The 72089-nt window shown below is 38.7% G+C and overlaps 2 protein-coding genes across 2 annotated transcripts; both read right to left on the reverse strand.

The window, feature by feature from the left end:
* Window positions 1-11422: 11422 nt before the first annotated feature.
* ankk1 (ankyrin repeat and kinase domain containing 1) lies at window positions 11423-21666 on the reverse strand. Its single transcript, XM_042486806.1, has 9 exons — window positions 21399-21666; window positions 20308-20590; window positions 20027-20178; window positions 19643-19692; window positions 17776-17931; window positions 16735-16859; window positions 15099-15132; window positions 14417-14657; window positions 11423-14062 (listed from the first exon to the last, which is right to left on the reverse strand). The coding sequence occupies exons 1-9, from the start codon at window positions 21581-21583 to the stop codon at window positions 13030-13032; spliced, it is 2259 nt and encodes a 752-aa protein (XP_042342740.1). The 5' UTR covers window positions 21584-21666; the 3' UTR covers window positions 11423-13029.
* Window positions 21667-44434: 22768 nt separating this feature from the next.
* ttc12 (tetratricopeptide repeat domain 12) lies at window positions 44435-65236 on the reverse strand. The gene is made up of 21 exons (XM_042487439.1): window positions 65191-65236; window positions 64049-64203; window positions 63735-63756; window positions 61750-61827; window positions 61516-61637; window positions 60550-60609; window positions 60027-60098; window positions 59581-59641; window positions 57827-58015; window positions 54670-54739; window positions 52471-52550; window positions 51891-52059; window positions 51309-51404; window positions 50068-50131; window positions 49842-49976; window positions 49226-49318; window positions 48791-48859; window positions 46473-46574; window positions 45970-46069; window positions 45501-45729; window positions 44435-44504 (listed from the first exon to the last, which is right to left on the reverse strand). The coding sequence occupies exons 1-21, from the start codon at window positions 65234-65236 to the stop codon at window positions 44435-44437; spliced, it is 2082 nt and encodes a 693-aa protein (XP_042343373.1).
* Between the last annotated feature and the right edge of the window lie 6853 nt (window positions 65237-72089).

The raw sequence follows: 72089 nt of genomic DNA on the forward strand, positions 1-72089 counted from the left end.
GCACATGCACTGACAAAGCTGCAACATGTTATTAGTTGGGATGAGAACATGCTTGCAATGACAAATATATTACGGAATATTGGCTCAAATGGTTAGTTGGGAGGCGGGCCTCTGAAGTATTTCCAACTCAGACTTTTGCTGAGAAATTATTTTAGGCCACAGTTAATTACACAATGCAGAATTGTCCAATACTGTTTGTAAACATGCCTGCCAGTGAAAGTAAGTACCCAACCCAAAATTCTTTCTCCTTTGGTGTCTTTTGCCTTGTCGTATTGGCTTTTTTATACTACCTCACACTTCTAGTGGGGTCAGAAGTGATGATTAAGATGGATTACTTCTTTGTGAGTCTAGAGCCCACATTGTTTTTTAGAAAAATCAGGTCATCAGTTAATTTAATTTTTTGATTCAATTTGAAAGATGGAAAATTCAAGAAATCAAGAATTTTTTTTTTTTTTTTAATTTATTTATTCATGATTTATTTCATTTTAATTATTTTGTTGTGGATATTAAAAAAATATACCAAATAAGAAATACAGAATCAAGTTTTATATGGTATCTTTGTTGTGTGGATTTTTGTTACTTAACAGTACATGTGTGCAGTAAGTCATGAAAACTGCAAAGGCATGCCCCTTGCCAAAGCAAACGGAGCAAAAAGGAAATCTGTCAGATTTGAATGATTTCTGAGGGGATTTACTGCTGATGACATATACTGACCTTCACTTTTGGGTTCACCTGTGATGGTAGACAGCCTGCAGCCTGTGCAAGAAGCATATTATGCATTAGAAGACTCAAGAGAAGCAGGCTCTGACAGGCAAAGCATTGTAATATTTTTTTTTCTTTGTTTTAATATGTGTAACAGAGCTATTGAAACTGCACCCTTTATTACCATGACCGTTACATCTATGAGCAGCACTACAAGAGGTCAGAAGTGGTCATTAGTGTCAGTGGGAGAACTTAAGCTGCTGGAGGTGTTGTGTGCTGTGTGATAATTGGGTAACATTATATTTGAAACATCTATTATATTCATTACTACTAATTAGCTCACTATTACCATTGTTATAATGTGATTTTTTAAAATTGTGTTGCTATTAGTTAGACACTTTGGTCTGCCTACACTAATTATGAAGGAGTTGATATGGCATTTGAAGAAGGCCCCTTTGAAGCACAGCAGCCCCTGCACTCTTATCATCATTCATGCTCCAATGAGATGCTTGCACCACTTTGAACTGCTCTTACTGTGACCTTTTTGAAAAATGTGTTTGTTGCAGCAGCTATCCAACAGCTTGAGCACCCCTCTAACTAAACTAAGGCAATTATTTTTTCGAACCTCATGATTCTCACACACATTAATCTTTTTTTAATCTCTCCACTAAAGCAATGATGGCTGTAACAGAACTTGAAAGAGATGAAAAAATGAAGCAACTCACAGGGAGAGGGGGCTTGGGACATCCACTGGTTACAGTTTTCTTAAAGTTTTTAAATGTTTGTCAATCATATGTGATAACCTTTATGTCTTTCAGTGAATGTTGCTCTTTAGCAATAATGGCTGGGATTAGATATGAATAAACATGAGAGAAACTGGAAATGAACGTGCATAATTGAATCTGAATTCTAATCTAAATTCATAAAAAAGTTTAAATACTTACCACCTTAATTAAAAATAATTTCTTGATGGATTCATGTTTGCATTGAACATTTCCTGCTTGATCTAATAATATCGTGAGGTGTTTGTCAAGATGAATGGTAATTGTGCTATTCACACTGATGAAAAATAGACAAAAGGATCGAACCTGCAGATATAAGATGAAAAGAAACTGTAATTCTTCGAACATCTGCAAAGGATAAGATGCACCCTAACTGTACTGCCATGCAAATAGCATCTCTGTGCTCCTTATACTATTTGCACATATTTAAATGAGGTAATCTGCATACGTTTGGCACAAATTGGCCCCATTCTAAGTCAATGAGCCTCACAGCAAAATCATTCCAGCTCACAGATATCAGCGCTAATAGTCACACACACTAAAAGTGAAATTATAAGTGTCTTCTGAGAGTTGGTGGTAACTGCATTTATAAGGGTTGTCAGGCCCAGACTTTCCACTGATCATGGCAGCAGTGATTGTAGCTAGGCAAAGATATCATCAGGCCAAGTATGCAACTCATCAGTCAGGACCTGCAGCTCGCGGCCTGAAATTGTTAGTTTTCCTCAACAAATTGCACCTAAAAGCAAACTGCACACAGCTGCAAAATTTCATGGACTCGTTGGTGCTTTGACATCATTAGAGCTATATTTTGTCAGATGGACCTTGAGACGGGTGATAGCGGTTGCAATTCATGGTGCTATCAGCAGCTGCAATCCATTCTTTGTGAAATTTGCTCCTGAGACTTACGCATTTTTAGAAGAAGATAAGCAGTGGCAATCATGATGCTATTAGGCAGGAAGCAGTCCCTTTTCCACAGTGGCAGCAGCAAATCAATTGGTGAAAGCAAGGTAAAAGTAGTAAAAGTGTCAAACAAGAACACAGTGAAGCTTCAAAATGTGGATGTTGTTCAATCTCAAACTGTGCCTGAGGGGGAGAAATTATAAGACAAGGAAAATATTGCATTGGATATGATTGGGCTAATATGCTTCATGTCTTGTTTCTTCTCTGATTGTGCAGCTTGGCTTGATATGCATGGCAGTATGATGTTGAAAGCACATGACTGAAGTGAAGTTTAGTTGAGTTTTGTTAACTCACCCCTCTTCACTTCCATCCTCTTTCTAACCAATTGATTCGACCTTGCTCTTGTTTGATGTGGTGAAGGTCTGTGAAGTCACTTATTATCATTAATCCCCCTAGGTAGAGTATCAATCAAATGTTAACACAATATATCAAATCAAAGGCCTGAGATTGCTATAGGAGCAGAGGGACATGCTGTTAATTGTGATCTGGGTGAAGGTGTGAGATTGGAGAGCTCCCTTGGTGCAGATACTCATAATCACATCCTTGGTGAGATGAGTCCTCTGTCTCCACTTTAGCTCTGTTTAATGTGTTCCACTTTCTGCTTTTGCACAACACTCCCCACTGTCTTTCTCTCTCTTCACTTCTCTTTGCAATCACAGGCAGGGGAAGCAATTTGAGTGCACCTGCCGTACGCAAATAGAAAATAATCAAAACTTATTTGTATGTGTTAGTTGTATTCTTTTAGTTAGTCAATTAGTTAGTTTATGAGATGACAATACTTCACCCAAAACTAAAAATGGCCTGTGTTGGAATGTCCTGTCTTTTTTACCCATCCTCTTATCCAACCTGCCTCCTCACATGGACTTTTACTCATTATACTACTTCCTTATTTGCTCCCATCAGCTCATTAGTCACATGATCACAACCTTCCCAAATATGTGGGTTATATAATTGAGACATAATATATAATGCTGAGTTCACACTGGATGAACTCGATTTTTTACGCATCTTGCTTTTGGCACCTGTGTTGAGCAGTCAGACCATTTATACCAGATGCAGCTCACGATCTGCAGCAATAGTTTCAGTGTCTGGTCTTTTTTCTGCAAGCTGTGAGCGAATCTGAAATGAAAACACACTAAATACTCTATTATTAACGATATAAATGCTATGTTGGAGATGACATGGAATATTTGATCATGAAAAATGATAAAATATATGCAATATATATATGCATATATATTCAAAAGCTTCCATAATGCCTGTGAGTTTTGTCTGCAGAGAGGGAGAGAGACACACACAGCGATGGACACACACAAACTCACTGATACATACATATAGCCGGAGACACACAAGCAGGGACAGAGTGACGAGGACAGAGCGCTCCTTGTAATTAGAAAGGAGCAGAGAAGGAGAAATCGCTGCTGACCGGTGTGGAGAAATGCGCTCCTAGTGTGAACAGCCAAGCGACTGCTGATGGACAGCAGCGTGCCAATTAACTCATCAGGGTGCTTCTGCGTCCAGTGTAAACCCAGTGCAAGAATTACAGTGGATTACTTTTTGTAGGTATATGTACACACAGTGGAGTGTTTAGTGAAAATATAGTATTTTTAACTACTTTGACAACTTTTCTCTCTACTCCCCTGAGTGCTGAAGACTTTTGTGCGTTGGAAAATCACAAATAGAGAAAATCTGGTCAAACTTTTTTTCTGATGGGGAGTTGGTGTTGTCATGGCCTCAGTTTATCTAAAATCCTGCCTATGGCCCTGGCTCCCAGCTCATCTATCCAGTAATCAGCATTGACAGTTACCCTTTCCACTTGAGTGTGAATCAAGGAGGAGTTAACTGACCCTCCTTATCTCACCAAATATAAACTGAGATCATTATTTCTCATTGAGTAATTGATCACAGACATGTAAAATAAAAGCAGAGAGAGTTTAAAAGAGTTCATTAATATCCATTGGACGACGACTGGTCCTCATGCCATGCACACTTTGGGTCTTTTAAAGGTCCTAAGCATGAGGTTTGAGAGCCTTTGCCAGCTTTGTCAGTTATCGACCCAAAAGACCACATCAGCATACTTTTGGCTGAGGCATCACAGATACAGCCCGGCTGTCATTAAGAATGAGTGATTTACCACAACATAACTGGTACCTAGTTATGTATGCATGTGACAACCTGAAACAGAAAAAAAGAGATTAACATCTACACTGTGTCTAATTAAAGGGTTTAGGGTCTTTCCAATAGTTTAACACACCAGTCTCACCTTAATTTACGCTTGTATTGAATATATTGATTTATTTTTTTCTTCTAGATCCCAGCTTTACAACTGGTGTGAAGAGGTCTGAAAGGGTTATAGCAGATAAGCTATTCTCAATTTATATTTCTTCTTGCAAATAATGTCAGAGGGGCTTTTAGTGGTACTTTTGAAGGCAATTTGGCCCAATTTTAAAGGAATTTTCTAAAGTATAAGATATGACCTTTTTTGTGACTATAGAGTAAAGTAAAATAAGGGGGCTACGGGGTTATCAGCACAGCTAAAATAAGCCATCATGTGCGATTACAGGACTACTTTTATAAGTGTGAAGCTTTCTGTGGATTTTTGCAGGACATAAAATGTATGCCACCTGCAAACAACCAAAACACTGAAGACATGGTGCAATAGGGCTGCTAGCATGCTGTCTTCACTTACTGCCATGGGGGAGGGCGGCTTTTCACAACACAAACTGATGCACTACGTCACACTCTCAGGTTACTCACAAGGCCACAACCCTTAAAGGGGAGGGTGAGCCGATACCAACAGTCTATGATGTAACTTTAGAGCCTGTAGAAAAAAAAATATTATTAACAGGCCGTACAGGACAAACTGAATCTTGCAGGTTTATATTTTATGAAAGCAACCTGGAGAATTACCCTCACTGCCTGTTGTTATAGTATACAGTAACTGTATAGTCATTGGCTATATGATACTGGAAAGTTAAGGGATGATGGGTAAAACCTATACGAGTGCCTTCTCAGGTGGGATACTTAAGATTTGTAGCATAGTTGTGTGTATTTAGGGCTCGAATACAGCTCAGCTCAGCCTGTGACTCTAGAACATTTCTTATCAAAATCTTAGCTGAATCATGCTGTGTCATCATGTATCTTTGAAATGCTGTCCTATCTCGTGCAGTGCAGTAAATATCTGCCCAGGCCTACGTGCATGCTGTTTGACATGCCTGCATGCCATTCCTTGCTCAATAATGCATACAGTGAGTGACTGAGGAGCCTGTTAAGAGTGACAGGAAGTGAGCAGCGGCAGCATCAACTGATGCTTCAAGGCGTGTTGTTTTAAGGGCAGGAGAGGCTTGTGCTGAAAACGATTCTTGTTAATCTACAAAGGTTGAATGTAATCTTTACTGAAGCCTGAAGGACAAGAGGTGGAGGAAGGAGGAAATGAAAACAGATACACATCAGAGTGATGTTTAATTCACTGTTGGTTCAGTCCTCCTGGCAGCTTGTCCAAGGAGAGAATTGTTTGGACGTTATAATATTGCAATCTCCAACACACTCGCTCTACAGCAGCAATATATCTTTTTGTCATTAATTTCTAGCATTATACTTTACAAGTGCCCTGCCTTACATTTCTCTTTCTTTTTGTTTATTTATGGTTAAGTTTGTGTACAAATAAATACATATAGAAACAGTAAAAACACCTATTAAACATGATGCCCAAGTTCAGCCCCACAACGGTTCTCACTTACACCCTTGAAGGGCTGATTGATGTAATGTGAGACCCCAGTGGTCAGATGCTAGAGACATTGGGCACATTCCTTAGGTTCATTTCAGTTATTATGTAAAGCAGAGTTCTTATTTATTTATAATTGGACATTAACTTCAGAATATTTCACCTACAGTATGTATTTATTTATTTATTTATTTATTTATTTAGGGCAGAAAATCCATTCCCTTAATTGGTCAGAGTAAAAATTAAGTAATCTAAACATGCTACTCTTGAGTCAAAAGCTCCATAATTGCCTTTCTCATTACTCTATTACAGTCTTGGGGAAGAAAAGCTGTGAACTATTGTCAAATGATATGAAAGTGCTGACGACATACATATTCTGTGTTTATGTCTGTGTAGAAGCTGTTTATTTAGATATCTCACTGTTATGATAATTAACTATCATTTTGCAGTCACTGAGCCTGAGACTAAATGGGCTGTGGTGTTTAATTGCCCCTTAAAAAAACTACGCAACAATAAAAAATTAAAATAAATCTTTATGGTTGTACAGTAGAGCTAATTTTCTTTGCAGTAATGTCTTGGAAATATCCAGATCTACAGCCCACAAGCCAAACATTTGCAAGTGCATCATGTCGTAGACGCTGTTATTTCAGTTGCAAAGCCCAGAGCCTTAAGACCAACTAACAAACAAATGAGCCACAGAGAGAATACATGTTTTATGGTAAACAGTGCTCTTTTTCCCTCTTTGTAACCTATTTTTATAACCTATTCATTAAATCTTGTTAGAGCCTTGAAAAAGAACACAAACAAGTGTTATTTGAAAATGCACAGGGGAGGTGAAGCACTAAAAGCAGCCATCAAATCTTTTGCTTTGTCTGACAAGTATAAAAAAAAAAAGCACAGTTAAATACAAAACATCCCAGCAATTGCTACTTTTTCAACATTTTATTTTATTTTATTTTTAAATGGTACTTTTGTAAACACTCAAGAGCAGGAATTGCTGCCAATGGTGTGATAGCCCAAGATCTAAAGATAGGAGATTGAAATTGCTTTTTCACTTTAATTAATCCAGGGGATTTAACATTCTGTGAACCACACATTATTTTGAGGAAGAAAAAAGAAAAGACAAATCCATGTCTTTGTATCTTTTATGGATCACTTATTAAAAAAGACCTAAATGAGGAGGCATGATGTATGAAATTAACACATACAGGCCTTATTAGCTGAGATGGGGCATAAAAGGATCTTAAGTATGAGAAACTATGCAAAGTGCACTGTATATGGTACTCAAATAGTGGGGGGTGCCTGCTCTGCACCAGGGAGATAGGAGTGAGATCCCCCATTAATCATTTTATAGGACCATGACAACATTGAGGAGCTGAGGAGATAATAGGAATACACTGGAGAAAACAAGCCCATTCTGCTGAAACAGTTCAATAGCTTTGACAGTACATTCTCCAGTATAGAAAAAGATTATGTTTTTAAAATCATCAAGGCAATAATTATGAATAATCTTTCCAAAGCCACAGTGTGCTATTTCTTTACTTATTCAAAAGGTTTATGTGATAAGGAAATAATTTACAGGGCTAGGCAAAACACTTCCACTCAGTAACCTGAATGAAGGTTCAATGAGGTAAAAAAGAGAACTTGTCACTTGTAGCTAGCAACAACCTTGGAGATTTAGAGGGATCGACCTGGGGCTGTTTTCCCACTGTCATATTGCAGAGTGAGAGGTCACATAAGAGATGACAGGGGCAAAAAATGTTTTCCATATCATCACTCTGGGAAAAAAATCACCCCTCTGGAGAGATGGTAGATCACTCAATCAATTACCGTGGCATGGACCAGAGATACCTGCCTCGATGCCACACCTGGATCAAAAGACACAGCTGCATCAGTGCTGATTGCAGCTGCTTAACACCACAGGGCGCAGCTCAATGGTGAGTTTAACCCTGCCAGTTAAGTGGTGCTCTGCAGAAAGTGTATAATGGCTCACCCTCTAAGAAGCTAAATATACCGATAAGTAGCTAGATTATGTCCTGTCATGAAGGTGAGAGCTCTGAGTGTCAGACAGACTGCTTTAGCAGAGTCCCAGGGGCCATGGTGCAACAAAATGACATTTTAAAATCTTACTGCAAACCATGAACTGAATAAAAAATGGACCTAGCTACTGTGCCATCACCCATTGGTTTGTAGACTGCCGTTTTGGAGCCTCAAGTTCTGCATTTCAGCCATTAATACCTTCGTTTTTTTTGGAACATGAAGTGACCCTATTTAAATGACGGGGGAGCTGTGGAGGAGCGAGTGGTGGATTTGACTCTTTAGCCCCTATTACACAGGTGAAAAGAGGAATGAATTCTGTCGCACCATTTTGCCACCTTGCCATTCTGTATAAAAGGTACAATTGCACAATGGGAGGGCAGAATTCATTTCATTTTTAAGCTGCCATGGGAGGTAGTAGCATCACTGAAAGGGTGTCTGTATGAAAAGGATAGGGGCCATGGGCAGGAGGGGTGTGACATTTTGACAGCATGTTATACATGTGACCCACCATGGAAGATTTAAAAAGCAGCTGGCAGGAGTTAGCGGTTAACTCAAACAAGAGGTGTGACCCATATGTTACACTCTAGAGGCTGACGCTGTTGTGTTAAACCTCATACTAATCATGCCTCCTTTGGTTCCACAACGCCAGCATGCTATCTAGAATCACACACTTGTGTATCATGATGCCAATATTGTTTGGTTCCTTTGTAAAACTGCGAAGAAAGCTGTAGAATGTAGCAACACCTCAACAAAAGCCCATCACTCAACCTTCCTTTCCCTTAAAAATAGGAAACTTTGGGCCTTAAATGTAAACAGGTGAGTTATTAAAAAAGAATTCAGTCCCTGTACAGTTGTCATAAATGTTGAAATTAATTATAAAGAAGAGCTTTTTTGTACCAGGCTGTAAACATGCTAATTTCTGCTTTAAAGTTGGGTATTTTAACACGGGGGCCTATGGGGATTGTCTGGCTTCTGGAGCCAGCCTGAAGTGGGCATTTGAAGAACTGCAGTTTTTGGTACTTTCTGACTTCATTTTTCAGCTTTCAAAATAGGCCGCAGAGTGTATAGGAGTTTTGGTTACTCCAGACAAAAAATAAAATAGCTCATCCATAGTAGGCCTAGATCTAATTGTGTAAGTTGCTGAAAATGCTATTATATATGTAAATTGCTCAAAGTAGGTTTCACACTGAAGCCTTTGAATGCAGCAACATGTCTTTAGTTTGCATAGGTGGAAATACGTCATGGTGAGCTATATCCTGTAGTCATTTTGTAACTGTTAAGGCAAAGCAATTAGAGAGATAAATTTCGGTTTAATTTAAAACAATTCTACAGGTTGATACACAGGGTGGACAAACATCATTAACGTGTTTTATTAAGCTATTGTTTCATATGAATGGTATAATATGTGTGTTATATTTTACATAAGCAGTTATTATAAAAGTTATTAAAGAAAAAAACAAAACGTAGCCCTCTTCTTTATTCCCTTAGCTCTTGGTGTTTGTTGTAACGACTTGCATGGCATTATCTTCTTCCTGCTTGTCTCCCTATTAGAAAATAAAATTAGTTTAGGTACCTGCAAACCTTATTACTGGCTGATAGAAGGTATCCGATGTGTCACTCTGTGTGTAAAAAGGTTGGGGCAGCACCATTGATTTAGGTAGGGCCTGATTAGATGTTGTTGGGAAAGTGAGTTTAATTTTTCAGGATGTGTCGCTCGAAACAATGGTGGAGTCAAACACACAAAGGCTTGTTTCATTTCAAAGGTAGAAGGACAAAAACACTGTTAGACAGGTTAGACAATGACACAGCTCTGTGGATTCCACAGATTTGTGTCATTCCCGTCTGTTAAACTGTCTCCAGCCGGTTTACTGTAGATAACAATCACACAAATGCGGTTTGCTTCATACATTTCAAATGGGAGTAACTGCAGTAAAAAAGTCCACATTTAACTATAAATCGCCCAACCCAATCTGAAATACACAGCCCTCTCTAGAGAGACTCTTTTCATAATATGATTGCTGCTTTTCAAACCGACTGGATAAATTACACTGAGAGCAGGGTCAGCACATACTTTACTTTGTCAGATTCCTGATATGAGCCATGTGACTTTATAAATCAGGATTTCTTCTTATCTAAATCTGCAGTCCAAGTGTGTGCAGCCTCCTGATAGCTGTCTAAGAATGATTCAAAAATAAATTTAACACAAGTATTACTGGGAAGGAGTGCAGCTGAAAAAGAAGCTAAAAGGAATAACCAATGCTATCATGTTGAACATGCATAGACTGTATATTAGAGATGAACAACATGATAAGTCCCCAAACCTAAGGCCAAACATCTCACCCCCACAGTCTAGGCTATAAACCCGCCCCCTCCATGTAAGTAGGTGGGACATAGGCCCAACTAAAACTCAAAGTGCATATAAATTTTTTTTTTTTTTTTTTTTTTTTTATCCAAAGATGGTTTTGTCATTTAAGGTGTTTCCCCCCCTTGTTATGTTCAATTTTCATTAGTTATTTGATGCTAAAGAAAAGCAGACTTGACATCATCAATGACGGCTATGTGAGCCAGACGGTCCTCTGCAATGGCGCTGCTTGTGATTGGTCGGACAGGTCGGCATGGTGGAAAACTTGACACCACGGAGATCACTACAGTGCAGACTATGGCTCCAGATGACGTCACTCGCACAAAATGGTAGCAGCCATATTCGGGCTATTTTGGCATCATTTTTGTACAGTGGGGGCAGGTGGAGAGAGCGTTGTCCATCTTTATATACTGTCTATGTGGTAAAGTAAATAAACACGTCCTGTAACTACTTTTTAAAGTAAGATCTCTTTATTGTGTGGATTTTATTGTGAAGTAGCCACACCCAATTTAGCCCAGATCTTGGTTCAGGTCAGAAGTCTGTATTTGTATACTTTTTTTGTCAGTTGGTTAGTTTTACACAGTGCACTGGGGAGCTCAACAGCCACAGGGAAGTGTAATTGTGAAGATTCAACCTGTCACACGCAGTATGCCTTTTTCAATTTATCTTATCCCTTCTGGGATTAGAAAAGGACGGATGGATGATTTTGTCATACAAACATTCAAAAATGGCTAACAGTGAGAGACACCTTCAGAAATAATTCTGAGGGTCAGTTATCACGTAGAAAAATAAAAGACCACATAGCAGACACTTGTTTAGCAATCCAAAAATAAAAAAGAAAGATCGACCATCAGTCCAACTTTACTCTGCTCTGTTCATTTCCAGTCATTTTATTTTACTCATCTCCAACCCCTCCATCACAGTCGGTCTCTTGTGGTTTCAGTGAAAACCCTGTGAAAGTGCAGGTCAATACAGCTCCTGAGTCCATGCATTTCATTTCAGTTTAATAAGGTGTCACAGTGTTAAATGAGTGTGGCATAAGCTCGGCAGTGCTTCACTCAGCCTGCAGGGAATGGCTGATAATCAGTGTTACCTTGCCTTGTCATAAAGCATTCATGTATTATACAGTATTTTCACAATGTAATGCTCTTGCAACTATAAATAAATTATGTCTTTATAGACTGAGAAATTTAATAGACGCATCCAAGTGATTCCAGTAACAGTGATCCACTCATTCCCCTCTCATTATGAGACACCCCCTCATAAAGTCTGACAAGTTAAATCAAGTGAATGACTCTATAGGTCATTATAACAACACCTCTTGTATATGTTCATTTTCATCCATATGTGACAGCATTACAGGGTCCTGATATGTACCTGGTACCTGTTGGCTCCCTCCTATATATATATATATATAAAACCAATGGATTTTCAAAACTTTTTCATAACTTTTCCAAAATATTTCACCCCATTTTCATCACTTTATTTGAGTAGTTTAGCAAGACAGCCACACATTATTAAGCATGCACTTGCAAAAACAGCTAAAGCTTAATAACTTTACTACTCATTAGACATTCAAGCTACCAGCTAGCAATAGAGCAGACCGGTACTTACAAAACATCAGCAGCACCCCTTTTTGAATGATAGAAAACCAATGATCCTATAGCTAAATGTCAATTTGCCATGTTTGGATCATAATTTTAAGTCCTCATGTTTTTTTTGTTGTTTTTTTTTTGTTGAAGAAACTTTTTTTTTTCTGTAGACATGACTAATTATTTTTTTGCCACCTTGCCTAAACTTCCCTTCAGGCTTCACCCATCCAGTGACTAAACACAGTGGCCACATCATAATACCTGGCAATTTAATCAAATATGTATATTTCTTCCTATGTGACAGGGTTTTTCTTTACTCTGAACATGGCCTTAGCAATAATGTGATGCTGGTCATTTTGCTGGACATTTCAACTGTCATGCAGCATAACACTAGATTAAAATTAGTGGCACAGTTAACCTATTTTGCATATATGAGATATGTTTTAGACAATAGCCAAAACAATATATATCCATCATTTCCATGCCTGAAAAGTTTCTCAAACTTGATAACCTTTTAATGAATTTCATAACACAGATATATACCTGATGTGGCATCAGATAATGGCAAAATTTTACGTTTATTTTCTGTCGGAACAGTAGATTCATTTTTTTCTAAATTTGAATCATTATTGTTATTATTAAATACTTTGAGAGAATTGTAAGGGGTGAAAACAACATGAAACATTTGGCAAAATAAAAGTTTTTGTAATTATTTTTCAGAGATACATCAAGAGGTAGTCATTGTGCATTTTACTCATAATTTTGTCTATAATTTAAAACTGAAATATCTTAACAGAAGGATAATGTCTCAATTGTGTCACTGATGTTTTCAGTGTAATCCATCCATTCATACTGCTTTCACCTAAACTACTTCTCCAGTAGTTGCACTATTTCCCATTTTTCACACCTCCGGGCCACATCCAGAGCTGTGGATCCAGAGGAGTCCAGCAGAGTCCTGTCTGCTCCGTTCACCAGCAGGGCATTTACAATAGGCATACAGCCATGCTGGGCAGCCAGGTGTAAGGGTGTTGCCTTTCCTGAGTTTACTGCATTAACATCTGCATGATGTGAAATCAAGTGGAGAACACTCGGTAAACTGGTACTGGAACAAGCTACATGTAATGGCGTCCATCCTTCACTGTCCTCCAGCACGTTTGGGTTTGCTTTGGTTGCCAGGAGCTTTTCCACCACTTCTGGTTCATCCTGGTGGCAGGCGAGGTGGAGTGGGGTCCATCCATTCTCACCTCTAATGTTCACGCAACCACCCTGACTCTCCAGCTGGACCACCGTGGCGTCATGTCCCTTCAGGGCAGCCAGGTGCATAGGAGTCCAGCCTTTCAGGGTCTTGGGGTTTGGGCTGGCCCCGTTCAACAATAACTGCCTGCATATGCCTGTATGACCCTTCAGAGCAGCCAGGTGAAGTTGAGTGTATCCTCTGCTGTCCGCACAATCAACATTTGCCCCACTCTTCACCAACTGTCTGACTACTCTGTTATGGCCTTCCTCAGCTGATAAGTGAAGGGCAGTAGAGAGAGAACAGTCAGTAGCGTTGGGATCTGCTCCCTGGGAGAGGAGGAGTTTGGCAATATTCAGATGCCCGTAGGCGGAGGCTAGGTGGAGTGGCGTCCTCCCTTGTGACTCCCGTTCGCTGACTGCTTCCTCTGACAGCCGTGAAAGCAGCAGGCGCACCACTGTGTCATGGCCATTCTGGCAGGCCAGGTGGAGGGGCATCCAACCAGCTTTTTCCCGGGCATCCGCCACAGCTCCTTTGTCCAACAGGAGACGGACGGTCCTGTCATCGCCGTTCTGGGCAGCAAAATGAAGCGCTGTCCACTGGTCCTCATCTCCCTGGGTGGCAGCTGCACCATGTTCCAGTAACAAAGAGATGATTTCATGGAGCCTGTAAAGAAGAAGTTTAATTAGGGTATTAATATTACAGATTCTTGTCACCATCGTGAAGTTGCCAGGCAACCTATAGAGACTCAAGTCTCAAGTCTCAAGTCTGGCTTCATATTCAGCCTACAAACATTATAGAGAGAGACATCAGTTTTCTCACCAAATTCTTGGTAAGAAAGAAAATAAGATTATTTCCCAAAATATCGACCTATAACTTTAACTTTGAATAGAGTATTATAAAGTCTCTGGTTAACCTCAGAACTGCAGACATTTTTTTTTTAAATCCCCAGTTGCTCGGAAAAATTGCTTTGCTTTGTGTCAATTGAAAAGCATTTTCTTTAATATATTTTATACAGACCTGTGCAAGACAGCAATAATAAGTGGAGTGTAACCTCTAGCAGTCAAACAGTTGACTTCAGCACCCAGAATCAGGACATGCTCGACACTCTCTGCATCACCGCTGGCTACCGTGTAGTGGAGGAGGCTCTTTGCCCCTGGAAACTGTTTGGATACGTGCTCTCTTCTCACAGTCTGTCTGAAACTACCAAAGTCCTTTTTGATGAGCAGAGAGAGAACGCTGTCCTTGCCATGATGGTCATCTGTGAAATGAAAGCAAAGGGCATTACATGAGAAAAATAGCAGCATATAAGGATTTAGCTTTATAAAGTCTTCTTATTTTGTGTGCTTGTGTACATGGTGGTAGAGGGTGAAACTCTCTGGATGCTGTGGAGCTCAGTCAATACCTTGTGCATTAGTATTTCAAACATACAGCATGCACCTACACACTGGAGAGTGGCAATAAAAGGATAAATAAAAGTATTTCAAAGTCTCTGTTTATAATTTGCAGGGGAACACGACTGAAGAAGGTGCATGAATGTTTCCTTTATTCCCCCTCTTACTAATAGTTGACTCTACTATTCAGTACTTGAAGGAATCTTAATAATGTGATAGCATAGTAAATAGCACTTCTAAATGTCAGCCCTTCAGGCTTTGCACTCCAGTGAACATGGTTTTCTATCCTGCTCTATCTGTGCGTTTACCTGAGGGAAGGTCAGACATCTCAGGCAAAGCAATCTAAAATGGAAAAGAAAGAGTGGAAATAGTACAGTTATTTGTTGTGACATCAATCTTCACAAGAGGTTAATACGTACATACATTGATATATATAAATAAGTATGTAAGCATGAGTGTTCAAGGGTATAAACAAATCAAAAGTTAATCCGCTACAGTATAAATATCTGGATAAACATTACATGTCCTGTCTGAACAGAATATTGAGATAATAAAGCATTTGTGCAATTTTCTGTTTGAAACCAAACTAGCAGCTTAATATTTCATTCATGGTACACGAAAACTAGGCTACTGAAGTTTATTCCACAGCACTATGTAGTTTAGATCTTCGTCAGGCATTTTAATCATCACCACTGAGCAAGCAATATAAAAGTACAAGGATATTCATTTCTCAGGTGTTTGCGATCTGCTTGATTAAGAGACATTCCAAGAAACCAATATTATGTGTCATGGTTTGGGAGTTTTGATATACTGTGGACTTTGTTTTGGGATTTTGTTTTCTAGTTTTTTCTTGTTTTCTTGTTTCTGGTTACTGATGTTCTGTTTCCCGTTTTATTTTGTTTTTTTGCTCCTTGTGTGTCACCTGTGATTTTTCTCTGTGTCTTCCTGTCTCTCCATCGCTCTGTGTCTCTATCCCTGTCTCTGTGTTTCCCTGATTTGTTTCACCTGTGTTATCAGTCTTGTCTGTCCTTCCCTGTCAGGCTCCCTTACACACCTGTTTCTGTTCAAGTCTCGTTTTTTAGTTAAAGGGTTATGCTTGTATCTTTATATTGCTTGCTCTGTGATGATGATTTTAAAATGCGTGACATAGATCTCTGATCGAAACATTGCAAACCTCAAATTTATTGGGAGCTTTAAATACAGTGTGCAGATCTTTTGTTTGATTCTTACCTTTCTTACCTTCTTGCCTTCATACTAAACTAACATGGTAAACATCTGCATGCTAGCGTTGGCATTTTGACCATGTACCAATGTTTTGGTGTTTTGTTTTTTTTTTTTTGTTTTTTAGTAAGCTAATGCAAAGTTAACATCGCACTGATTGCCTCGTCTCATTCAGCCAGATGTTAGCAACCACTTTTTTGTTTTTTTAAAGACACCTAAAGGCTTCAACATTCACAAGGGACATATTTACTGACATATTTTGCTGTAAAAGCTGTAAAACCCACTGTATGCTACCTACTCAGCATCTGATAGACACATTTAGAGACTATTTGGTGAACATAGTGAGGCATTGTGTGGCTAAAGAGCCAGATATTTCCCTCAGAAGTTGGTAGAGACCAAAAACAGAGCTAAAAGAGAGTGAGTATTGGACTTATATTCACCAGGAGGCCAGAAAAAAGAACTCCAAACAGACGATCATGTTGCACTTCAACTGTGTAAAAAAGCGTTGTGCTCACAACTTGTTTCTACTGCCCTCAAGTGGCCAACAAATCAGTTTTTGCATGTTTAAAGCAACACTGTGCCTAACAGATTGCTAGACTCTTTTTTTGTGCAAACTGATTGTATTACCTTTTCCCATGCTCTTCTTTGAATACCATTAACATGTGGTGCTCATTATGCAAAAGGTGGAATAAATGGAGTAGGTTCTTTAGAGAACTAACTAACTTTATGTACTGGAGAAACCAGCCAAGGATAATCTGATTTCTGTCCCTCGTCTCCATTTTCCTGACATTGGATTGGTCCTGGGATCTTCAGGACTCCAATAAGTGCCTCAATTTTCCTCACAGTGTCTGTAAACAAAACAGCAGTGAAGGAAAGAACTGTTAGTAATTTGCCTATTCAAGCAATTGCATTCCTAGACTGCAGAAACTCAGTGGGATCCTCTTATAATTGCATAACTACAGAGAATGAATTGTCATGCATGAGTTATAGGTACATTCTTTCATTTAGATGGTATGTGAGTTTTTGTAAACATAGCAAATTGGAATCACTGCTGTTTATGAATACACATGAAACTCATTTGTCTTCATTATGACCACATAATGACCACTCAAGCCATAAATGCATGTCTAGACAAACGTGACCCTGGTATGCATCTAACTCAAGCACTGCATACAAGAGAATGTGTTTTTTATGAGCATGTGATGATTCATTGTTCACTTGATAATGACATACAGGCCAAAGGGGACAACAAGAATTTTTGCTGGGTAGATTTATGCTTTTGAGAATGTGGATCACAAGGGACAGGTGCCAAATGCCTTGAATCACAGCAGATTAAAACACTGATGTTTCAACATGATGTCAAATTGTCTGTTTGTAATCATTTGGCACTTTTTCATCCTCAGTGTGTGTTAGTCTGTATGTTGCATAATAATACTGTGTTTGATATAAATTATGTTTTATGCTCATTATCTCCTTAAGAAAAACAAACTGGCCTCATTTCATACTCAAATATTACTTGTAACAGGACATTAAAATGGAAAAAGCAATTACACACACCAACAGATTTATCTGGCAAATTGCTCATAATCCTTCTATAGATTGCAGCCAAGACATTGTACATGCTATGATTCTTTCCCAAAAGTATTTTGTTACAGTTTAAGAAGAAACTGGTCATGAACCAGTCTTCAATGACATAAAGAGCTGGAGTTCCATTGAGAGTTTTCATTCAAAATTAGAAAGTTGGCTTCTTTTTTACTTCTGCACCTGAGAACTGTGGCCTTCTCCTACGGTCCTGGTCCCAGCACTGTCTCATGATGTTGACCATCTGATCACAATCAAGGGGCTTTTGCTCAGATATCATCTCCACACAGGGTCTCTTCCCATGTGACACCTGTAAGAGCACTGTTGTCATGCTGCACCCTGGGTCCACAAAACAGATGTCAGACACAAGGTTCAGTTAAGTTCAACGTAATTTTAACGCACCATTTTTGCCTGTTTTGTTATGTTACGGGAAGAGTTTCTGCATGTGTTTTTTGTACCAATTAAACAAACTGTAACATGTTAATAGTTGAGATAATAGCGCACATGAGAGAGCTCAAGCCATAGACAACTACTGAATATGTGGGATGTAAACAACAGACATGGTGACACTCAGCGAGGTTATTATCATGTTAATGCTGATATCAAGGCAGAAAAGGCTAAAGCTGCACCAATGTAGCAAGTTTAAATATATTTAAAATGTCTTTATAAGTACCTCTCTCTCTCACATGATTTAAAATGCGCAAGGTTTGGGGGCGGTTAAGGTTTTGTGTTGTTTTGTAATTGCCCGCAGAATAGACCGTTCGCGTCTGTTACGCTTGGTGTTGCATGTATTATTTCTGGTTGTTGAGAGGGCAGTATTACTTTTTATGCATTAATATTGAAATTTTGCATTGATTTGAGCCCCACCAGTGTATGGATTAACCCTACCTTTATATAGCCAAAAAAAGTGTCTGCTCTCATCACCGTTTGTCACATATACATATACATACTGCATCTTGCATATGCATCACATTAATTTTTCAGGATTCACACAGCTGACGCACCATACCAACACAGGGTACGCGTGGCAGCCATCATGCACATGCATAGCAAAAAGCCAGTACATCTCCGACCTATGCAGCAACACAGTGTGGCCTGCAGTGGGCTGCTGTGCAATGGCAATGGGAAGCTGCAGCATTTTGATTATGCAGCAAAGTATAGTCCAGCTAAAATTGGGGATGATTTTAATGATGAATTGCAGTCAGAGAATACCTAGAGAATAAAGCAGTAAGTCAACAAAATCATTAGACTGTTGTGACATGTTGACCTCTGTTCCAAAAATCTTTCCTCCCGCCTGGAACCCATGAACACACTGCACAAAAATGTAATTATTGGGTGAGGCACACTATGCTGCTGCTAGTTGTGTTTTTGGCATTAGGAATGCTAGTAGGTCTATTTTGTTACCAAGGAAGCCAGGCCGGCTCTTTCCCCCTGTTTCTATGTGGCTAAGCTAAGCCTCCGATCTCTTAGCTATAGCTTAATATTTAATGGAAATTAGAGTGGTATCAATCTCATATACTGTAGTTTTCTGCAGGAAAGCCAATAAGCCATTCCCAAAATATCAAACTCTTTTCCTCAGGGTTCAAGGTTTCAGTCATTGCTTAATGAAGTGTTAGCCTATTTGCTTACCAGTAAAAACTAACCATGACTTAGTAGCATGAATTCATTTGAATGCTGTTAGACTGTATGCTCCTAATTATTACTGTAACATCTATATAGCATTACAAGGTGTCTGCTCTGCACTTTACGTGCATTTTTACAAAATCCTTAAGCCAAGGCTTGTTTTATTGCATCATGTTCACTTTTCAACAGTGCAAAAACATATTAAGAGGGTTAATATTTAAATAACAAATGAATGAAAGTTGACATTTTTGTCATGACATATTCAAAAGCAACTGTGGAATTTAGTTCTATGCTGAGACAAAAATGCCTCCACCTCTTATGATGTTAACGTGATCCTGTTGAGTGTTACATGACTCCTCACTGAAGCGACACCTATAAATCTCTTTGAAATAAAGATGTGATGCATTTCAAATTAATGCATCCCTACCTGCGTACGGTTTCTGCTGAGTCAGAATCTCCCACATCACTATTCCAAAGCTGTAGATCAAAACAAAAAGAGGCTCTTTACTCCTAACTTTTTCATTTGCATATCCTGCATTCAGTGAACTTTTTGGCAGTTCTGCTTTTATGTAAAAAATAGCTCCCTGGAAAAATATAATGCTTTTGTAGATAAAATAAAACCAATGAATATTAAAAGGGAGGAAACACTGAGTCAGAAATAATAATTATTTTTTTTAGAATATGTCCTATTGACCTGGGATGGATTAAAAACATATATAGTAGAGAGCAAGGATACACTGTGAACTGTGCACTGAATCGGGGAAACTGTGACTCTGATAGTGCAATGTCAAAAATGCCCTTGGCAAGTTACCTGTAAACATCAAAGGTAGTTCCTGGAGGATTAGGGCACTGAGTGAATGTCTCAGGAGGAATGTAACTTATGTTCCCTCTTACAGTCAGATTCTCCACAAACAACTTCTTGCTCATGCCTTCTTCCCAGTGGACTAAACCAAAATCTGAAATCTTTGTAGAAAAACAAGAATGCCAGTGCAGTACAGAACTGGCAGACATTGCTCTGCAAAGTTTAGCAATTTCAAGAGATCACATTAATGATATAGTGTCATCATGTCTTTGTCACCCAGTTTTACTGACCTTGACGTGAAGAAGTCCATCTAGTAGGATGTTGGATGTCTTAAGGTTAAGATGGAGTAATGGGGGTTTCATGCTGTGAAGGAAATTCATCCCCATAGAGGCCTCATGAATCATCTGGAACTTCTTTGGCCACATCAATGTATGACTGGCTAGGAGATTGTTCAGGGATCCATTACTCATGTGCTCCATCACCACAGCAGTCGCCTCAGTGCACAGTCCGTAGATGGACACGATGTACTTGGATTTCACTTTGGCCATGTTGGATGCCTCTTCTATTAGTCTCCTGTAATGGAAAAAAGTAATTGTCAGTGAAGGTTGCTTTAGCCATTAAATAGATATTTTTAACTGTAACCACAGGAGGTATTCTTTCTTGTGTCAGACTGTATAGAGGTACAAAGACTGACGAAACTACAAGATCTTTAAAGAGTACATGTTAAGAGTCATGTCCAGCGAAGCATTTTTCCCTGAGGCCAGTATACTTTTTCAAATTCTTTGCAATGGGAGTGCCATGTATTTACACAAAGCTACAAACGCCAGCAGCATGATGAGGTGCAAAGCGTCTGCTCTGCACTGAGAGCTGCACATTTGGCATTTTTTGGACTGAATAGAGTTGAAAAATATTATGTGAAATGCTGCACTTGTCACTGTCACTTTTTGCCTAGTTGTCCGAATAAGTGAAGGAAGAGAAATATACAAACACCAACGGTCACATCTTACAGGTACAAGTCAGTTTAAAATTATGGATAATTTAGACTGTCTGCCAATAGTGTCCTCAGCTTTTTAGTCAGATCCTCTCTCCTCCAAGTTCAGGCTTCAAAACAGGAGTCCACAAACCAATGGGTGACATCACGGTAGCTACATCCAATATTTTTACAGTCTATTTCCTCTCAGAAAGCCAAAAACATCCATCCTCTCTCCCTACATGTTATAGCTTTACATTGGGACATAACACTTCGGTGGACATGGCCCCTTAGGATTAATTTAAGTACACAACTGTGCCAGTATGCTAAGAAACCACTGTAACTTGTAACTTCATGTTGTTGTCAGGATGATATACAATTTCTGCTAGTTTTCATTATCCAAGTCCCCACCTGTAAAAGTTGCTTGCACACAAGGTTGTGTCAAAGCTCTTCAAGGCATATTTTTCCTGCTGGAGCTTGAGTTTGACCCGGTACACCTGACCCAATCTGCATTCTGCCACCTTAATCCAGTCAGCCTCAAAGTCCTCCTTCTTAAAGTTCCTGAACTGCCCCGAGGATTCGTCGCAGCAATCCATAAGCACAGAGATCCTCTCTGACACACTCACTGTCTAATCCAACACATAAACAGGGTTTATCCTCCAGATCAGCATCAATCAGTGGCACCGCAGGAGCTTGTGTCTCATGCAGGAAAAAAAAAAGTCGTAGAGCATGAATACACATTGAAATCAGTGGCAGCTGGCTGTGTGAAAGGCATGTGGACTCATACAGATACTAGACTATACAGTTCATTTGTGGGAGGAGCTGAGACGCAGGACTTGTTTGCACTACAATGTTGCAAAGCCGGTTTTTAGCTTACAAGACTCTTGACTGAGCTCTCAGTTTTCCAGAGATACTGTATGACTCATTATCTTTCCCCTTCAGTTCCAAGATAGAATCAAATTCAGCTGAAAGAAAAACCAAACAATTCCTAAGAAATGGGTATATTTGATGATTTATATGAGTTTCATACAATAGACTGTATATGGTATGGTAATGTGGGTCTGTGTGCAGAAAATGAACTGCCTAATGAACCATCGTCTTTGATCAAACTACACTTTAACAAGGCACTTAACCCCCAGCAGCTCCAGTGGAACGCCTCAGTGGTTGGCAGTTTGAGAATATGGCAATCCTGTGGAGCACAAGGGACTGGATGTAGTGTGTGTGTATGTGTGTGTATGTACTTGTTCATTTATCTTTGTGAAAACCAATTTGAGTTTAAGACCTTGGGAGAGAGAACATTTTGGTCAGTCCTCTCCTGACCTTCAAATTTGTTGTGGGGGCCAGGCTTGGTTTTAAGGTTCAGGGCTAGAATTAGGTTTAGATTAGGATTTGAGGTTAGGCATTTAGTTGTGATGGTTAAGGTTAGGTCAGGGGCAGAGGAATGCATTATGTCAATGAGTGTCCTCATAAGTAAAGAAGTATAAGGTTGTGTGTGCATGTTTGTGTATTTCATACTGCTGACTGTCAGAAAATTTCTGTTGTGTGTGTGTGTGTGTGTGTGATACGGGAGGAATATGAAAATATTTATAGTTAAATGTAACAGTAAAAGTAGCAAGACATAAAAAAACTCAAGTATATGTAACTGAATAAACGCAATGCATAACAACAGCCCATGCTCATTCCCAGGTTGTCAAATACCGACACTTTGTCACGCCCCTTGGCATGTGATGCTGACACCAAATGCTGAGTCTTTCTGAGACACACAGGGTTTTGAACTAATTGCAATGTAAACCCAACGATTGCTTAATTTAGTGCTCAGGACAACTGACATAAAGTCCACATAGGATGGGTTGGAAGGGTTGGTGTATGGGTCAAGCAAGCACAGGACTTTCAGCATGTTAGTGTCCCATGTGAAACCAAAATTCACCGTTGACAACATAAACCACGTTACAATAAGTTTCAACCAGGAGACCACTGTACATAACATAGAGATGTGACAAGGTGTGTCTCTTAGAGATGCAAATTGGTGCCCTCTGCATTGGTATCATACACCAAAGGCATGAGAAAGCATTGGTATTTGATGACATGAGAGCAGTGGAATTTTACGACCTGGGATGGGAACATGTTGGTTACTACCCACCGCTGCCAGCTGGTGTCTATGTGATTGGAGGTGGTATGAAAATGACTCAAAGAAAAGCTTTCTTGAAAGAATTCTCCAGGCCGACGTGCAAACGGGAGTGTCACTTAACAGAGACAAAGCTACAGTCGGTTTGTGGCAATGACACCAAAACAATTCAGTCAAACCAATCAAAGAAAAAATCAAACTAAGTCTCAATATGAATATCAAGAACAGCTTTTTGTACTTTATTATTTACTCATCTTAACCTGATCAGTAAATTGCATTAAATTGTGTTGAAAACTGACTTTAATACTTTGCTGGCCATAACTATAAAAGGCATAACTTAGCTGCATTTCTCTCATATTAATCACTGACAGACAGTCTGGCTGGTTGTCCCTGCTCTGTTTAAAACAGAGAAAACATAATGAGATTGACAGCTTTGAAATGATTTGTGTTTAGAGGCTTATTGTTTGAAAAAGAAAGGGGAATTCTTTCTTTTGTGTCTGTGTTGGGAAAAAACTGTTTTCAATTTCAAATGGGCTATTACATCATTCCCTACTGCAGCTGGCATGCTGTAATGCATTTAGACCACTGTAAATCGATCAATAGTTATTTAAGATGAATTGTAAAATTAGCTTTGCTGCAGGCTGACTTGAGTCTCTTCTTGAAGGTGTAGAGAATTTGATGTGTGAACCATGCCAATTTTAGTTCCCATTTACTGCCTTCTTCCTGGACTTAGACCTCAAAATCGTAGATTTCATCTTTCTGCATCATTGAAGCAGGGTGTTATCTCAGAGAGAAGATTTAAACTGCCTGGCTCACGTGAGAGAATTTACAGTAACAGGAAGTGCATTCAAGAGGATGAGGAAATAAAGCTGTCCTTTACTCCCTCCCCTCTTATTCCCATCTGCTGTTGTTTTATGGGCTTTTTGATTATATTTTACCATCACTTATTGCCCTTTACAGCTGAGTATATCTGGGGACATGAGGTGTTTTGCTGCAATGGTAAAGAAAGAGATGAATTCATATTCATAGACACACACAGACATATTTATATAAATATTTGGACCACTCCCCTTGTGTTTGTTCATCTCTGGCAGATAGCACATTTAGATACAATATGGTCCCTGCTGAGAGAAATCTCCATCATGAACTCACAATGGTGTGCAACTCTCAACAGGCAGTTGTCCATTTTTCATTGTCTTTCTCTTGCTTTTATATATTGTAAAAGTAATTCATTAGGATTTCGGCCCCTAAATGCATGTCTCATGAAAGGGCAGCAATAGGTCAGCATTCTGCAGTCATATTGTCTCTTTTTCTTGCTACGAGGTGGCTCTTTGTTCAGGCTGTCATTTCAAAGAGACCTTTAAGAGTTTTTTTTTTAATAATTCCACTTCAATGGGATTTCCCTCCCCTTCTTGCTTCTTTTAGATCTGCCAGCTCAACCTGCAGGGCTTTGGTAGAGGAGGACGCACATCTGTGGGATGATTTGCTTTTAGACATGTCCCATATTTTGTATGTTAGTGTTGTGATACACCCGCACTAATGGAAAAGGCTGTAATTATTGTGCAGCACACCACTACACTCTGGATCATTACAATTGGCTGTAATTTCTTTAACTGATATATGAGAAGACATGAGCAGAGTAATCTTAAGAACATGAAGGATATCATTAAACAGTCTGTTTTTGAAAGCTTTTCTCCACACAGGCTTTAAACAGCAGCCATGAAATCTGTTATTGTCAATTAAATACACAGAATCTGCAGTGTTTGGTATTTTTAATTGGAAATACTCTAAAGATTTCTTTAGTTTAATTGTCAACTTTCTGTAAAATGTTTTCCCAAGCTCCCTAACCCTTCAGTTCCCTCTGTCTCTCTCTACTGTATTCATGAGAGTGTAGTAATTTAACGTTCACCAGCAGCCATAGTTTCATGCTTCACTAACTCTCACTATTATTTAGGACAGGCTCATGGATTGATGTTGCAATGAAAACGGGGCGCTCGTGATCAGATTCCTTATAGGTTACCTGCGGGGAGAAGTCTGTCTCCATCAATGCAACCCACATCTCACAGCTCAGCCAATCACATTAGCAGGCTCCACCACACTGGGTTTAGCTGACCTGCTGGAGCCAAAGGCTTTTTTATTGCCCCTCATGTCCTTTAATAACTAATAAGCTTAACTCTAATGTCTCTGATCCACATTCTGTGAGATGAAGATGCTGAATGCAGCCGAACAAAATAAAAGATTGGGAGGCACTGAGGTGAACAGCTTGTCATATCTGCTATGTGCTGTGGTAAACACTAGTGTATGTACCATGTGTGCTTCAGACTAGAACATAAATTGATTCCTGTGTATCTCTCAAGAGCACTTAATGGGTTTTAATCAAATCCTTATCTTATGCAAATATTTTACCATTTGTATTTCTGCAGAAATGTCTACATGCAAAATACGTGAGAACACAGTGAATCGTGATCTCTTCAGCAAAGGAACAGGATTTGCCTGTGAGAGGGAGAACTTGTATTATGATAATATATTCCTCTTTTTGTGGTTCAAATCTATGTCATCATCTAATTTTAAACCTTTGAAATGTAAACTTCACTTCATATAGCCTACAGCAGTATCTGTTTTAATTTCCTTCGATATAAATATTTTTCTGGACAAACTTTGCTTGCTGTTGTGGGATAAAAATCTTCACTCACCTCAGTTATTCTTAGACTGTTATTAGCACTGTTTGTAATCTTTAATAAATGACAACAACAATCTCCAGAATCCAATATTAGAGAGGTTTACTGCAGATTAGCAAAGAGTGCGTGTAAACAAAGCTGGCCCCGGGAGCAACTAACCTTTCTTAATATTGCATTCACCTTTTATGCTGTTTACATTGCCCTCTCATATTTGGCTTAGCTGGAAATGCCATCCTAGTGTCAGTCCCTCCAATTTCAACAAAGCTAGCCATCATGCTAGCTGTCTAAAGCTAATGTGTTGCTGATTTGGCATCCCAAATTAGAAGTGCAGATGATGTTATAGAAGAGGATGCCCTTACAGTGTTTTGGCTGAATTTTTAGCCATGGTTATTAGAGCCAGAGTGCACAGCCAAAGAAGTGCAGCAGAGATAGAGACTAAGGTTGCGGCACCCGAAAAAGAGGATTTGGCTGGTGCAGACCCTCAATAACCTGAGCTGCTGAGAGCAAACAGCAACTGGCAGTGCCTTCATCCTCCAATGGCAACAGAAACAGAATCATTCAGGTGCAGTATATTTTAGTTTTTGGTGGATGCTGTTGCCAACATCGAAAGAGCCCTAGAGAGGCTGATATGCACAAACGTTTGCACCAAAGTCTTCTCACTTGGACATAGTTGTGCTGGAGACCTTCTTCAGAGCTCTGAAGATAAACCGGAAAAGACAGACAAGACCAGCAAGGCCGAGGGAGCAGATGACAATTGAATGAGTCACCTCACGCTATTCGGCCAATAGACTGACAGCCATAGGCTATTAGGCTAAAAGACAGTGGCATCAGAGGCTTATGCGCCATGCATTCTGGTACATGTAGGCACGACCGGCAGGCTCTGCACGCAGGACAAGATTCCACAGTCAATATAGCACACACAAAGGAATTTACTTCTGCAATCAACTGTATTTTTCATCGACACTGAATGGACATCCACATAAAATGTTGTTAATTGTCTTTTTAATTTACTGCCAAGCTACCTGTCAATGTAGCAGTCTAACTGTACTTTAGGTAATCTCATCGTTTTCTCGTATTTAATCACTATTGCTGAATTTAGTGTTGGAGAAAGTTGTTAAAGTTTCACAATAGCTAACAATGAAAACCTCAAAGACTCTCTGTTATAAGTGTCAACTTTAAAGCTGTGCACCCACACATATGGAGAGGGAAGGAGAATCATTTTTTTAAGTAAATAATAATCTTTAATGGAAGAAGGGACACGATGTGAGAAACTACAGAAATAGCTTTTCTCATTATTTAATTTCCTTATCAAGATTATGTATCCAAGTCAGTAGATATATGTCATTTTGATTGGACATTGAAATAGAAAATCAACGTCTGGAGGGTTCATTTTATTGCAATAAAAGATGAGCTTGAATTTTCCTAACCTGATGAAAGACATTTTCCCTAAACAGTCGATCACAGTGGCTCAATATAACTGTCAAGCCATGAATACATACATTATATTAAACCAGTATTAAAGAGCTATCAATCTCAAAGTGGGATACAAAGTGTATTGATTTGTTGCCACAAGGGAAAATAAAGGGATCGGAGCAGCTTTTCTACTTGAGGGAGGTGTTTATTTTCAGTGAATGATAATAGACTGTTCATGGTTAAGTGTGAAATTCGACTGCAACAGCTGTGTCACCTATGAGAGGAGGTGTGAATTGGATTGCTCCTCATTGTCTAGTCTAGCCTGCACCGGCTGATATGACCAGCCACCTCGGCTCTACGGTTAATATGATTGACTGCTCTTCTGTCTGTTGACTAACGTAATTGTTGGGCAGCTATTTTGGTGAGGACATGATCAGTGTAATTGGCAGTGGATCCATCTTGGTCACGGTAGGATCAGGTCACCTCCTGGGTGCAGACAGCCACAGCAGGCTCGTGGTGGAGCTGCAGAGGGGAAAAGCCAGATTGCCCGACGACGGTAAGCCAGCCACACCAGCAGCAGCATCAGTGTGACAAGAGAGGAGCCAACTGCCAGGCTGACGATGACCAGAACCAGGTCCAGCTCTGATGGGTCTGAAAATCCAACAGAGAAATCATCTGCCATGAGGCTACAGCCATGATTTATTTATGCATTATACTAGAGAAAAAAATAACAATCCACTGTCACCCCGTTTTAAAACAATGACAGATTCTACAAATTACAAAAGCTTGTTTTGCACACCAGAGTTTATCCATAATAAACCCAGGGAGAGTTTTGCATATCAGCAGACGAAAAGACACTTATATGTCTCATCTCCTCACATGCTACAGACAAATAGCATAGTCATCGCTCATTTCCTGTCTTGGAGCATCTCCTCATGTGTGCTCTGTTATCTCAGGTTGATTGTTTTTGCTCTAAGACAAAGCAAATAATTACCTATCTCCTCTGGGAAGGTAGAATTCCTCACTTCTTTCAACATGGGACCAAAGGATATGCGATTTCTGAGATTGGTAACAACAGCTTCTGGGCCCTCTGAAGAAAATGCACTCCTCTGCTGAAGGCACTGCTGCAAAAAGAAACATTAATATGAAAAATGAGAAACTTACATGTGATTAACTTTTTGGGAAGATGGATTGTGTTTCTGTTTATTGTCAAAAATAACAGTTAAAAAAAAAAACCAAAAAAAAACTAGCCAGTTTATAAAAAGCCAAGGAGGCTTGACTCAAATGATGAAATTAGTAAAAATTGAAATTATTAATTAGTAAAATCAATAAAATGGTTAAATAGCTTTAAAATGTGTATATTGCATCATTAATTTTATTCTGTGTTGATTAATTTAAGATTTAAAAGTGTTTTGTTTTGGGGGTTTTTTGGTTTCTTTGCTCAACAAGGTGGTCTTTATCTGAGATTCTGAGATTAATTGCTTCTGGAGCGTCAAAGGGCTAAAGTTAGGAGATAGACAATCCCACGTTCAAAAGGCATTAATTAAATATTTGTTTGTAACAGGTTTAATTTCCAAAATATAACTCTCCAGAAGTCATAATGTTACATACTCCGATACAGCAGGTGGCAGCATGCACCTTTAATTCTTCAAAGAAGAAGAAGAAGAAGAAGATTGCTTCTGTCGCCACTCTCTCCATTACTTCTGAATTCTGGCTGAAGAAGCATCACTTTCACTCCTGTGATTATTATTTCAGGTATATTGCCATTATTTACCAGTTATTTGTTTATCTGGATCCCAATTTGCACCAGCATACAGTAAGTACTGGCTCCTGGAGTCCACATATTTTCATTCACCCTTAAAATAGCATGGATAAACACGATGCACAAAACAGCTCATCTTGACGGTTTAATATTGCATATAGAAAATAAATAAAATTGTCATCCTTTAACTAAAATTAAGACAAAAACAGAATTATAATTTAATCTCAATTCTAAAGAATTCATAACAATAAAAATAAAAATAAAAACCATGAAACCTTATCAGAGAGCTGCAGAGGTGCTCTACAACGGCAGAGACTAAATGAGTCTCTAGAGTTTATCCTCTATTTCACCTCTGCCCTCTAACACATACTTGTCAGATGATTCAGTTTTAAATCAGACACCTCCTTCCCACAACAGCAGGAGACAGCGTCCTTTGCTGCTCTGCAAGTGTATTCTGTAACTTTGCAAAGACCTTATCTGACCCTTAGAGTGCATAAAGACATGACAGATGTTTTAGGTTGTGTGTCTTTGGCTGTCAGCCTCAGTCTCTGTCACTCAGTACACTTGTCACATTTGGAGAGCGGCTCCTGCACCTGTGGCAGGATATTTCAATCACACTCTCTCTTTTCTCTCTTTCTTGCAAATAATCCCTCCTGTCCTCCCAATTTTCCATCATATTCAGCCATGTACTCATTTACGCCCTCTCCAGTTCCTCTCACCTTGGTCTCCCTTGTTGCTCGCCTCCCCAGCCCATTTACATCAGCCTGTTCACTCCTCGTCTGCCTGCCTGTTTTCACAGTGTCACTAAATTTAAATCACTCTCCGCCACTCATTCTCTCATCCTCTCGCATTCATTACACCTACTGCAGTCTTACCCTTTCACAGTCGGAGCGGTTCCTCAGGCAGACACTGAGATCACAGTGTAAGTACACTACTGAGTAATTAATCATTTGGAAGAGACTGATGGTGAAGCTGGCACTGGTTGACAGGGCACTGGGCAGCAGCGTGATCCCTGCTGGCTCTGCTGCTAACCTGAGGCACCGGCACAAACACACAGTATAACCTCAACACAGTCATTTTTGCCTTGAAAGAAATAGTGAAATTTCTAAGCCGTACACTATTTAGGCTGCATTGATCAATAAAAAAGTAGAAAAAAGCAGCCTGCCATCAATATTTTATATTGAAAGTTGAAAACTTAAGAGAAAAGAAATTATGTTAGTTAAAGGTCAGCTTTCACTAGATGTTTCTGATAGATTAGTATCATAACTCACTGTGCAAGAAAAATAAAAAGCTTTTTATTTGGCATTATCATCTAGAATAGTGGTTCCCAACTGGTGGTTCGCATTCCAAAAGTGGGTCACAGGTCTATTTTGAATGGACTACAAGTAACCATTTCAACTCTTGCATTATGTTTTTTTGTTTTGTTTTTAGTTCTTAGCCAATGCATTGTTTACATTTTGTGAAATAAGATTAAATATGTGGTAATTTATCTAATGTATGTACCTTGAATAAATTACTAAGGAGACATCTGGATCCAGCAAATGGACCAGGTAGAACCACTGATCTGGAATTTATTCATGTGTCTGCTGATGTTTCGCTACTTCAAGGATTTCAGGGTGACGTTTAATGTTTAACATTTTTCTCTTCATTCCACCTTGAAGACAAACATATTAAAAATATTTGTCCCAAGTGTTCACACTTTTTAACAAGTGCTCTGTTGAGATGCACAGTAAAAGTCAAACAGCCAGCCTGTTCACAGTCTGACATATTCTTAAGAGGTTGTGCTTTTATACTGCTGCCTCTCTTCAGTGTGCAGCAGGACTTTCTATCTATCAGAGTGACGCTGGCTCAGAGAGATAACACCATCAACCTGCAGCAGTCCTCTGTTTACTGAGCAGAGGATATTCAGCTCTTAAAAATGAACCTGCAACTCTCTGGATTGATATGAATGACAACAACACTGTTCTCCTGTAAACACATTTGTGAGCAAAGGCAGTCTGGCCCTGTTGTGTTACAGAGGTTCAAAAGTTACATTATTCATGGCTATATTTCCACTGTTTGTTTAGAAAAAGCAAACGTTAGGTTTTTACCATTTATTTTTGAAAACTTTAGTCCATTTTCTCCCATATAAGGCAGCATATGGAATAAAAAACCCACCAATAAAAGGCTGAGTGCTTGCTTTTTCTTTTCATGATATGCAGTCCAGATGGCTGCTCATAAATCAGTAAATGTACTGTAAATTTCCCACTGTGTACATCCTGTATTTGCTGCCTCTGCTCGTCTATATTTACTTTTTATACTACAGATTTTTTGTGCTGCTTGAACTCAAATTATTTTGCCTGGATTAACATTTTTGCTAAAAAATTAAATCTGCAAACTCTGCGTAACATTTTAACAACCTCCTACCAGTTACTTTATTTCATATTTTCCTGTGTACCTGGAGAAAAGACAGCAGGTGGAGTTGATGAGGTCAGGCTTGGTGGCTGGGGACAAGCAACAGGAGGTGACCCCGAGGTTTATCCGACTGTTATTGGTCTTCAGGTTGATAACCACTCTGAGGTTCCCTAAGGCAGGCACAGCATCACCAGGCTCTACACCTCTCCCCATGTTCAGACTCATCTCTGCTGTGTAGTTCCCACTGCCACACAGGTCATCTGAGACCTCTGTTACACTGCCAATAGATTCATATTATTGGAAAAGAAACAAAGATCTAAAGGACCATATAAGTGATTTGACATGTTATAGGTCAATAAATACATAACAAATGGCATACACTATATTACGACTGAACATGGTAAATACATTTTGTTTTTGCATACTCTTAAAGTTCTGAAATTGATTTCTTATCTTTCAGGCAGCAATCTGTTTCTATCCATTTTGCTGCACTGTGAATTTCAACCAAAATTTGCTTGAGATGCATAATCCATCACATTGAATGATTTCACTGGTGGTGTATTTAAGGACACTCTTCTGACAGTAAAGATTAGCTGCCAAACAGCATCCTATCCAAAGTAAACAAGACTCCACAATGCAAACTGAGGCTGTACATTTGCACAGCAGTACTTTAAGCTAAACGCTAATGTTGGCATGGCAACATTTTCTAATCAGCACTAGAGACAAAGTAAAGCTGAGACTGAGGAGAATGTAATTCGTTATTGGAGGTATTAACTCATTAACCACAGCACTGGATAAATAAAAATGTTGAACTAATATTGCCACTGCATTAAAGGTTAGCCAGCATTGTTGACCAACTTACCAACATTACATCCCATGAGCCAGTGGCAATGATGACCACCCCCCACCCACTGATCCCCAGGTCAAAAACTGCAGTTGGTTAATTTTACTTGACAAAAAGCCATAACCATTTATGAACAAATAATCAATGACACCATGCACACACACACACATCTCAATATTTGAACATGCAACTGTTATTTGGTAGCTATAAGGTGCCTCACTTAAGCCCTTTACCCATTAAACAAAAAACAACCACTCTCAACTCTGGCTTTTGTTTGCAAAGGAAAAGGTTGAAATCAACCTGCGTCAAATGACTCTGCAGTAGTCAGACCTGTTCAGCATGTAGAATGTGACACACCATAAAAAAAAAGGTATGCTTGTCTGCTGCAGAGCCGTATACACAGCTTGTCTACTGACAATGGCAAAGTAGTCCAAAGTCTTACTTTAGCGGGTTTTCCCATACACAAGCTAATTTTGGTTGAAAGGGGGTATTATGGTTTTTTAATGGGAGGGATGCACACTGTGTAGTGTTGTATGGGATTTATTGCTGTGATTGCAAAATATACCAATAAAAGTGGCTATTAAGCCCCCTTTTCCCAAACTTTTGCCTGGTCTGCCTCTCCCAAGTGTACAAAACATGAACAAATTCCCCCATTTTTCTCAAGTTTTTTTTTTTTTTTTAACTCATCCATGCTTGATTTTTGTTTGTCTCCTCAGTTTTATTCTCCAGCACCATAGCTCATAACTGCAATGCTTTGCAGACTTCCAAATAATGGATTAAGGAGTTGCCTAAATGCGTAATCAGGAAGCGTTTTTCTGAACTGTACCTGCTCATAACTGCATTACCAAGTGACAATATTAATTTAGGAGACATATAAAGCATTTCACTGTGATGGATTATCTACTTAATAGCATAACTAATTCCAAATAACCAGGGTGGTTCTTTAATTTAACACATGATTAATAGATAACGCTAGAATAATAGGGTTATACAATAAGATTACCCGGAGAGATACGGATGAGGTGAGGTCTGTCTCCTGCGTTTCAGCAGCTTTGACTCAGACTCTGGCTCCAGCAGTAACAGCCTGCGCCCAGACTCTTGTACCACTGTCTCTCCTGTTGCCACTGCACGTGCTGACCTGGTGGCATTTTGTGCCGCAAATATCTCAGCTCTGGCTGCTCTTCTATTTAATTGTGTTTTTATCTTTTTTTCAGTGAGCAGTGTCAACTCAGGAGTCTTTACAGTGGTGTGTGCAGTCATTGGTTGAGGTTCAGATAATGTGACCTCTGTTGCAAACGCCTCCTGGGCTTTAGAGGTCTGTCTGTGAGAGTGTATTGTTTTCTCTACAAACTGCTCAAGTTCCCTGTGTGTCTCCAAATGATCAGTTTCAACAAGTGCTCTCCATGTTCTTGTTGAAGTTTCATCTTTCACACTCTTGGCATTTCTTTTCGTAGTTTCATCAGCAGTGTCGTGGTCATGATCAGATTTACTGGTGGCTGGTGAAAGCCCTGCAAAGTCATGGTTGGGGATCGATGGTGTTACCTCGCCAGGTAGAGGACAGTCAGTGCTACAGCTGCCATTTTCTGTTCCTGTGTCAGGAGTGTGCCCCGTGTTAAAATGATCTCCCTCTGTGTTTCCGGCCTGTGTTTTATACATTTTCTCTCGAGCAGTAACATCAATCTCCCCTGCTCCAACTGTTGTTTCTCTTGTCTCGCCTGAGTTAGCACAGCCAGATATCCTACAGCTGGTCTTAATCTCTGTAGGTGGTACAGAATCAGTCACAGTCTCAAGTATCCTTTGACTTATTGAAGTATTTTCAGGTAATGCATGCTTCTTATGTTTGTCCTTTCTGTCTAGTGCTGTGAGATGTTTGGCTTCAGAAACACGCTTTGTTGTCATGGATTTGATGCCTTTAAACAATGGATATTGAACACTTTTAACCAAAGAAGATGTCGTGTTGCGTGTCCCTCCACCTATATGGGCAGCTTTTAACAAACCCTCTTGGATGCTCTGCACTGGGTCATTAATAGGACGTGTTATTGCGATTATACCAGGTTGTGCATGCTGGTTTGTTTGGATCGCCTGTGCAGAAATTTCATGCTGAGGATGTTCTACACTCTGTGTTTCTGTTGTGTTTCTTCTTTTCAAAGAAGGGGAGAGTTTGCCAGTCAGTAGAAAAGGCTCAATATGACTACTGGGCTGTACCATACGGTCAGCATGTGCTGCCTGAGATGACTTTGCAATAACAACTTGCACACTCTCACGAATAGTCAGTGCTGATTCATGAGCTTCAGCGGAGACAATAAGACTGCTTACACTGGCATGCACAAAATCATTTGTTTTAGTCGTGTTTATCTGAAATTCAGAAGTAACATCCATTATCCGGTCTGCAATCTCCTGTGTGGCTTTATTGGGGATCTTAAGGTCACTTTCAAAATGATGGTTTGAAACAGAGACAGCATTGTCATCTGCAGTGTTTCCTGATATGGAAGGATCATGCTGCTTTTCAATTGTTTTTGCTGTGTGATGCTCCATGTCAGAAACAGCATTGTTAGTCACATCATTAGCCTGAATTTGGGGTATTTCGGGCAGACTATATGACTCAGAAAGTGCAGTGGTGCCAGTTCCGTCATTTGTGTCAAGCACAGGTACAGCAGGATAATTTGTAACAGGCACAAAATCCTCATTTATTGCCTCCTCCATCTTGTGGGTGGTCTGAATTGCAGGCATGATGAGCTGAGCGCTTGTTTTATTATAAACTCCTAACTGGGAATGATTATTCTCAAGGGTAGCTTTCGCAGAGTTGTTTGCATAATCATTGCCATCTTTATTGAACAGGGTGTTGTGGTTGTCCTCATTAGTGCTTTTTACTGCTGGTTTTTCAGTCAGTAATATCGACAAAGAGTTGAATTCCTCTGTGTTATTACTGGCATGGCTGTGGCCAGTGGTTTGCTCTGTAAAGGGGAAATTGTCCTTTTCATCTCTGCTCCCTGCCATTTGCCTTGTGACTACATATGAATGTTTTACTCCCGAGGTCACCATCTTTTTCATGCTGTCATTTCCAGTTTGATTTGTCTCATCAGCAGTCCCTAACAAGGACTCAGCGTGGCCACTTTCACTATTTGCATATCCAGCATCGGAGCTGGCTCTCAATGTGTCTTTTTCAGCGGCTGATCTTGTTATCCCTGTCAACCTACAGGTGCCAGGTAAACTGTCATCTCTGAACAGCATGAGATTTGGCAGTGGTGACATGCCGCTGAGAGGGAATTGATCGCTCTCCGCTTTAGGGCTCATCGATGTCATTAGGGTCTGCGGAGATCTCTGCTCGTTATCATCAACAGGACCATGCAAAGCATCTGAATGGGCTGTCTGTGCTGACAGTTCAAATGAGCGTGGCTGGCCTGAAGTCATGCCAAAGGCAAAGGAGGCAGGCTGTCTTGTCTCAGGGGCAGATTGACTTTGGTGGGGCTGGCCTATGGAAGTGTGGGCCTCAGATGAGGAGGCCGCGGCCGTGGGCAGCCCGGGCGAAGAGTCATTATACATCTGCATAGTCAGATTCATAGAAGTGAATGTATTTATTTTTTCAGTCATGTTGGAGGTTAAAGGGTCCTTGATACTGGAACCAAATATACCTGCTGGTTTAATGTTTTCCGCCTGCTGTCGCTCTTTCTGACTCTGTAAAAGGGAATTTGGCTTTGAAACCGAGGTATCATATTGATGCCTGTGATCTGAGGCGCTGTGAAGAATTAATAGACTGAGAGCAGAGCTATTTACTGTAATGTGGGACTGGGGTTTCAGGAGCTCTGCTGCGTTAGGAGTGATGGGTTGCACCATATTATTGATACTTTTTAGCACAGAGTGAGCTGATTTTGATGCACTGCTGTGCGGCTCCAATGCATCACTAGTGGTGCTAACTCCAACTGCTTGAGAAAGTTTCGGGGGTGATTTGGAAAACCTAGCCTTGATAACTCTGTCCTGATTGCTATCTTTTGTAAAAGGAGACGTAACTGCATGATTTGGAAACATATGGGTGAGCGGTTTAATCTGTGCGTTTGGCTCTTTGGGAAAAGATGTCATTCTTGATAGTTTCAGGCCCAGAGTTGAGTGTAGCGGTCTGTGATTGCTTGTCACTTTGTTGGAAAATGGCTTATTTTTAATTTCCACAGTTTGTGTGTTAGAATTAGTAGTGGGTCCAACGGGAGCATTTGTCATGTCTACTCTCCCAATTTTGCTTGCTGCCTCCTGTCCTCTTGACTCTGCTCCTTCCTTTGTCAAAGGTTCGCTCTGTGTTTCGGCTGCATCCTCATGTTTTTTAGTCACACCTTTTTCAGCACCTTCTTCGTCTCTTACTTCCCCATGTCTTGGATTATGTCTCAAAGTTACATCCTTCTCTCTTATGGTCTCTCCACCATTCTTGCTGCTTGTCTTTGCCTCATGTGCTTCCATTTTATGCTCATCCAGGTCTGCTGATTGATTTATCTCTACTCCAGTCTTAATTATTTTTTCTTCTCCCCCGCTTTTCATCTCATCTTGTCTAAATTCTCTTTTGCTCTCAGACTTTTCATTATCTCTCCTCTCCTCTTTGTCCCACAATTTAACTATCTCTTCAATGTCTTTAATTTCTTTACCTTGCTCGGCCTCCATCTTGATTATCTCTTTGTCCTCATCTTCTGAAACTGCAGTCAAAACCTGCTCATTTTCATCTCCCGGCATCAGATTGTGGACTATTAGCAAATCACTGTTATAATTCACAAAAGATTGGTGTGTGGGTGCCACATGGTTATCATTTATATCAAGCTTTCTCTCCTGTGTGATTTTTGATTGACTCCCTGAGGGTCTGCTCACTGTCAGTCTCTGAGAGGATGACGGGCTTGGTGGTGTTGTCAGAGTCATTGTGGAAACGTCATCATCAAAGTCTCGTCTTGATTGAGAAAGAAACAACATCACAGGCACAATTTTTCTTGTTGTCAAGGTTGGAGTTTGTGGTTCTTTCACAACTGGTTCACTTGCTGGCCCTGAGGGATCAACAAAATCCTGTTTAGCGATGCTGTTTACAGAGTTAACTGTTTGAGGATCCTGCTCATCTGTCAGGTGTCTCATTGTGGTTACAGATGTAAACTTGCTGCCAGAATCCTTCAGTAACAAAGTCAATATGGGCTCTTTGGTCTTAGAGATTGGTTTAACCGGCGTTTGGCTCTTCGACACAGACATCAAAGAATCACCTCTTCCTGTCAGGGAGTGAGACTCAGGATTTTTCACTGCAGAATTGGTTGGCCTACTAAGACTGAAGGACGCTATTGGGCTATGAGCTTCACTCAGCCTCATTTTTGCAGTTGGATGTGATGCAGTGCTGTGATCACTACCTTCTGGAAAACCATTTCTCTGAGTGCTGTTGGGAGCTTTATTGATGTCAGCCGCTTTGCTGACTGACCCACTTCTGAAATCCAAAGGTTGGTTTTGGTAAAATGCATTTTTCAAGTTTGTTGAGAGACTGTGGGAAGCTCTTTCGTCATGCTTAGTGAAATGTATCACTTTTGACTGTAGATCCCCAATGCTCACCTCTTTTGCAAGTGTTTCTCGTTTCCTTTTAGTATAGTCTAACTTTGATGAGTGATAAAACGCTGTGGTTGTTGAAATCGGTCCCGATTGTTTCTCAATGTCTTTCTGTGCTGTTGATGACATCTCAGCAAGAGACAAAGTGTCAAACGCAACTGTTCCTGTGTCTGAGAGAAAAGATTTGTTTTGGAAGTTATTCAAAATGCTTTGCCTGTGATATACAGTTTTATTGAGGGATACAGGCTGAAATGTCAGGTTGTAAACCCGTTGTTCCCTCACTTCAAAACTAGAATACTTGGTAATGTTTTGCTGAGTGATGTCTTTGTGTAGCATATCTTCTTGTCCGCCATGTGAACTGGGTAATGAGGTTGTAGATTGAGTAAAATCGAAAGCTATACTAAGAGAGTCTGAGGAGCTATCAGGTGACGATGCAGGCAGAGCCTCAGATTTCTCAGTGGACACCTCTCTTTGACCTTTCTGGCAGGTCAAACACACGTTTGTCAGGGTGTTACCTCTCACTGGATCTTCGGCTGTACTGCTACGAAAGATGGATTGCGCCGGGATGAATGGATTTTCATTTCTTTCCAGGTTTAAAATCCTTGTATTATCTTTGCCTTGGGATCGTTTGTCATCATTGTCATTACGCAGCACAGCCAGGTTATCAATTACACGAGGATGAGATGCAGATAGGATTGGAACTCCCGGCCCTCTGTCAGCAGATGTGAGAGTAATAGAGGCAGTGTTTCTCTTATTCCTGTTATCAAGCAGAGTGTGAAGCCAAAGGGAGGCTCTCACTGCATCTGTGGACAAATAGACTTCTGGCTCTGAGGTGCTATTCGTCATTGATTCAAATGCAGCCTGAGTAGAAGAGAAAACGATCTTGTCATAATCAGAAATCAATGGGGAATCTGATTCAGCATGAATCTTCATAGCTGACGGATTATCTCCCATGAATGTGCGAGAGGTTTGCCCATTTTTGGAAACAAAACTGCTCAGTGAGCCAAATATAGCTGATGCTTTTGTAATTTGTGCTCTCTCATATGATGGTGTTGGTCTGGTGTCAAACAAGACCGCCTCTGGAAACTTTGCAGTCAGTGCAGTGTGATGATGAGTATTCTCTGTAGGTACTGCTTCTATGCCATGACCGATTGTGTTTTCCTCTCTGGAAGGCAGATCTTTTGTGACAGTTGTGCCTTTTGTTTGTTCTGTGTAGTAACCTTGGAAATCTTCTTTTTCTGCCCGGACTACAAAGAAAAAAACAACACGTCACTCACATTTCCTCCCCGCAAGCTGTCCTTCCTCCAAGTGTGATGTAGCATGAAGCAAAAGAGATTCATAAGTGTTGTAGATCCATGCTGCACTGTCACCAGGACTACATTTTAAGAGATTATTCAAAATAATGTAAACATTTGCACTGCATTTACTCAAAATTTGTCTCAGTAATATTCAAGGATTGTTAGACATATAGAGTCATGCCACTCCACACACATTTTAAGAGGCCGGATGCATTTTTAACACTGTTTGGTGATTGAAGGGAGCAGCCACTTAATTTGTGCTCATCTCCCTCAGTGATTGTGGAAACTTGGAAAGAGAGTTGTTAGCTAATAAATTTGGATGCTTACTAATTAGGCAGTATTTTTAGATTGCATTTGCATCAAGCATTAAACCCACAGTACAGTCTGCTGGTATAAGCTAAAGGTGTTATAATACGATGAAAAATTGAGTTATCAGCACTCATTCTGTATTTGTATCAAATAACATGCATCCTCAGAATCAACATGAGCAATTTCACAAACAGACGTTAAGAAAAGACACAGTGAATCAGTGATGCACCAGAAACGGATGTAACAATGTTGCTTTTGCATGAACATTAAAGAAAAAAAAATTTCATGCAAATGTCTGCTGTAATGACAGTTAAATGCATGCAAAAGTGATGGTTTACATTCAAGCCTCCACAGGATACATTTAATAATTTGGACACTGTTGTGGCAGATAAATAGTTGGAGGGAAAAAAGTTTATAATGTTGACACCCCTTAGTTTTCGAATTAAATGCATTTGTGTAGGTGATTTCACATCTCATTGTGTCATTGATGTATTTAGATGATGACAGCACCTGCAATTTACAAGATGTTACATTAAAACAAAGAGGAAATGGACAAAAACAGTATGGGAGGCAAAGGAAAGTAATAATATTAACACTGCTGTAATGTTTTATTTACAAAATGTACTATTTAGACAAAGTAGTAGGCAGCCACCATAGCAGGTAGACCTAAATTTACTTACGAAACATTATGCTAGGTGGATTTCTTTGTTTTGCATGTCTGCATTCACAACTAGTAGGAATTTGTGGAGAATATTTACGCTTTTGCATGCCATAACTTTAAAAATAAAAAAGGATTGCTATTCTGCTACTAATTACTGTAGGTTTCTTGCTTTACATATGGTCTTTATGTGAGAGAAAAATAAGACAATCCAGAAAAATGTCCTCAGCGCTTTGTGTTATTGTTTTTTTAGCTAAATTAACACAACATTTATCTTCAGGGCTGTGTATCTTAGAACTGAGAATTCTGAAAGTATTCAAAATATGAATATATTTCCATCTATCAAATAATTACCAGCTTAACAAAACTGAATATAAATAAATTCTGAACTCTACCTAAGAAAAATTAAAAAAAAAAGCGTACAAATGAGCACATACCTGAAAGCAGGAAAAATCCTAGTGTGAAATAACAAAACCTCCACATGTCTGTTCAGCCTTGTTTGCAATCACTCAAGCCCCAGTGAATAAGTGTTCCTATTACTGTTTAATCCAACTGAGCAGAAGGTATCAGTAGTTTGCAGACACACACAGATGGTGTGATCCCTTACAGGGAGCTTTTGTCCTCTGCACTTCATTCATACATGGATTAAATTTCTCAGTAGCTGTTCCTTTTACAGTCACTGCAGGTGCCACATAATCAACAGGTGCAAAAAATGTTAAGAGCACCAAATAAATATTAGATAACGCTTCCAGTTAATTCATAAATTATGTTATAAATGGTCTATGATATTAATAAACTGTTGGTGCAAATTTAACTTACATAATTTCTAAATAATTGGCGTATTCTTATCTCGTCTGCTCTTTGGTCTCTGGTTTTTGAATCATGTAACTAATAAGAACCTTTTTTTTAATTGGTCCAGTATTGAGCTACAGGGCTGCAGCTGGCAGTGGCCAAACAGGCTGCAATGTTACCGCTCTGGGAAATTATGCACCATCAACTCATGTCCACTGAGGCTCAGACTGTTGTTTAAAGTGACTGACAACATAGAAAAGATCCCTACAGAGGTTGATCTATTTGTTTAGCTGTACACCATGATGTTTTTCCAAACCTAACCATGTGCTTTGTTGCCTAAGCAGAACAACGAACTTTTGCTTGCTAATCCTAACCTTGGGCTTTATTTGACATCCCTGTTGTTTGTGGCATCCTAGAACATCAACAGCAGACGCAAGAGGATACCTAGTAATTTTAGACACGAATGTCCACTGACAAAGTGCCGACATGTGACATCTTGGGATGTGTTGCAATTTGAGGGCTGATTAAACAAAAAGGGTTTTAGTCTTAACCAAACATGTGTATCTGTCATGAGGTGTGGAGCAGGGGACCACAGTAAACAGAAACCCAAAAAACACAATATTCTTAATAATAGACTGAAAAAAAAATAAACAAGACAGACAGAAAAGAGGAAAACAGGGTTTAGGTTTAAAAATACTGATGTTAAGTGATTTCAGGATTTATTTGTAGTCAAGGGATCACCAAAGTTACTAGGGTTCATCCCCTGAGAATAATGAATGTCTGTACACATTATTTATTTATTTATTCCTTCATTAATGTTGAGATATTTCAATCAATAAGTGAAAACCTTGCTAGATTAAGAGTAATAAGATTAACACTCTATGTGTAGATATCTGTAAGAAAATTCCTGGCAGTCTATACAATAATTGCACAAACATGCTCTTACTCCCCTAAAATCCCAGCCTTTCTACAACCTCTAGGACCTCCTGACAGTATAATGAAACTAAGGTAATAGCAAACATCATTCCAGTGTTGCAATCCCTCAGTATTTGTCATTATTTATAACTTTTTTCAAGTCATTGTAGGTGGATGCCCCTGAATTGATTGGAGGGTAATTTAGATCACCTGTAGTGCAGCGTGTGGGGACTGACTCCTAATTTAGAATTGAGAGCAGCTTGGTGCCTTTCCCTCTGGCCAGTCAGGGTGTGATGACGCCCTTTCTGAGGGCTTAAGAAAGGTGAGGACAGATGCACTCAGGGCACTCTGATTTTTCCTCAATCAAATGCCTCACATTAGTGGACATAACCAGCCTGAAACTCTGGTCTCTTTTGAGAGTAAAATTCTGTCTTTTGCTGTCTTTTTTAAGGGCGATTTTGTGTTTTCTAAAACCTAAGTGCTGTGAACAATAATGAGCCCCTTAATACAAGGTCACCTGCATCAGGGCTTTTTTAAGGTTTGCGTGCTGCCTCACTGTGAACTAATGCCCACAGGCTTTATATAGTGATTTTTCTACTGAGACCCAATACAAACCCCACCTCATATATATACACATTTAGTTATCAGTGAAGAGGGATTTGTTTATTAATATTAAGGAGGCACTTTCATTGTGAAAGCTCTTGTGAGATTTGTTGCAAAATGTGAATGTATTTTTTTTATTGTGTGGTTGGGATCTGGTTCCCACACTTTTCAGCCAGTTGAAATCTGTACCGCTACATCTGTTCCACTTATCTCTCCCAGTACAACTCTACATCCCAGTGGGTGTGCACATGTTATGGTAGTATAATATAGCTTTCACCCTCATGTAGTGGCTGCATTCAGCATTCAAGTGGTGGTTAGAGCTGTCACACAGAAAGAAAAGTTCCACATTAAATTCCTGGGCTCAGCCCTCTCTGTGAGTTTACAAATAATCCTCATATTTCAAGACATGCAAATCTGGCGGACCCCAAACTAAGTCCGACTGTAAACAGTCTTTAAAACACAAATTTATTTAGAGATGATTTGTCCTTTCAGTATTTCCATCCAGAAAATCCAAACACAGATGACAATTTGTTGTTTTTTATCAGTAATATATACCTTCAACTGCACCTTTTGGGAATTTAAATCCACAAATAAGCAAAACACACATCTAAAGAACCTAAAAATAAGTCATATATAACAGGCTGGCACAAAATAACCCTTTAGGACACACACTAAATTACCTCTGCCATGGAGGTTATGTTTTCAGTTTTGTTTGTTTGTCAGGAGGATGTAGAAAAACTACTTGCTTGTTTTTTATGAAACTTGGTGGATTGGTGTAGCATTGGTCAAGGAACAACATATTACATTTTGGAGCAGATTTGAAACACGGTGCAGATACGCACATTATTTTGTACTTTCATTAACATTAGGAGAAGTGGTGAAAGTAATACCACACATCTTAAAATCCAGCATATGGAAGTGAGGTTCAGTGGTGACAAAACATAGTCAATTGTAGAAATATGATGACTCCATTTCGAAATCCACATTCATGAGTACCAGTAATGTTCTGTGGCAATCTACACATGTAGATGCTCAAACCTCATAGAGAAAGCAGTCTTTATGGAGCACTTGGGGTTTCATGGGGGAACCAGTTGTAGCACTAAGTGTGCAAGTGTTAAGTAACTAAATCATACTGGTTTGTGTGATGATGTTTTTTTCTATGTGCAGATTTAAATTTGACTCAAGTCTTTCCTTTTGAACATGCAGTTTTCATAACTGTTATTAATAATGAGGTGATTCTTGATATTTTTATGTATTTACAGGATAATTAAGTATTTTCATAGAAGATTGGACTATCGACCTTGGCGGAGGTTGTTATGGTCACATAAAGATATGAATACTTCATTATTTGCATTTAATTAACTTATTTATTGTAAAAGAAATTAATAAAAAAAGAGAGAGCGAGAGGGGAAAGAAAGACCTTCATGGATAATAATCACCGGGATACATTGGTCTTATCTGTGTCTCACATTATATCTCACAGTATATTAATGCTGTCTGATCAATATCTGACCTTCAGAAACCAACAATTACAGATTAAAGCACTGCATATGTGAACTCTTCTTTGTGTAGGCAGTGTATTATATGTCATATATTTACTTGCTTTGTAAAAATAAGGTACTTACAGAAAAAATGTTTAAAAATTATTAATGTTTAATATTATAACAGACCATTAAAGATTTTAATAGCTGACTGCACATGCCTCTCCATCCACACATTCATGGTTATTAACCACATTAATTCACATAGGTGTGAAAACCAAAGGCAGTCAAGAACATTGCTTGTTTATGTTTATGACCTTGTTAATGTACGTTCATGTTAACGTAACAAGAAGAAGAACTGTATATAAATAAATGGTTGAATATTGTCAAGACAGCAAAAAAAAATCTACACTTTTAAAAAAATTATGGATATTGGTTTGGAAAATATGTAAATGATGAGAGTTTGGGGAAAAAATGAAAAAGGAGAAAATCAATTCTACCACAAGTAGCTTCTTTTTTTTCAGTGGATTTTTGTTGACTCCAATAGTCAGGTAGACGTCTAAGCTCAAAACAGAATAGTGAAGATAACAAGACAGATAACAAGCAAAATGTGTTACTGTGTTCATGTGAGGAGCTTTGTGCAGGAGTGCAGGATCTCAAGGCCATGAAGTTCTCGAAGTTTGTTCATATGTCTGGAATTGAAGAAAGCGGCTCATTAAAAGAAAACACATTGACAGGGTGTTCAGTGGGGTGACATTCAATTGAAACAACACTTGTATGAACTAAAGATCAACACAACCTCAACACAGTCAGTGGAGCTCTGTAGCCCGGTGTAACAGTAAAAATGTTTCTTGCTTCTAAGAGATGTTTGTTTTTGCGCTCTTTCATTATTATATATAATCCAAAGATGGCGTACAGCATCACATCATAGCTCAGTGATCCAGTTTTGTTTTAACTCAACTTTGAGTGTAGAAACAAAAAGGTGTTTACACTTAAATTTCACCTTGCAGTGCAAAATCAATTCCTTTCCAAATAACAACAATAAAGGGAAATGTAGAATCATGTAGAAGTCCAGTGTGTAGGATTTAGTGGTGCTGATGAAAAAAAAATGTTTCTAGCAGTCCTGGTGTTGTAACTGATAACTACCTTGATTATCAATAACTCGTCATTTAAGCAGAAATGCTTTACATTGCAGCTCCTCAAATCTGAAGCTGTTTTTGGCTGTTACTTAATGTCTTTGGCCTTTGGTTTGATAAAAGGCATACATTGAGCACTGAATACTGAATACTTCCTTTTAGCCCTAAAATATATCCAACAGACAGAAGTTTTTGATGGACTAAATGCAATCAGCCTATCTGTCATGATTAAGCATTAAACCCACTGCAACTATTAACACACAGTGATGATGTTACGGCTATCACTTGACATAGCTAGTCATACATTGATATGATATAATGATATACATAAAAATGCAAATACCAATATAATAAACATTTGAATCTTTCAGCTCAGCCTGAGCCAGAAGTTATAAATCTGTCAAACATGTGATACGCATCTTTAACCAACGCCACAGCATTCCATTATCTCATTTCACTGAGGCGTTTCAGCTCGTCTATCAATGACCCTTCAGGCTTGTTTCTAGACAGTAATCAGCAGCATGTGGTTTATAGAGTGAGGTGAGAGGGCACCTGGGCTCAGATCGACACAGCTTCCCCAGAGCAATCGCTGCATTCTGCCGCACAGCTGTTCTCTTAGTGTCCCCTGCGGCGTGGCGCAGTAGCAGTAGCACAATATCAGTGCCCAGCAGGGTGCTGGCAGTTCCCTCCAATTCAAGGCAGTGGGCCAAGCACAGGGCTGCATTTCCTGTCACCATCTCATCACAGCTGGAACTCAGCAAATGACGTAAAATAGACAGTTCTGTGTAAAACAAAAAAATGAAAAGGAAATAAGAGGAAAATAGCTTTTTAAAGACATATAAACAAACACACATAATGGCTTGTTGATCATCAGATGCACTGCGCTCATTACATGCAGTATGCATACAAATGTAGACACATACACACATTTCATTTGCATATTGGGTCAAGCCTAAAATATTATTCATAAACTAATGAAAGAGCATCTAAAAGTAATGCAAACATGTCAGTCATTTCTCACTTTTATCAGACTTCACCAGCTCCTCCTGTGCTGAGTGACTGGCAGCAGTGCACACTGTCAGAGTCTTAATGGCATACTTAGTGGCAGTTTGCCCTGTTCCCTGGGCAGGCAGACACAGAAATAAATAAAGAATGATGTGAATCAAGTTGAACATATGCTTGTTGTAAAAAAAAAAGTAGAATTTATATTTACATTTAGAAGTCAGAAAAACTGACCTGTAGTGGGAATTAGTAGAAGACATACACAGTTACTTCAAATAGATTACATTCAGAGAAGTTAACATGATGAAAGTACTTTATATAAATATGGGTTTTTTTTCATCACTGTGTTTCCATCATGATGTTTCGATCATGATGATGGTGAATAATCTTGACTGTATGTCGTCACGGACCATTTTAAGAATGACAGTTCAATTTAAGGATGGTCAAGGGGCACTATACTGTTCCACAAGTGAAATAGAATAAGTGTTGATGTATTCATAGATACTTGGCTATAGTATGTACCTTCAACAACCGGCGCATGGTGCGGACCACGTCCCCATGAATAACATGCTGAACAGCCTCAGGGGACTGAGGGAGGACACTGCTCAGCACGCCTGTGGCTCTCTGGAGGACAAAAAATTATGTTGGCATTAGAAACTGAGATAATCGAAGAAACAGCAGAAGAAAAAAGATCCAAAAACACAGCAGTCACAGGTATGGGGCAAAGAAAGCTAGCAAGGGAGAAAACCAAAGAGAAACAGCTCCTACGGGAGACAAAGAGGATGGGACAGTGTAGTCAGAAAAAGGAGGCGAACAGAAAAGGATGTTAAAATCAGTCTGAGTTATACAGTGTGTTTGCAACAGTAAGTGGGGAAAGTCCATTGTAAAGATGGTTACAAAGTTGCCTGAAAATATCTTTATCTTTTATAATATCTTTTATAGTAAATCCTCCAAGGACAGGACAATGCAAAGAGAAGATGAGATTAACAAGCATAAAGCCAAGTAGATCTGGAGGTCACACAGGAGTGCTTGCTCTGTCTTGCAGAGAGGATCTGTTGAGTCACACATTATAATTACATTCAGTAATTTGAGGGCATAGATAGAATAAATTAAGGGCATGACTGAAGTAATTTCAGGGTATGAATTAGTCAATAAAGGTGACAAAATATGCATATTTAGTTTGCAAATTAGAAATCAAAGTGAATTATTTGCAGGTCAGAGGGCACAAATTAAGATTTTTATTTGCTTGATGCATTTTTAATGAAACATGCTCGTCCTATTTACCCACTTTAGCTTTCAGTTGAGCATTGCTGCTCTCATCATTCATGTTCATGGTAACAGCAGGCAGACATTTTCACAAAACATTTTCTCTGATCAACCTGCTGCACACTGCCTCCCAAGCTCCAAAACGGAAGACAAAGTGAGCTCGAGACCAAGAACTTTTTTTAGGAGTTGGTGGAGACTAAATCAGAGCTTAGAGAATCCTGAATACTCCAGTGACAGCACCAATAAGATAAGAATGCTGTTTCATATTTGTTTGCCAGCATGAAAACAGTTTTTTAAGGCAGTAATACTATATTCTAGCTCTGTATCTTTCAGTTTGTTTTTGATTTCTTCTGACTCCTAGTGGCCAAAAAATCTTTAGATTATAGAGTGACACTTTATTTCATTGTTGGAGTAAAGTGTCTACAAGAAAAGTAGTTTCACTTAAAAAAAATTCAAATGTCAGAGAGAAATGCTGGAAATGAATGTCTCAAACCATGGATACTTAACTTGCACATATGCTGAAACATTTCGTTTTTAACAATGCTGTTGTTCATGTGTGGTTAGGTTTAAGCACAAAAACAGGTGGGTGGAAAAGATCATGTTTTGGTTTAAAATACCCCATTTGAGGGGGCACAATCCCAGCAGGAAAAGCAGCAAGGTCTTGCTAACAAGCAACCGATTTTCATGCCACTATCCAGGCTGATGGGACTCTACAAAACACCCACGGTCCTTGGGGCATTAAAACTGATGGAAAAACTGCAATGACATGCTAATGTTTGTTGGTCTTGAACAGTAGTCTGCTCTTCTCTCCACATCCAGATGACAAATTTGCTCATAAACATCACTTTATAAACGTTGATATGATACCTATGAACCATGCAAATGTTACATATTTGTGGTTTGCACAACGTACAACGCCAACATTTTCTGCTGCTGATTTTGGAGCTCTGGGGCATTGTAACCATTATGATGTATTGATTGTATAAGTAAAATAAGTTCTTGAAAACCTGAAGCTTTTTTTCCACAAAGGATGCTGACACAGATGACAATGAAGAAAAAGTTCCAGCCAGGCAGTCAGTGAGCAAATAAACAGAATACTGAGACAGATGGTGGAAGTGTGAGACTCAAAGGGCATTGCATAATCTGTGTGAAACTGCTGTAACAGCCATTAGCACAGACAACAGCACCTGGAACTGGTGTTTCAATCAGCTGTAATGACATGTATATAGGATCCTCTGAACATTGTGGATTGCTGTTTCCACCTTATGAGGCTCATTGTCAGTGAGCTCACAAGCCCTAGAAAAGGCCCGTCACCCAAGACGGATGTCTTTATCTTGTCTTAGTTACCTGAAAGGATGGTTTTATGCTTTAGAGGGTGTATGGAAGTTGGGATACAAACAAAGTTTTCAACAACAATACTAATATTTTACAAACTTTTCTTGATCTGATACAAGAATACAGGAAAAACATGAAAACCTAATGGGAGTTATGATACAGTAAAGCAACTACATATATGACGTGTTTCAACCCTCCTGAGTCTGCACTACAGCAGTACTAAAACAAGGTTGACTCACAGTTATGACTCCACCATCATTATCCCTCAGCAGGCCCAGGCAGCAGTCGCAGAGTGAAACAGCATGCTCCTACGAAAAGGAAAATTGCCACATACATTTCACCTCTCAATAGTTGACGTCACACATCATAGTTTTCACAAATGCCCCCCTCCTCTTCCCCGGTGTGTTGACTTTTATTCTCAAGTGGTGTGGGGTTAATTTTCTCTGCAAACATTATTCTTTCAAGGGTAGCCCCCACATTAAATGACAATTCAGCTCAAGTTTATCTAAGGTACAGTATCATCATATCATCAGATAGCATATTGCGGCTATAAAGATTAAGCGAAATGAGACAGAAATTCATTTTTGCTCTTATGACATATACATGCATAACTAAAACTCCATACCAGGCAAAGTAAACATCACACATCAAATATCACACATCACTTGTCTTACCTGAATGACTGGAGAGGAGATAGCTGAAAGGTTGATGATCAACCCAAGCATGGGGTAAATGACATCTTTGTATCCGCATGCACTGCACTGCCTCTGCAATGAAAGTCAACAAATTCTACATTGAATAAAATGCATACAGCTAAACAATTCTCATTACATCCAAGACAATATATCTATAATGTTTAATTTGGTGATTCACACTATAGAGTGCTCCAGGGGTTTTCCTGTAGGCTGACATGGAGATAAGTATCGGCCAGTTTCCCTAGGGGATTTTGTTTTAGAAATCTCCTTTTTAAGACACATAAAAGATTCAGAATTCAGGGCGGGGTACTTACTGTCTTATTTTATGTCGTAGAACAAAACATGAATGTCTCTTAAGCTTGTGCTAACAACAGACCTTATTTCAAGAATCTAACCAAAAAAACTTGACTTTAAAACAATGGAATCTAGACTGCTAAAATGCCAAATAATTTCCAAGATTTGAGACTCATCCCTGATGCTATACTGTGTTGTGTTTTTTTTTTTGTATCCAAGTGCTGTGACTTTTGAATTCGACTCAGTGAATGAGTGATTTGTACTTTTCTACACAAAGAGACCAGTCTATAATGATGCTAACAATGGCAACCACAAAGGCCTTCCAACATCCTGGATCATGGGCAAAGCTGCGACAGATGATGTCATCTCGAGCCAAACAGCCAATAGCTGACATCAGTGATACAAGGACATGTCGATTGGCCTCGCTGATATTTCTCTGAAAATATAACCAAACACACCCATAAACACACTTGTACACATCCAATTCATGCTGTGTATTAAGATTAAACTTTGTGTCTATATCTTACCAGTATTGTTGTAAATGGCACAATAACAGAGTCTGTCAACGCGTTCCTTAACTGAAAGCAAAATCTGTAAAAAATAAATAAATAAATAAAAATTGTTGTTTTTTTTTTTACTTTACATGCAAGATAAAAATACAATGTATATAGGTATATATGTATAATTATGCACAATTGTTCCACTATTAAACAGAAAGTAGCATATGTACAACATCATGCTAATTCTTATTACAATGAACATTGATGCTTGGACAGAGAAGAAGTGAGTAAAGACAAATTTGATCCTCAGTTTAGGTTATTTACAGCCCAGCAAGACACAAGTAAGAAAAACAACTCTATCAACTGAGCAAAACGTCGTACTAATTGCATCAAAAACCACTGTACACTCACATTTACTTTACACTCACTGCCTGAGTCATAGAGTCTAACTGGTAAATGCAATCCAAATACCACTGCCTGTCATGTCTCTGAAGATTCTCACTTACGCAAATTGAAGGCAGTAAAAGGCAGATAGATTTGCTGTGATATCTTCACAGCACACTCTGATTGCTTTTGACGAATGACTAAAAACAATTAAATATGCTGTATGCCATATATAAATAATGTAATGTACATAAAGGCATGTGTGCAAATGTAAGTAGATTCTGTAACTGTTTTATTAGAAGATTTTTGCATTTTAATTTCATTTTAATTTTTTTGTCAGATCAGCTTTGTCGTAATTTTTACTCAAAGTATTTTTGAAAGCCCAACATTGATCTTCTGAGCCTCTCAACATGAGGAGAAAACCTGTGCAGGATATAACACATTCTTGTTGAATAACTTCCTTTGAGCTAGTCGGGGGAAATTGATCCCCACTTCACTACCTGACACCTCGACTTATTTTCTGCAGTATTGGAGAGACTGGGTTGTCTTTTCATGTCTTGTTTTTTAGAGGCGCCGGAAAGGAGTACAGGGCAAGACCAGCCTTTTGCCTCCCAGTGATTTTCACACTTGAATAGCACACGTTGAATTATTAAAGATGCCACACTTTCCATTTCTCAGAGGACCTCTAGTGACATGATGCGCCGATGGATTTTGAATTGCTTTTAATATATATGGATATGATGTATGGGAGGATAACAGACTCTGTTGGGCTCTACAGAGTGTGTGAAAATGTGTATTTTCTTGTCCAAAAATGAAATTAATCATTTTCTATGGTGTGAGGATAATAACTCTGGTGTTTTTGTTCAGCTGGGTATCAGTAATACTTGTTTTCTGCTGCGAAGTTCTCCAGAATGTTGACCGCTATGCTCCCCTGCAGCTGCTTCGGCTTTACGATGCACGCCATGAGGTTCCTCACTAACCTTTAGATCCAGATTAAGAGGAGAGTAAAATAAAGAAAGAGAGAGGGATAAAAGAGCAAGAGGGAAAGGGATATAAAGGAAAAGATATAGGTATTATAATGATGCCAAATAGGAGCAGCAATATTATTCATTCTTCCTAATTTTCTGAAAATCCAATGAGCTGCAGCTCAGATATTATCAGACCTACATGAAAAATCACTTGGGCTCCTATAATTTTTAATACTATGTCCCAGGGCAATGCTATACAACTTTCTTGAATTCTCATTAAACAGAGATGGCAATTGTACTGACAACCACAAACATATGGCCCAGAGCCGGCCCAAAGTCCAACCACTGATTTAATCAATGGGAAAAATGTTAAATGCAATTTGGTTCATTAGAACACCATCTCTGTCTACCTACTAGTATATTTATACTCCAGATATGTTATTGCTCTCATTAGTTTCATTAGGGAAATAAAAATAAAAAAAATTTAAAAAGTCTTACATGTGCACATTCAGGTTGTCGATTGCCAAACGTCTGCCGTGTGGCATCTGTGCGTACAGAGATAGTAATGTCAGGCATCCCTCCCGCACTGTAACGTGCTCTGATATTAACAAGTGAACAATGGACTGCCTGCTGACTGGGCATGCCATTAACATTTTCTGATTTTCATCTGAAAGCAAAAAGAGAACATGGTAAGGAGCACGGACCAACAACTGAGTCTGTAAGCACAATAACATGAACACTAAGTTGCTATATTTGTGCTGATACTGAACAAACGCTTGTTGTTTATAGGGTATTAACACAAACACATGTGAATAGTCAACAAATGATCACAGTTAGAGCTAACAGTTGATGTGCTGAAGCCCACACAGCTTGTGTGATTCAAAGGCAAATAAAGGCTGAACTAAAGAGAGGGCTTAAGTATCACATTGACATGCTGTGCAGCAATGACACAATGCAATAGAGGATTATATTAGTAATTAAATTATTTTATTTTTTCCTCTGTTTCTTGATAACTCAGTGAGAGCAAATTATTACAAGGACAAAGATAAATCGAAGCTTAATTTGATTAACTACATACCATTTCCACTACAAATGACCCTCCACATTTTCAGCACAGACACACACAATTCTGGATACTTTGTTGTGTCCAACAGGCAACTGAAGAGAAAATAAAACAGGGATATTAACTGCAGTCTCTTCTAATTCACATAACAAAAAATCAAATTGAACATTACCATTTAAGTATTCCAATAAAAAATAATTCCAACACAACACAAAGGATTGAAATTAAAACTACAAACACAATATAACAACTCATAAATGTCAAAGATTTACTTTGTGTTCCAATATTTGTTATTATGCCAGACACAGGTGTCAAATCAACACGAGTAAAGTTCAGCATATGTGCAATGCTGCTTCCAGTCAGTTGACTATGTTTGTTCCCTCTTCCAAATTACATCAATCAAAGTTTGCCACAATATCTGTAAGCCAATCATGTTGCTACTGTCGAACTTTAAATCTGTTTTCCTCTCTGCTGCTGTTATTTTAGGAGGAATTGTTGTGCCCGCCTGCACCCATTCACCTCCTGTCATTACATCCTGGGACAAGCTCATCAAAAGTCCACTCCTCATCAAATCAATTACATTTCTCATTGTTTTCTGTACATGTAAATAAATATTATTTCACTCTGAATGAGTTACTGTTCATTGAATTCACAATGTAATTTAATTTCATACTGATAAGCAATCTTGGTGCAGCAGCAGGGGCCAAAGGCACTTTATTAAAAACTCACTGACTGACTGTATTTCACCACAGCTATATCAAGAAAATAAAGAGCAATAAGCATAAAAATGTTTTGTGAACACACAATATGTATTGGTACTTAATCATGATAAGACACACTCCCCTTTCATTGATATACATTTGACGTAGGTAACTTGTGTGTCTGAACAATTAATCAAACTCAGACCTACTTTGTGATGTAATAAAATGCAATTTTCAAACTGCAAAAGCTGCAATTAGAAATAAAATCTACCAGGTCTGAAACAACTGGCCCCGTGGACTTCACTTGCACGCACACTGCCCCACAATCCACATGCCGTTTGCAAATGACAATAGATGAGAAGATCTACTTATAAAATGCCATGTGCATGCTTTGATGCTGGCTGTTAAAGTATTTGAACGGCCAGGGTAGGATAGGTTTAAGTGCAATCCACATGTTTACATCATATATAGTTTGCTGTAATGAGTGTGTGATGAAAGAACATGTGTGCCTGGCCTATATGAAAGAGCATTTTATGTTGACTGCATTCGATATTGTGTTGGTCCTGTTATAGAATGATTTATTGCTTGTGTAAAGTGGATAATATAGAAGGTAAGGCTTTTAAAAATAACATACTGAAAAGAAGTTCTACTGAAAAAATACTGCATTATAATTGCAATATTGGTTAAAAAAAGACACAATAATATTATTTTGCCATATGTTTCCACCCTAATTATGTGACATAGCCACTTGGCCATCAGTCATGTTACTTACCTGCCATTCTACTAAAGTGTTTATAACTGAAATATCACTGTTGTCCCTGCCCTGAAGAAGCTTATGTGCTGCTGCTTGTTAGCTGAATGTTATAGACCTATTTATTATTGCAATATCTGATATGTATTTTTAAGAATTCTATTATAAATTAGCAGTCACAAGATCATTCTTTAGTTTTCTTTTATAGAAAAGTTTCTTTGTTTGGAGACCTGTAGGTTTTAATAACAGGGAACACCTTGAATAGCTTTTCTAGGACAGTCAATAGGACACTGGCCGAGGAGGCCAGTGTCAATTAATTAATTAAGAGAATTGCATTGGGTTCAAATCTTTATAGGCTATTCTCGTCAAGCTTATACTGCAATTTCATTGCACTCTCTATTTTCCAGACACAGTGTTCTGACTTGAATAATGACAGTGCTAACAATGGACAACATGGAAAGTGCATGACAAGTTAATAATAACCTTACTGATCTGACATGAGGGAGTCATAATTTGTATCTTGCACAAAACACCCCCTCTTTCGGGGACAAAACACGTGGCCTTTGCTCATCTCAATCTTCAGTGTGATCATCTTTTTCCTATTTAGGCTATCACACAAACAACCAGAGAGAGGGAGAGGGGAGGGTGGAGAATGATCTTTCTAGTTTAGGCCGTCATTGTCTCTGTATGCCCCTGTCTCTGGGTCCATCTGTCAGAGCTCCACTGAGGGCTGACAGCTAACTCTCCCTCTGGTCTCCTTACCTCCTCATCGTGTCATTGCTGCTGATGATACTAAAGCCATTGTTCAGCCTGAAAAGGGTCTGGCCTGTACCTGTTAGAAGAGAACAGTAGATAGTGTAAGAAGACAGAAAACTACATATCATCACCAGCTAGGAGATTTTAGAGAAACACAACACCTTTCACTTTTAGTTTACCTTACCTTGTTCACTGGTTTATTGTCAAGGGCATGAGAGAGAGGAATAAATAAAATATGTTGACAGAGGAAGGTACGGTGAGGAATGGTCTATTTTCCACTTACAATGAGTTGGAGTATACAGAAAGTAGAGCAGGGTAGTGAGGAAAGAAACCTGTAATGTCAGCCCTGCTGAGATCCTCTCAATTGCGAGTTATGTAAGTTTTGCCCTTTTCTGTTGAATGGCACTGTGGGACAGGCATTATATCATTTGACAGTACACTTTTTATTCATCTAAATGAAGAAGAAAGAGCGACTGAGAAAAAAATGTTTGCCATGATTCTGCAGTGGACAGCCAGTGAAAAACAACAGGGTGTATTACAAATAGTCGTACAAGTTAAAACAAAAATGGAGAGTAAGCATTATACAGTGATGTGGGCTCTCTATAATGTTACGGTTTACTGAAGGACAAGCTGCAAGCTCCACTCAAATCAAATCAATCACTCTTACCTACGTAGTCAAAGTACCTGATGTTACAAAAGGCCTGAATGAGAGCAGAAATGAGGTGCAGCGTGTCAGAACTACCTTTCACAGCTTCTTTCTGAGCTGAAGTACAACAAAAATAAATACTCCTGAGAGGGCCATTGACCTGATGAATTGATGAATTGTACCATTAGGTTGTTGTACAAAACTAGCAATTTCTGCCTTTTGGCAATAGCTAAAAAGAGTTCAGGCCTACATAAGCAGTGTGGAGTTTCAAAGTCATTTCTTTGGTCAAAAACATTTACAAAAATATCAGCAGCTGACAGAGCTGGGATGAGGAGCCTAGTGGAGAGCAGGTGTTGCTTGTTGACAGTGGCCCCTTTTCATACAGTAGAGGACTTGGTAAACAAATATCTTGTTCCCAACAAGTTTTCCAAAAGCATTACAATACACTTCTATGTTGAGAAAAATCTGGTGGTGTAAGGGCATGTCCCTGCCTCCAGTTATCTGAAATTCTGAGCAATAGCACTGTGTTGAATGAAGCTAAAGCTACAATAGATTTGTTGATCCCCTAACAACAACTTCCTTGACACATTGAAAGATATATGTAAACGTCGATTATTCCTGACATATTTGTTGGTCCTCTGTCCATTAAGAGGACCAAGCCTTGCTGTTAAGTCTACATAGCCGAGGGACATGGAACCAACGTTCACCAGCTACCTACTGAGGTTATGGAATGGACACCTGCTGTCACAGGTGTTTCATTAAATTGCATCCAAGATAGCCCCAGAAGGCTTAATAGTACTTGCTGTCATCCCATAACAACCCCCCTCCATACCTACTTCGATCTACTCTCAACAACACATACAACTAACACTGCCTATACAACCAGGGTACACTCTTTAAAATAAAGGTGCTAACTAGAATCATATAGAGTTCTTCATCTTGTCCTTATAGAAGAACCTTTTTTGGTTCCTAGAACCTTTAATAAAGGTTCCACCTGGAACCCTTTCAGATGATTCTATTTAGAACCCAATATAAAGGGTTATACATAGAATAATTTGTAAAAAAGTTTCACCGAGAACGCTCTATGAGAGGTTTTACAGAAAACACTACATATGGTAGAACAGTTCTACCTGAAACCCTCTCTGTGTGTTCTCCCCAAAACATGCCATCTTCTAAGGGTACTAAGATGAACCCAGGAAGATTCTACCAGGGAATGCTTTTATATTCCACCCAGAAGAGCAATGAAAAATAATTACTGCAATGATGGTTTTAGTTTAACAAGTTAATTGGGGCCAAGGAAACCATGCCTGCAGCTCCAAAAGGGCTGAGACCAGCGTGACCATCAACATTCATGGTTTACAAACACGTTTTCCTGGGTTAAAGGATTCATTAACTCGCTACTACTACAACTACTACTACAGCCTTTACTATTCCAATAGTCCAGTAGGATTGGGAACTGAAACTCTGTTCCAAATCATAACTGTATACAAAAGAAGAGAATGGTTCTTACTGGAATCTCCTGTTTACATAGAACCATTGAAGAACGCTTTCTTAAAACCATAGGGGCTCTGGATGAAAGGGGTTCTTAATGTGACCCATAGTCTTACAAGAACCCTTGAGAGAACCTCTTGAAAAAGGTTCTTCAGAGGCAGATGGCTCTGGATAGAACCTCAGCTCTTCGGGACGAACGCATTTGGAAACCTTATATCTAAAAGTGTACCTGTGCTAAAAGCTATTATGTTATCCTAATGTTACTAATTTAATTTTTAAAGCCCATTATACATTATAACATCACTTGAGTGATAGGACAGCTGATGGTGCACGCTTGGAACAGCTGACTTAGCAGTTCAGTAACCAAATTACATCATCATTTAAACTGCAGGGGGATGTCTAATTCTGCTAATTGCTATGATCACAAACAATCACAAATCAAATCATACATACACTGGAGGTTTCACTCATTTCCAGGCATTTCTAAATAACAGACAACTTATTTTTATTGATCTGATAAGGGAATAAAAATGCAAAGTTGTTCTGCACAGCTATTTTTATGCTGTTTGTTATTTTACAGTGCTACAAATGATGTGTTCTGGTATACATATATACATACCTATGCTCTGCAAAGTGGTTGACCATACCAGGTAGCATTGAGATTTTGCTCTTTGAGTATGTCTTTAACTCTAAATTGGAAATTTGTTCACTGTGACAAGCAAATAGAGTATGAAGAGAAATCTGTCTCCCCTCTTTTCCACTGTCATAGAACAGGGCATGAAACAATCAGATTATCCAACCCTGCTTTACCTGATGCACTAAAATTGCTCACTGTGAGTAAACTCTTTTTCTTTTTGAATATTTTATAACCTTCCTCTCCCAAAGGCTGATCTATTTCAGATCTTTTTAGCCATTAAACCAAGAAATACAGTAGGTGGACCTGTGAAGTTTTTGAAGTAAGGATGGGTACAAAGAGATTAAAGGATAAAGATAATTGTGCAAAACTTCTTCCAAAAGAGCACTCACAATCAGTAACTGCTTGTGTCAGAATCTCCAATCCTCCACAGTAGTACAAGGGAATCTGGCCAGGTCTTGACAGCTTCTCCAGCAGCTCGGATACTCTTGTGGCATTCCCGTTTCCCTTGTCAAACTCCCGCATCGCATTCATTTCCTGACTCCTTCTCACCTCTTCCAAATCTACCTGGGTTAGATATTCTGCAGGAAAAAAACAACGGCGATAAAGGAGGAGAGAAGAGAAAGTTGACTGTGATCTGACAGAAAGCTAGCAGTTACTAAAGTTCCACTTTAACAGAAAAGAGTGAGCTGAAAGTCTCATAGTAGTATCATCATAAAGCGTGCACAACCTGAGACAAGCAGGTCTGTTGGAAATAGTAGAACTGTTATGCTCAGCCACATATTACAAGAGCAAAGACACTGCAAAATTCAACACATAGGCATAAACGTTGCGAAATAGCAGGTTTGGTTGTGACCAAACATTTAGCTCCTTCTGTGGAGAGCAACTTTAAGCATGTTAGTAAGTTTATAGCTGGGTCAATATTTTTTAATCGTCCCATATTGTGCATTTGTTGACATCATGGTAGTGGCATCCTTGAGCATACACAGCAGACACAGGAGGATATCTACATTGTGATATGTAGACAGAGAAATCCACTGCAAAATGGCAACATGTGATGAGTTGGGATGAGATCTTTTTGGGATCTACAAAGAACTATAGTACAAAACACAGTTACTGGGAAAAAACTAAAGGTCATTTTTGACATTTAAGGTATACTAACATTTTATTCAGTGCTTTGTCTCTTGGATGACTGCTGCTTACGGTCTGGCATGGTTTTATATAGCCCTTTCCATCTTCACTTTTGCACTCTTATTTTTCTTTTTTTATTGCTCTTTTTAATCTTTTTGGCTTTTTGTTTGTTTGTTTGTTTGTTTGTGTGTTTGTTTGTTCTCTGTACATACTGTACATATCTTTATTACTATTATTGTTGTTATTCTATTGTATTCTATTTTATTCTATGTTAAGTTCCTACCTTTGTGTGTATATATATATATTATTTTTTAACAAATATTTCAATCAGTTGCTGATCTCTTATTTGCTGCTGTAAAAAACAATTTCCCTCACAGAATTAATAAAGTATTTCTATTCTATTCTATTCTACCTCACTTGAGAGCTTAGAAGGTACATGCTCATGAACATCCAAAACATAGAAAATACGAAGAAAATACAAGCAGAAAGCAGAGTCTCTGCAGAAATATACACTGCCACACATTTCTAATGGGTCATAAGTGATGATTGGGAGGGATTACTTGTGTTTCAGTCTACAAATTAATTTGTAGGAAAATTCTGCATAGTATATCTTTGAGCTTTAGCGTTGTCATGAAAGCCTTGCAATTAAATGGAGTGCAGTCAGTGAGACCACAGTCTCCTACATACTACATACATAGGTGACAATACAATTCTCAACAAGGTTCAAATAATTTCATGGTATAACAAAACAAAATCATGTGAAAAATGATGTGTGAAGAAAAAAGGTGACGCCTGCACACTTACTCCTTGCCACACAAATTTATTCAAGACAACGTTTCGATCCCACTTGGATCTTCTTCAGGTCAAAAGTCATGATGTGAATCAAATCTTAAAATGGTTGGACATGATACATCCAAAGACTGTAGTTATTACAAAAGGACTGAGCACATCAGTTTTCAAGGCCTTTTAAGCTTTTGCTAACCTTACCGTGAAAAAAAAAAATCAGTTTCTTTACCTTTCACCATCGTCTCCTTTGCAGGTTCAATCTCTACAATCTTTTCAAAGCAGTTTCTGGACTGAAAAAGAGAAGAATTTAGGTCATAACTTGTTTTATGATGAGCTTCACTTATAAGCCCATGACAATCAGTATGATTGTGGTCATTCCAATAGACTGCAGTTTATCAGTGCTGTATATAGAAAACTATGATGCACTTTACTGATCTTTGCATTAAAGATTTTACCAGATATCAAATAAGCCTATGAATTATGGATTGAAATACCTATTCAAAATAAGTTTTTACAGAAAATTGCTGAGATTAGTACTATATGCTTGCTTCTATTCAAGGCATCAACTTTCATTTTGCAGCCCTGTTTTTGAGATGCTATCTGTATACAAGAGCAAAGTGTAAGAAAAAAAGAAAACAGGAATAATTAGATGTAATGGCAGGTAATCAGTCTCACCTCATTATATTTCTTTAATGCCTGATATGCTTTCCCCATGTGTAGATAAGCCTTTATGCACCTGTCATTACACTGACAGAGAGAAAATGATTATGGTAGTGTATTAGTTAAAGTGCTTCATCCAAAACACATGCATAATGGTGATTTAATGTTTCTGCATAACACTAATACAGTAAGCGAGAAGTGATTTAGAAATCAACGGTAACATGAAAAAAAAACAAAACTCCTCAACAACAACCAAATTTAAGGGAATGCTCAAAAATGCTATTCATTTTTTCCCTACTTTTTCAAACATAGTGTTCTCTCCAGGGAACATTTCTAAACTGCAGATGACCTGTATCCTGCACCTATCACTGTTTCTTTTTGAGTGCAGTGCAGGACAGAACGTAGTCCATCATCATCCAAACCATATTCCTACAAACATATCTCCTCTGAGGTCCAAGCTCCAAAGAACTGCGCCTCAGATGACACTATGACAAATGAGAAAGCAACTGACTTACCACAGCTTTCAGCAATGCCTTACCTTCAGGGCCCATTCACAGTCACTGATGGCCTCCATGTACTTCCCCTGCTTGATGTAAGCCTAAGTAGATGTGAACATTGGACAGGTGATAACTGGGCATCAATATCTGGTCCCACAAAGTAAAGAATGTGATTAGTTGTGTTACATGTTTGGTTATTAATATATGACAGAGCAGACTTTGGAAGGGAACATAATTATTGTAACTTTTTAATTGCATGTGGCAATGAACATATTCAAACTGAAATATCTGGAAACCCTGAGGTTTCCTTGTAGGTTGCTTAATCAATGCACAATAATGAAGCTTTCTTCGTTATGCAACAGTGATAGGCACACAAAGGCACCTCTGTTTCGATTTCTTCTGAATAACAAATATGTTTTTTGTCACACCTTAAAATTGTATGTTTCCTTGTAAAACATTTGAATTAGGGGAATATATTTGCAGAAAAGGGATTTAAAATAACAAGTGTATGTGTACCTGGAAAATAGGAACCACTGTGTTTTTGTTACCTCAAAAAGAGCCATTTATGTTGTACACAGGGAGCAGGGATATTACACCTCATTTACGGAGATCCTTGTGTTGCCTCACCACGTTTCTACAGCAGCCCAGAATGATGAAATCAAACTCTGGCTCTACATAGGGCCATTCTCATTTTTCCGTTGGTCACCGTGGTAGTGGCCCCTCAGTGATGAGTAACATCCAAAAAAACCTGATTTTTGTACTACAAAACTTCCTTTTTCAGTGTTGTCACTGTCTTCAGTTACTTGGTCAATTTGTTTTGCAGAGGAAGAGTACTCTGTGGATAATTCATTTAAAACCTCCCAAGCAAAGAACACTGAAGGAATTCCAACCGGAAGAGGTTTTACCTGGCTTCAATCTGAAATCCTAACTGCAAGATGCCACTAAATCCCCCTAAATCCTACACACTGCTACTTTACAAGACGGAAAGCATAGCTGATGATATTTACTTGTGCTCTGTTAGTGTACAATGGCTGCATGTCCTGTAGTTCAGCCAAGCCATCACTGTAGTACTTCACAGCAGTTTCATAGTCTTCTTTAGCATAAGCTTCATTCCCCTTATCTTTGAGTGCTGCAGTGACAAAAATGGCACAATATTTTAAAGGATGTATTGCCAGCCCACAGGAAAACAAACACAGTAAACTCTTTACAACAGCATCTTTAAAGAACAAAGAATCACCCACCAGCTGCCTTTTTTGCTTTTGCAATCCTCTTTACTCTCCTATCTTCAGCATCTCTCTCCATAATCTTCATGAAATTGTCTGGTAAAAAATAATAATAATAAAAATCTCTTAAGCGTGGGTGCTAGAACATAGAAGGTCAAGATATTTGTCATTAGATGGTACTTTGGATTGCATATCAGTTTAAACTTTAAGGTCTCCCCATAGCTTGCCACACATTTTAAATAAGCAATATTGTTGTCAGTATAACTGATATAACTAATTGAATTTACAAGAGGTCCAAATCATTAATAAAAATATCTCTGATGATTATAGAAATCCCACAGGGTACCTATTATGCTAAAAGTGTTTTCCTAAAGACAGCAAACATAATATCAGTTGGAGGTCATTTAAATACTGTTTTGCTATCTCCTCAGCCTCAAACACAGAATTATTTTTCTACTTTACTTTGTGTATTGAATGTATGATGTGTTAATGGGAAACCTCTGCATTTTTCAACCATTTTCCCATGTTTTTGTAACGAAGAGTCTAATGGAGACAACAATTTTTGAAATTGCTCCAGTACTGAGAGAACTGCAGGCAAAACAGGGTTCAATTTAATCCCTGCAGACGAATGTCCACTGTCAATTTACATTTGTTAACAGTGCTTGTTTTTGCCACTGATGGGTTAAAACTGCCATAACAAATGTCTGAAAACATAACAGAAAGGAGCTTATGGAGAAATAAAACATTTTTCCATATATTTTGCATATCAGTTTGTTATTCTGACCAAATCCCACTCAAGGAGAATTATCTTCTGAAATGCCACGAAAGTGACCTGTTGCAGTAAAAGCACAGTGGAGCAGTTTGTGAGAGTTGAAGAGAGAAGTGCCAGGAAGAGTCTGCTGGGTTGCAGAAAAGCATAATTTAAATTACAACAATCTTAATCTGTCTGTGGCAAATACAAGCACTTTTAATGGATGTCAGTTGGCGATGCACAATTGCCCAGAGTTTCAATTGCAGCATGTTTTGCCACTGCAGCAGTCTCTTTCAATACCAGATAAATTTTATGAATTGTTGTCTTAATTTGTCAGTCAGACACAAAAACATGGGAAAATAGGGTCTTTGTTGAAATACACGGGAGTTTCCCTTGAAGCTCAATATACATACACAGAGATATGAAAGTTGTTGATGAGTTTTACCACCCAAGTGTCGATTCGATGAAAAGCTGTATAAGATACCACATTCAATGAGCCCGTATAAAAATGAGAAAATGATATGTATACAAAAGAAGTTAATGGAAAAAAATCACCATTGGAACTTTGCAGCATATACTATGTGCTACACAGTAGCTGGTTCCTGTTTGCAGGGTATTTCCTAAGGCTTTGGTGGTTTAAACAGTCAATACTATAAGTATCCTAACCACTTAACATTGTAGGAGGTCTCTAAACAAACAAACCAAAAAAAAACATTTCAGTCATGTCAAATTATTCATTTCCTCTAATCCTTAGCAGTGCCCTCCTCACTATGACAGACTGACATTTTAATAAGAGAGTGAAGAGTTCAATTCAAACCTCTCCTTATCAAACATCTGTCAACTAAACTGACAAAAATAGCAAAAAACATGGGGATGTCTGAGATGGTCTGAGCAAGTAGCAGAACAGAGCAAGGTAACCCATTACTGAGGGTAATGTTGTAATGCTAAGGACACACCTGACCTGTCCTGCTGATAGCACATGGTGAGTCACCAAATTGCCAAAAGACACAGCTATTAAAAAATCACATTGTGCCTAAGCCTCAGCCTCACTGGGAGTGTGCTCTAAACTTCAACAAACCTAAAAACTACTGTATAATGAACAACAATCAAAACAATCTCTGAAAAAAGATACATAAGGGTATATTTATTGTTGTATTTTGTTTGACTCTTCTTGCCTTGCATGAGAGGACATATAAATCTGCTTAAATTATGTTTAAATTCAGTGCAAGAGACAACCAAATAACCCGCTCACCTGGACCTTCATTCTGCAGACTCTGCAAAACAAAAGAAGAAAGAATGTTAACAAAATACCTATAATATCTGGTAATTACTTATTGTACATCACCTTGTCTTCTTTGACGACAAAAAAGGTCAAAGACAAGTGTTTGTTGGTTGTGTACTGTATATGTGCACTGTGTGTTTGCGGGTTGTGTTGGAGAAATAGAGAACGCAAGAGAGAAAAAATTAAAGAGAGACATAGGCACAGACAGATTGAGAAAGAATGAGACAGATTAAGAGCGAGAGCGGTGCAACTGTACTTGGGTGACTTTGTGTGAATGTCTTTACCGAGGAAGGCTGAGGTGGTGGCTTTGTGTTGATTGTAGTCGTGCTGACTTTTGTCCTGCAGGGTTGATCTAAGGCAGCAATGTAGCAATCTGCTTTCTCTATTGCTTTTTGCTGGAGTTTGACATCAGAGGACTGTAGATCCTTGACAAGCTCACCTGAAAAGAATTTATAGTATTCACTGCTTTTTACAATCTTCACTCACATATTTAATATTAATAATAATCATTAATAATAATCATTATATATTCATTCTTTATTTTTGATATTTTGATTTTGATTTATTAATTTCATGCATATTTTCTAAATCACAACCAGAATACTTTATTGATCCCCAGGGGGATCAAGAAAATCATAGAAAGTCATATAGAATACTAGAAAGTATGAAGTTCATTTTTTTAAGTGCATTATCCATTAATTTTCACCACCACTCATTATGTAAAATATTTTAAAATAGCCTATATGCTGAGTATGTAATTTTTGTAAAAAAAAAAAAAAAATGTGCCTTAGGATACATTTCAATGTGCAAAACTAATATGTAAAGGATTAATTTTTGTGTGTGTGTGTGTGTGTGTGTGTGTGTTATGCTTAAATGTACAACACACTATAGGGTTATGCATAAATAGGAATTAGAGTAAGAAATATGTACAAAATGTGTATCATGTTTTAAATATAAATTCAGTGCACTCTGTAAGAAAATACTAGGATACTGAGGAATATTGCACAGTTGAATAATTACACAGAGAATTGCTGCAATTATTGCAGAAATTATTATAGTTAAGACAGTATTTCAAATAATTATCGTACTTCTCAGTTTTGTAAGTATTGCAGCTTTAACACTGAAACCTAGCTACTCGTTTATGTTGCAATGTACAAAAAATAACTTGGCTTTGCTACAGCTTCATGACTGTGGACATCATACACCACAAAATAGTCCTCCCCAACTGTATAGTAAGCATAAAAAATACATTTATAATGTTGCCAGCGTATTTTCATTTCTCATTTAGGTTTAATTAAACCAGGAAACCTGCAAGCTAGCGTTCACTGGTAAGTATTAATGTCTCACATTTGGCTTCATAAAAACCACAACATGACGTCTCGTATGAGTGAGTTGGTAATGTTAGCTATGTTCACCGTATACTTACTTATTTTGTCAACATTCTCCAAAAAACTGTCGAAGTCTTCGTCCATTACTCTTGCCTTTTCAAGCCTATTTTGATTATTTTAACTAGCTAGGTATCTCTATTTTATCTTAGCTAACGCTGACTTTACTTCACACTGACTTTCAGTTTCCAGTATCGGCGTGCGGTTACCATAGCAACGTGATGCCTTCAGCGCTGCTCGTAAACTAAATTTAAAGTAGCACGCGCTTTTAATGCCACATAGTACTAGTCTGCAGCTTATTAAAGATAATAAAAGAATAACTGGAGTCAGTGGAGTGTTTTTTCTTTTCTCACTTCCTGGGATTATATATGCAGAACGAAGAGTAATGAATGAAATTAGGCCAATTTTAAAAGTTTGTCATATCAGCTTTTATCAATCCCATTGTCACATTCTGGCTGTCGACTGTTGTTTCTCAAATGTCCTGTGTTGTCGCCAATAAAATGTTTCGCTGACCGTACTTTCCTTTTTTTCATTTTGCCATACGTGTATTGTTAAATGTCTCTGTCTCCCTATGAGCTCAGCTGACACACCGGAGCCGAGGAGGATGAATCAAGCGCTCCTCCCTGGGAAGGAGCCGCCTCCATCAGGTGCAACCACTTACTTACTTACTCTACTGAGAGGATATTTAGGCCTATGTTTCTAGCTCCGTTTGCTTTTTCTTTTGCACGGTAGGCAGGATGTGCGCGCTTGATCCTTCAACATTTTGATTCACCTTGGAACTGCACACTAGGCTCCTATTTATTTATTTATTTCCATTGATATGTTTGCTTTTCTCATAGCAAAGCTCAAACCACTCACCTATGAGTCATTCAAAGAACTGAAAGAAATCTGTCTTTAAAAACCACCTTCTGGCTGCATCTCCTTCCTTTGTTAAGATGCATTAAGTCAAAACGCTGGTGATTCTCTCCAACATGCATTATTTGACAGAGGCATTAATATTTGCACATGTGATCTTCATGGCAGCACTTGAAAGTAGAACCCCCCCACTCTGCATTTATTTGGTGATGTTTTTCAGCCAAATTAAAACAACAGAACTACAAAAAAAAGGATTAATTAATAAATAGATGTAGGGTAAAGTGAGCTACTCTGGGGCACTTTTTGGTCAACTACCAAAAAAACAAAACAAAAAAAAAACAATGGCATCTTGATTATGTTTGTTATGTTTATGGTTCTCCTCTACATTTCTATATAGAAAATATGTAGCTAAAGCAACATAATCTAGAAACTTTGGACATTCAAACAAATCGACAGTTAGTGAGATAGTAGCCTATGGGAAAGTCATTTTTGTTTGAATGTTTTAAATAGTAAAAACCATTTATCAATTTAATCATTAATTTATTAAATCATTAATGTAACGTGTGTGTGTGTGTGTAACAGTTATGACTAATTCTGGACTACTATGGCTGGCATGAATTAACTGCACCATCTTTAATATTTTAAGTGACAAAAATAGCAAAAATGTCTGGAATGTGTAGAGTGGCAAACAAAAGCAGAAGTCATGATGTTATTGAACCTAGTTTCAACCAAGAACATTAATTAACCTAATTTTATAGTAATCATCTTGATACAAGGATATCCAAATCCTTTTTCTTAGCAGTAGATCAATACTGCCTCCCTGTGGCAAAAGACACATAAAGTAACACAGCTTTGCAAACATTTTTGTAGAATCAGATGATTCTCATTGCATAGAATATGACCATTTAATTTGCCATAACTTTAAGAAGTAGCAAGAGCTGATCTATGATTTCAATATATATATATATATATGCCTCATTAGCTGAAGAATGAACCGCAAACAATGAAGGATATTATCATCTTCTGTTTGTGATGCACCCCCCCCTGTGATCCATCCCCCCCCCCCCCCCCCATTGAGTCCTTCCTGTAATTGTAACTGCCCATAAACAGCTGAAGTAACTTCTAACAGTAACTGTGTTTCTTCATGCTGTGCAATAAAGAACCGTTAAGCAGAAGAGAAATGGTCAGTGTTAAACAAGTGAAACAGTTTGGGAAATTCTAACTGTTTTAAAAGCTAAGTAAGTCAGTAAATGTAAATAATATTGACACGAGCACAGTGAGTAGATGAATATTGTTTGCATTGCATTTACAATGCATATTTAATTATCAGTCATCATATCAGTATCATTTGAGAATGCCAAAAAGTCACTTACCATAAGAGTCTGGGAGGTTTTTGCAGTCTTAAGACAAAGATGGATGCTGATTGTCAACAAAACAAGTGGGATTTTTTTTTTGTTGAGATAGGATGTAGACATGTACATTCAACTGCAGTGCAGCTATAGCGGATTAGATTGTGGTTTTACATGAATCAATCACATGTTTCCCAAATTTAAAATCTCTCTAACTGTGGAGGTATTGCAAAACCCCAAATATTTGGTCCAAATGCCAGTGTACACACTACAATAATCAGATGCAAGTATTAACAGATAACTTGTAATTATCTGTCTGTTAAACTTTTTGAAAATAATTATTTCTGTGTTACATACTGCAAAATTACTTTTAAATCAACATTTCAATTTTCAAAATTTCTTTTGAATCATTGACTGTGTACACCACATACAAGCTTTATCAATTACAGGAGTTGTAATTTTATTTAGATATGATATTTCTCCATGATGCAGTTAATGGAGGAAATTGCCATATGTTCTGCTAGTATTTAAGGAAAGACACAACTTGTTACTTCTGGTATGAGAAATGGAAGCTCTCACAAACACCATAGTAAATTAACAATAGACAACAGAATTTGGCACCACTGGACTTCATGAAGTGTCCCAAAAGGCAATGGGAGAGTTGACCTCACCCCTCAATGACCACTGAGCTCACAGCAAGACCCAGTCAACAACAACCACAGACAGTGCAGCTCTTTATCCTCTTTTACACAAAGCAAATGAGGAAAACAGCATTCCAGGGACATAACACACTGAGCAGTGTTGTAGGCAAGACAACCTTAAACAAGACCAAATCATGACCAAGACCAGAGCATATCAAGCCCGAGTCAAGCTGAAGACTTTGATGGGCTGAAGAAAAGGCAGAGACCAGAGTCCCGTGCTGTATGACACATCAAGGATAAAATGTGTGATATATAAACAATATAAAGCGCTCAAATTAACTTGAAGTATCCACATTCTCATAAAACCTCCAACGGAAAACAAGTGATGGTTCCTCTTCATTTATCTCTTTTATTTCCACTCTGTAGGCCTATTTATTTGTGTATGTGTAAGTTCATCCAGAGAGTTGTCATAAAATAATCAAAAAGCATGACAGGGGAGGGGATGTAATGTCTTGGAATTTCCCCTTTTTTGTGTGTGAGCAAACAAATACAAAGACACACCAAGGAGCTAAAATCAGCTAAACTGAACACGTCTTTTCTCTCTACAGCTGACATAAAATCCAGAGTCCTCTCTGTGTGAAAATGAGACAAGACTGAGTAAAAATGCGGTAGAGCTCGAGACAAGACTAAAGTTGTCTTAAGACCAATTTCAATGTCGAGTGCTAAAACATTGACACTAGAATCCTCCCTTGTCATTTTCTTTGTTCTTGTCACAAAATTGGGTCAAGAGAGATCACAGGCAAGATTTGGACAGACTGAAAGCACTTAAAGGTCCAGTTCACCCCAAAATGGAAAATATACATTTTCCCTCTTACCTTTAGTACAATTTATTGGTCTAGATTGCTGAGTGTTGGCAATATCAGCTGTAGAGATGTCTGCCATCTTTACAATATAAATGAAGAACTAAATGGTACAAGGCTTGTGGTGCTCAAAGCACCCAAAAAAAATTTGATTTGGAAAACTCAACAACAATGCCTCTTTCCAGAAATCATGACCTAGCTATTCAAGACAATCCACAAACCTTCATGTAAGCAGTAAGAACTTTTTCCTCTCTACAGCAGCCACTAGCTTTATCACCGCACAGGAGGAAGCATGCATCTACTGCTAGATCACCTAGCACCACTAAACTAGCAAACATTACAGCTCATTACATCTGTGCCTTCAGTGCACTCGGCCCAGCAAAACTATTACGTGCACTTAAACTGACGGTGGCCAATATACAATAGCGCATAGAGAAAGTATTTGTTTATTGTCATTTATACAGACTTTCTTATTCTAGGTTAGTGTGGAAGCTATTGAGCCTTTCTGCAACTACAGATCAGGTTTCACTGTGCATGCAGCCCATTTTTATTCCGAAATCATCAAAGCTCTCTCTGTACGTAACACATAAGTGTGCCAAAGCCAATGCCAACGCCAAAAGGCACCTTTTGCCTATGCATGGGATGTTTTTTTTTTACACTTTACCATGTAACTCCTTGCCCTAACTTCCGTGTTGTTGCCTTAACACAACCGTGTGCCATGTCATCCCACCATGTGCGTTTGTTGATCTCACTGAAGCAGCAGTTGGGATGAGAATATGTTGTTGTATGTGTTAAAGCCCAATGGTGTGATGTTATTTGAGACTCTCCCCAATCCCCTGTGGCCCAAAAAGCATTTTCCTCAATGACCATCATTACGGAAGACAGATCTGTGAAACAGCTGACAGGCGTCATCGGGCAGAAGGCGGGGTACACCCTGGACAGTTCGCCAGACCATCACAGGGCTGACACATATAGACAAACAACCACACACACTCACAGTCACACCTAAGGGCAATTTAGAGTCACCAATTAACCTGTCTTTGGACTATGGGAGGAAGCCGGAGACCCCGGAGAGAACCCACGCAGACACGGGGAGAACATGCAAACTCTGCACAGAAGGGCCCCCGCCCGGACCGAACCCCGTTCCAACCAGGATTTGACCCTCTTTCTATCAGAAATATGCAATCCTCACACTGAAAAACAAAAAAAAAATAAGATGTCAATATCACAGAGTGAATTGTATGAGCTGAGCGGGAACTCATCAGTGGGAGGTGTACATATTCAGTGGGCTACATATCACAGAAGTAAACTCAGAAGCTAGAAAACATTTGTGGCATATGAGCCAGGCAAGCAACTCTGTTGGGATGAATAGGTGCCATCTTTGATGCGGTGTCTGGGTAATATTAAAATCTATGGCTGTCACAAGCATGAGCCTCACATCTATGAGTAGATGCTCGCTTCCTTCTTTGCAGTGATACAGTTGATGGGTGTAGATAGGAAAATAGTTCACAACAAGGTCTGTGGATTATCTTAAATAACATGGTCATTATTTCTGGAAAGAGACGTTGCTGTTGATGAGTTTTTTTAATGTGTTTTATGGGGGCACTTTGAACACCACAAATCAAGTGCTTTCTAACTCCATTATATTGGAGGGAAGGCAGACATTTCAACGGCGGATATCTCCAACACCCTGTAACTCACATAAATAATGCAAACTGATAATAGCACTACAGCTGACAGGAAAAATATGTATTTTTTTATTTGGGGGTGAACTGTCCCTTAAACAATGATGAGTTCTTTTGATAACTTCAGAACAAAAGATGAGAGGAGAAATTTGTAATTACTAAAGTTAAAACAAAGCTAGCATGTGGAATTCATCATCTAGCTGCTGTTTAGTCATTGTGTGTCAGATTAACAACCAGCGCTTGGAAACTTCATTGTTAGCATCAGCTTTTGAAGAATGAAAAACAGCTGCTACACCGCAGTATGTTTATATTGAAGCAGAGAGGAATGTATGGCTATTCCTGTAAGCGCCTACAGACAGAGGCTTTCTATGGCCAGACTCCAAGCACTGAGGATTCCATGGTGTCGAGTTTCAGACGACAACAGATAGAGGCAGCACAAGGCTGTCACTGATTAAAAATTCTTTTCCTCTTTATCTGCCTTTGCACAATGTATCAGCTCATGGCTCCGGTCTTTCTTCAGAGGTTATCTAAAAGGATGAACCACACTTCACAACAGCATTGTGAGCAAAAATTGGAGTGGCTATTCTAACTGTTTTTAAACTTTATCTACCAGAGCAGCAAACATGAAATGTAACTGACATATACATTGGGCACAATGTCCCTTCAACAGTCTTTGTTATGTGGTTTTATCTCAACAATTGCGGTAAGTACAACAGAAATCATTGGACAATAAAGCAGTCCATCCTTCTGTTTGCTTTTGCTCATCCATAAATATTTTATAACTCATCTTCTTACTCCCCATTGTTCCTGTTTGTAAACGGTCAATGACAGCAAATGAAGGAAGACATCTACAGCACTTCTTGCTTTACAAGAAAAATTAAATGAAACAAAAAAGTAAACAGCAAGTAAAACAAGAAATGAAGGGTGACCGATGAAAACATGACATGAATTGGTTTGATATTAATTGTACTGCACCACAGGTCAATTCAAAGAAAAGAGAAATTACTAAGATGAACAACATTTGTCCAGTCTTACTTCATTTCAGTGGTGTAGAGGAGGATATACGCAAGCACAAGAGGTATACCCGCCTTTTTTCTGTCCATTTAGTATGTCCCCACCCATTAGCCAAAAACTGGAATATATACAAGAGTATACCTCCTTCTTCCTTTATAAATGACCCTTTTACTTAGTACACCCACCTCATCACTCTCTACATCACTCTTTATTTGTCTGAAAAAAGTCCACTTTTGAGATAACAGTAAGATCCAAAACAAAACTTGATTGGCTTGTTAAATTGGCCTGCACAATATCAAAAATTTGTCTCCATTATTAGATATAAGTCCCAGACAAGAATATTGAGAGCTATACAATTTTCTTCTGGGAAGGAGCCCTTTTAAAATAAAATGCATTACAGCATGATCAAGTGATTGACCATCACTATCTTACAGTCCATGTATGCCGCACTTAAGCTCCCAGCATGTAAACATAAATGAGTTTAAAAGCCCAAAGTCAATGCCCTCTAAAGCTAATGCTTACCATGGTATTACCAC

This window comes from Plectropomus leopardus, chromosome 5 (assembly GCF_008729295.1).
Source record: "Plectropomus leopardus isolate mb chromosome 5, YSFRI_Pleo_2.0, whole genome shotgun sequence".
NCBI lineage: Eukaryota > Metazoa > Chordata > Actinopteri > Perciformes > Serranidae > Plectropomus > Plectropomus leopardus.

What these genes read in the sequence shown, in the direction of transcription:
- ankk1 (XM_042486806.1), bottom strand. Translation starts at nt 21,583, where the DNA reads ATGGATTGCTGCGACGAATCCTCGGGGCAGTTCAGGAACTTTAAGAAG. An exon ending in GAGAAGGCCACAGTTCTCAG is followed by an intron (nt 16,860 to 17,775) that starts GTGCAGAAGTAA and finishes TTTTGTTTACAG; the next exon opens with ACACTGTGAGGAAAATTGAG. An exon ending in GATGTCTGACCTTCCCTCAG is followed by an intron (nt 14,658 to 15,098) that starts GTAAACGCACAG and finishes TTCATTTCACAG; the next exon opens with ATGACCATCATGGCAAGGAC.
- ttc12 (XM_042487439.1), bottom strand. Translation starts at nt 65,236, where the DNA reads ATGGACGAAGACTTCGACAGTTTTTTGGAGAATGTTGACAAAATAA. An exon ending in TCTGCAGAATGAAGGTCCAG is followed by an intron (nt 61,828 to 63,734) that starts GTGAGCGGGTTA and finishes ATTTTTTACCAG; the next exon opens with ACAATTTCATGAAGATTATG. An exon ending in GACACAAGCAGTTACTGATT is followed by an intron (nt 54,740 to 57,826) that starts GTGAGTGCTCTT and finishes CTCTTCTAACAG; the next exon opens with GTACAGGCCAGACCCTTTTC.